At 39.4% G+C, this 64,275-nt stretch overlaps 1 protein-coding gene across 1 annotated transcript; it reads left to right on the plus strand.

Annotated features, from left to right (window-relative positions):
* Positions 1-13,769: 13,769 nt before the first annotated feature.
* Positions 13,770-59,174, plus strand: GARS1 (glycyl-tRNA synthetase 1). The gene is made up of 17 exons (XM_053897434.1): positions 13,770-14,078; positions 25,427-25,528; positions 26,274-26,376; positions 27,414-27,555; positions 28,800-28,888; positions 29,785-29,861; positions 33,186-33,331; positions 35,694-35,843; positions 39,883-40,045; positions 41,354-41,518; positions 45,842-45,954; positions 46,785-46,925; positions 51,274-51,359; positions 53,138-53,247; positions 56,309-56,402; positions 57,083-57,273; positions 58,876-59,174. Exons 1-17 carry the CDS (start codon positions 13,857-13,859, stop codon positions 58,999-59,001), a joined length of 2,220 nt encoding a protein of 739 aa, XP_053753409.1. The 5' UTR covers positions 13,770-13,856; the 3' UTR covers positions 59,002-59,174.
* The last annotated feature ends 5,101 nt before the right edge of the window (positions 59,175-64,275 follow it).

Raw genomic sequence — 64,275 nt, forward strand, 5'->3', positions numbered from 1 at the left:
AAGGCTAAGAGTCCTAGCACTTGGATCCAGCCTCCCTAGGGTGCTGCATTAACCATTTCTCAATGAGACCCTGGCACCGTGACCAGATGGTGTTTGGGGACAGTTGCTGGTCTCCATTTCTTTCTTTCTTTCTTTCTTTCTTTCTTTCTTTCTTTCTTTCTTTCTTTCTTTCTCTCTCTCTCTCTCTCTCTCTCTCTTTCTTTCTTTTTAATTTTTTTAAACATTTATTCATTTTTGAGAGACAGAGAAACAGAGCACAAGCTGGGGAGGGGCAGAGAGAGACAGAGACACAGAATCAGAGACAGGCTCCAGGCTCTGAGCTGTCAGCACAGAGTCCAATGTGGGGCTCGAACTCACGAACTGTGAGATCATGACCTGAGCCAAAGTCAGATGCTCAACTGACTGAGCCACCCAGGTACCCCCTGGTCTCCATTTCTTCTGGATCCGCAGACCTCTATTCCTCATCTTAGAGAATATCTTGCTACTCTAGCCACTTGTGCTTCTCACTTTACAAGCCCCTGAGTACGGATCTCCCCCTGACTCTTAATTTAACAGTTTTAGACGATAAAATCTTTTGTTACCTATGCCGTGGGAATCAAGGAGGGAAGGGAAGAGAAGCAGTTCTCTTTCTTCTTGATGCTTCTACACCAGTAAAATCAAAACAGAAATTAATCTTACATTAAATTACCCTGCCTCAGCCACTGACATTATCGTTAAGGTTTCAAGGGACCTTACCTTGTTGTTTTTGGAGGACGGAGTCTGAAACAAATATTTGCTAAGGGAGGCTGGAAATTGAGGCAAAATGTTGTTAATGGTTCAGGGGCCAGAAAGGAAGTCAGTGAGAGAAAATTAGGGAAGCCAGATCATCTGGACCACAGGCCAGGTTCACGCACCCTGTATTAACAAGCTTCTTCAGGGCACCTCTCTGCTTTAGCCTCTGCTGTAGCTGCCTGCACCCAAGGGGAAAAGAAGCTCAAAATCAAGCCTTGGAATTTTCTGCTTCTTAAGTAAAGGGCTAAATAAAGGTTTATTGAATATGACAGGTACCCGGCGTTTCTGTAGTAAGGAGATCCAGGGAGGACATTTTTCTCACTGCAGTGACAATCACAAAGGTCTCTTGAGGGCCAATAGTTTGGTCACTCGCATCTCAAGAAAAGGGATTGTACAGCCAGTTCAGGGAAGAATCCATCACTGTGTACCAAATTACCCTCAAACCTAGGAGCTTAAAAGGCCACAAAAATTTATTATCTCATTGCTTCTGTAGTTCAGAAATCTGGGAGCAGCCCAGGAGGTGGATCTGGATTGGGACCTTCCATCAAGTTAGATGCAAGAAGTTTTGACTAGGCCTGTAGTCATCTGAAGGGTGGACTGCGGCTGGAAGGCATGATTCCTAGATGATGCACTCACGGGGCTTATGGCAGGAGGTCTCAGCTTCTCATTGGCTGTTGGCACTGATCATAAAAAAGCTTGAGTGGCTATATTAATATGAGACTAAGAAGATTTAAGATGAAGATGAATATTGCATAATAACAAAAGTATCATTCAGCAAAAAGATGTAACAATTATAAATGTGTCTATGCCTAATAAAGTCAAAATGCATGAAGCAAACATGACAGAATGAAGGGAGAAATAGACAAATTCACAATCACAGAGATTAAAAAAAATTTTTAATGTTTATTAATTCTTTGAGAGAGACAGAGAGACAGAGTGCGAGCAAGGGAGGGGCAGAGAGAGAGAGAGGGAGACGGAATCTGAAGCAGGCTCCAGGCTCTGAGCTGTCAGCACAGAGCCTGGTGAGTGGCTTCAACCCACAAACCATGAGATCATGACCTGAGCCGAAGTCAGATACTCAACTGACTGAGCCACCCAGGCACCCCACACAGAGACTTTTTCAAAAATTTATTTATTTATTTTGAGAGAGAGAGAGAGAGAATGTGAGTGAATGGGGGAGAAGCAGAGCGAGAAGGAGAGAGAACATTCCAAACAGGCTCCACGCTCAGTGCAGAGCCCAGTGTGGTGCTTGATTCCATGACCACGAGATCACAACCTGAACCGATATCAAGAGTCAGACGCTTAACCAACTGAGCCACCCAGGCACCCCAGTTAGAGATTTTAATATCCTCTCTCAGTTATTGATAGAACAACAACAACAACAAAAAGTAGTAATGACACAGAAGATCTGAACACTATCAACCACCCTGTCTAACTGACCTTTATAAAACACTACTCACAACAACTGCAAAATGCACCTTTTTTTTTTTAAGTGTACATGGAGCTTAATGTACTGAAGTACATAAAGTACTGAAGTTGATAAATTTCAAATGTTTTTCTCACACCATGTGGGAATTAAAGTAGAAAACAACAATAAAAATAATAGTATATGTTTAAAAGCCTCAAATATTTGGAAGTTAAACAACACTCTTCTTGATAACTAATGGGTCAAAGAAGACATCATAAGGGAAATTAGAAAGCATTTTAAACTAAATGAAAATGAAAACGCAATGTATCAAAAACTTTGGGATTCAACTAAAGCAGTACTTAGAGGCAAATCTGTAATTTTAAATGTTTATTTAAGAAAAGAAAAAAGGCTTACAATAAATTAAGCTACTACCTTGAGGAGCTAGAAAAAGAAGAGCAATTTAAACACAAATTAAGTAAAAGAAAACAATTATAAAGTAGAAATCAATGGAATAGGACATGTACAAAACAATAAAGAATGTTAACAAACCCAAAGGTTAGATGTTTGAAAAATTGATAAATTGGTAAACATTTAGCAAGACTGATTGAGAAAAAAAATAGAAGAAGAAAAAAAAACCTAATTACTTATATCAGGAATGAAATAGGGGATGGGGTTTTACTCTAGACCTTACATGAATTTAAAGGATAATATTGGAATGTTATGAGCAACTTTATGCCAATAAACCTGACAACTTGTATGAAACAGACAGATTTCCTGAAAAACAAAATTTACCAAAAAAAGACAAAAGAGGAAATAGAAGATACGGATAACTTTCATTTCTGTCAAAGGACCTATTCACAAATTCACTGGTAAACTCTATCAAACAGTTATGGGAGAAATAATACCAATCCTACAAAGATGGGTATTTTAGGAAAGAGGAGAAACTCTTCCCAACTCATTTTATAAAGCCAGCATAACCTTGATAGAAAGACTTCACAAAAATATTGCAAGAAAAGAAAATTATAGGCTAAAATTGCTCATGAACATAGAGGTAAACATCTTTATCAACATATCAAATCCAAAAAATGTAAGAAGGATAAAACCACGTGGGGTTCCTCCCAGCAATGCAAAGTTGATAGAACATTTGAAAAATTCAACAATGTAGTTTAGTTATATTAAGAGAATCAAGGAGAAACATCCTCTCAGTAGAAGCATAAAGAGCATTTTACAGAATTCAGCACCTATCCATGACAAAATCTTAAGCAAAGTAGGAATAGGCATGAACTTCATTAAAATGATAAAGGCATCTACTAAAAATTCTACATCTAACATGATACTCAAAGAAACAATGAACATATTTTGCCTCTAAGATCAGAGGCACATTTTTCCCTTTAAGCACTTTGAATATATCATGCCACTCTCTTCTGGCCTGCAGAATTTCTGCTAAAAAATCCGCTGATAGCCTTATGGGGTTTTCCTTATAAATAACTGCCTTTTCTCTTGCTACTTAAAAATTTTTTTCTTTATCACTAGTTTTTGCCATTTTTACTATGTGTCTTGGTGTGGACCTCCTTGGGTTGAATTTTGGGAGGATCTCTCTGTCTCCTGGATCTGGATATCTGTTTCCTTCCCCAGATACAAGGAAGGATGGTCCCCTAACAAGGCAATATGTTCATCCTCACCACTTCTTTTCAATACTGTACAAGATGACCTAGATATACAACCAGGCAAGTACAAAAAAAAAAAAAAAAAAAAAGCATAAAGATCAGAAAGAAGTAAAACTGATTCTATATATAAATGACATGATTATTAATGTAGAAAATCCCAAGAAACCTATAAAAAACCCTAAAAAACAAAAAACCCCATTACTGAAATTAGTAAATGAAAGATCACTATATAAAATCCATTACGTTTTTATACATTAGCGACAAACCATTGGAAAACAAAATCATGCTCAGCATCACCTAGTAAAACACTTAAAAATAAATTTAACAAAAGACACCCAAAGCCTGTATTGCTAAGCTGTCAATTCTCCCGAAATTGACCTATGGATTCACAATCCCAGCAAGTATTTATTTTTTTTAATTGACAAGTCAATTCTAAAATTTATATGGAAATGGAAAGGATGTAGAATAGTCAAAAACAATTTTGAAAAGGAAGGAAAGGTGGAAAATGTACACTATTTGACTTCAAGACTTACTAGAAAGCAACAGTAATCAAGAAAGTGTGATATTGGCATAAAGGTTGATAGACAGATGGAACACTAGAACAGAATAGGAATCACAGAAATAGACTCACACTTATATGGTCAATTTATTTTTGACAAAGACACCATATCTGATCAGTGGTGTAATAAATTTTGTGAGCTTTTTTTCTTTTAACAATTGGTGCTTGGAAAGATGGTGGAATAGGAGGACCCTAAGCTTGCTTTGTCCCAGGGATCTAACTAGGTAACACTCACAGCACCGTAAATAACCCAGAAAATAATGCGAAAACTGGCAGAACAAATTCCACCACTAAAGACTGAGAAGAGGCCACATCGAAGAAGGTAGGAAGGCTGGAGATGCAGTCTGGGAACAAAATAGACCATGGCCATCTGTGGTGGGGAGGGAACCGGTGGCATGGAAAAGGGCAGAAAACAGACTGTCACACCAGAAAGCCCACAAATGGGGAGGATGAATCCCCATCATACTTCCCTTTGAAAGCCAAAGGGGCCAATTTCATGAGTTCTTATGAGGAGCAGGATTTAAAGCCTGAAATATTAAAAATCTGTGGGCTCAGTTCTGGGAGAGTCTGGGTTAGGAAGTGGAGTCCTTGTCCTTAGATAACATGACAAACAGCCTATGCAGATATGGCATAGAACCGAGAGGTTTGAAAAATGCCAGGGGCAGAAGAGAGGGAGAGTGACTTGCTTATCTCAGAGTGACAGGGAGAGACTGGGATCATGGGGAGACCCCTCTAGGAACAAAGGAGCTGGCAGGCACCATTTCCCTCCCCCAGCCCCAGCATAAACAATGGCTACCTGTAGGAAGCAGCACTTCAGTAAAACTCATTACCTAACTTGCTTGCACCAAGCCCTGCTCCCTACTTTGCAGATCCACCCTTTCCAGTCATGCTCAACTTAGTGCTGGTGCTGGGGGACCCTGGCCCCGCCCCCGCAAGAAGACATGTGCAAATCCTGCCAGCACCACATCTCTTGGACTTGTGCATTTTACAGGACCTCAGTTCCAGCACCATTGGGGCAGGTCTCATTTCACAAGCTGACCACTGCACACCTTGTTAAAATGTACCCCACCCCTGCTGGGGATCAAACACGGCCCACAATAGGTAAAGAGAGCCTCTACAAACAACCGGACTGAAGGAAAAAGAAGACTCAACAGCAGAGGACGTGCAACACTCATAGGAGACACTCTCTGAAGCACCAGGCCCTGGGGAAAAGGGAACACTGCACTTCAGGGTGCTATAGGACTTCTTCTTCATAAGGCTGTATTGTTAAGAGCAAGAGAAGTAGCTGAATTTCCTAACACACAGAAACAGACACAGAAGGTCAGATAAAATGAGGAGACAGAGAAATATCTCCCACATGAAAGAACAGGACCAAACCACAGCAAGAGACCAAAGCTAAATGGATATAAGTAATATGACTGATAGAGATTTAAAATTTTTTTTTTAACGTTTATTTATTTTTGAGACAGAGAGAGACAGAGCATGAATGGGGGAGGGTCAGAGAGAGAGGGAGACACAGAATCTGAAACAGGCCCCGGGCTCTGAGCTGTCAGTGCAGAGCCCGACACGGGGCTCGAACTCACAGACTGTGAGATCATGACCCGAGCTGAAGCCGGACGCTCAACCGACTAAGCCACCCAGGCGCCCCTGACTGATAGAGATTTTAAAGCAATGATCATAATAAAGATAATCACTGGACTTGAGAAAAAAGTGGGAGACATCAGCTGGACTTGAGAAAAAAGTGAGAGACATCAGCGAGACCCTTAACACAGAGATAAAACAAAAACCAACCAGAGATCAAGAACACAATAAGTGAAATTAAAAAGACACTTGATGGAATAAATAGCAGGCTAGATGAAACAGGAACGAATTAATGAACTGGAAGACAGAGTAATGGAAAGTAACCAAGCTAAGCAAAGGAAAGAAAATCATGCAAATTGGGAATAGTCTTAGGGAACTTGGTGATTCCATCAAGACTAATAACATTCACATTACAGGGATCTCAGAAGAAGACAAGAGAGAAAAGGGGCAGAAAATGTATTTGAAGAAATAATATCTGAAAGCTTTCCTAATCTGGGGAAGGAAATAGATATCCAGATCCAGGAGACACAGAGATCCTCCCAAAATTCAACCCAAGGAGGTCCACACCAAGACATATAGTAAAAATGGCAAAAAGTAGTAATAAAGAAAAAAAATTAAAAGCAGCAAGAGAAAAGTCAATTACTTATAAGGAAAACCCCATAAGGCTATCAGTGGATTTTTTAGCAGAAACTCTGTAGGTCAGAAGGGAGTGGCATGATATATTCAAAGTGCTTAAAGGGAAAGATGTGCAGTCAAGAATACTCTATCCAGCAAGGCTATCATCCAGAATAGAAGGAGAGATAAAGAGTTTCTCAGACAAACAAAAACTAAAAGAGTTCATGACCATTAAACCAGTCCTACAAGAAATATTAAAGGGGATTCTTTGAGTAGAAAGGAAAGAGCATACGTGAGAGTATGAAAAGTAAGAAACACAAAAGCAGTAAAAATAAATATTTTTGTAAAAATCAGTCAAGGGAATCATAAAATAAAAGGATGTAAAATATGACACCTTATACCTAAAACATAGGGAGCAGAGGAGTAAAGAATGGGTTTAAACTTAAGCAACCATCCACTTAATATTGATTGCTATAAGCAGATGTTATATACAAACCTAATGGTAACCACAAATCAAAAACAGTAATAGATATGCAAAGACTAAGGAGAAAGAAATCCAAATATATCACTAAAGAAAGCCAACAAACCATGAAGTAGAGCAAGAGAAGAAAGGATCAGAGAAAATCTATGGCAACAACAACAAAACAAATTATAATATGGCAATAAATGCATATCTGTTGACAATTACTTTGGATGTAAATGGACTACACATTCCAATCAAAAGACATCGGGTGACAGAGTAGATAAAAAATCAAGACCCATCCATGTGTTACCTATAAGAGACTCATTTCAGACAAGACACCTGCAGATTGAAAGTGAGGGGATGGACAAACATCATAAAAATGGATGTCAAAAGAAAGCCAGGATAGTAATATTTATATCAGACAAAGTAGACTTTACCTTTTTTTTTTTAAGTTTATTTATTTATTTTGAGAGAGAGAGGGAAAGAGAGAGGGAGGGGTAGAGAGAGAGATGGGGAGAGAGAGAATCCCAAGCAGACTCCATGCTGTTAGCACAAAGCCTGACATGGGCCTCGAACCCACAAATTGTGAGATCATGACCTGAGCTGAAGTCAAAAGTCGGGTGCTTAACTGACTGAGCCACCCAGGTGCCCAGACAAAATAGACTTTAAAACAAAGACTATAACAAAGACTGTAACAAGAGACAAAGAAGGACACTATATAGTAATAAAGGGGACTATACAAGAGGACATAACAACAGTAAATATTTATGCACCCAAGATGGAAGCACCTAAATACATAAAACATTTAAAAACAAACATAAGGAAATAATCGACAGTAATACAACACTAGGGAACATTAACACCCCACTTACCTCAAGGGACAGGTCATCCAAACAGAAAATCAAGGAAACAGTGGCTTTGAATGACACACTGGACTAGATGGATTTAACAGACATGTTCAGAACATTCTATACTAAAACAGTAGAATACACATTCTTTTTAAATGCACATGGAACATTCTCCAGAATAGATCACATATGAGGCCACAAAAAAAGTTCTCAACAAATTTTAAAAAATTGAAGTCTACCACACATCTTTTCTGATCACAGTGCTATCAGACTAGAAATCAACAACAAGAAAAAATCTGGAAAGAGCAGAAATACATGGAGGTTAAATAACATGCTACTAAACAATGAATGGGTCAACCAGGAAATCAAGGAAGATATCAAAATTACATGGAAACAGATGAAATGAAAACACAGTGGTCCAAAATCTTTGGGATAAAGCAAAAGTTCTAACAGGGAAGTTTATAGCAATACAGATCTGCCTCGAGAAGCAAGAAAAATCTCAAATAAACAACCTAATTTTACACCCAAAAGGAGCTAGAAAAAGAACGAAACCCAAACCCAGCAAAAAGAAGGAAATAATAAAGATCAGAACAAAAATAAGTGACAAAGAAACTTAAAAAATAATAGAACAGATCAATGAGACAAGGGGCTGGTTCTTTGAAAAGATCAACAAAATTGATAAATCTCTGCCAAGACTCATAAGAAAAAAAAAAAAAAAAAGAGCGGACCCAAATAAACAAGATCACTAATGAAAGAGAAATAACAACTGATACCACAAAAATACAGTTACAGACAGTTGTAACAGAGTATTATAAAAACCTACATGCCAAAAAATTGGATAACCTAGAAGAAATGGATAAATTCCTAGATACAAATAACCAACCAAAACGAAAGCAGGAATTATTTTTTTTTTTTAACGTCTATTTATTTTTGAGGCAGAGAGAGACACAGCATGAACGGAGGAGGGGCAGAGAGAGAGGGAGACACAGAATCGGAAGCAGGCTTCAGGCTCTGAGCCATCAGCCCAGAGCCCGACGCGGGGCTCGAACTCGCGGACCGCGAGATCGTGACCTGAGCTGAAGTCGGACGCTTAACCGACTGAGCCACCCAGGCGCCCCCGAAAGCAGGAATTAATAGAAAATTTGAATAGACCAATTACCAGCAATGAAATTGAATCAGTAATAAAAAAAACTCCCAATAAACAAAAGTCCAAGACCAGACGGTTTCACAGGCGATTTCTACCAAACATTTAAAGAAGAGTTAATACCTATTCTTCTCAAACTATTCCAAGCAATACAAATTAATTCTATGAGGCCAGTATCACCCTTATGCCCAAACTAGATAAAGACACCATAAAAAAGAGAACTACCGGCCAATATCTCTCATGAATATGGATGCAAAAATCCTCAACAAAATATTAGCAAACTAAATCTAACAATACATTAAAAAATCATACATCATAATCAAGTGGGATTTATTCCTGGGATGCAAGCGTGGTTTAATATTTGCAAAACAACGTGACACATTACATCAATAAAAAAAGAATAAAAACTATATAATCATTTCAATGGATGCAGAGAGAGCATTTGACAAAGTACAACATCCATTTGTGATAAAAATCCTTTGCAAATTAGGTCTGGAGGGAACATATCTGAACATAATAAATTCTTACATGAAAAACCCACAGCGAACATCATATTTAATAGTGAAAAACTAAGAGCTTTTCCCTTAAGGTCAGGTCAGGAACAATACAACGATGTCCACTCTTACCACTTTGATTTAACAATGGCATTGGAAGTCCTAGCCACAGCAATAAGACAACATAAATAAAAGGCATCCAATAAGGAAGAAGTAAAATTCTCAGTTGCAGATGAGATGATACTGTATATAGGAAACCTAAAGATTCTACAGAAAAACTACTAAAACTGATAAATTAATTCAGTAAAGTTGCAGAATATAAAATCAATGTACAGATATCTGTTGCGTTCCTATACACTAATAATGAAACAGCAGAAAGTGAAATCAAGACAACAATCTCATTTACAACTTCACCAAAACCAACAAAATATCTAGGAGTAAACTTAACCAAAGAGGTGAAAGAACTGTACATTGAAAACTATAAAACACTGATTGATAAAAGAAATTCAAGACAATGCAAAGTGGAAAGACAGTCCATGCTAATGGGTTGGAAGAACAAATACTGTGAAAATGTCCACAATGTCCAGAGCAATATACACATTTAATGCAATGCCTTTCAAAATACCAACAGCGTTTTTCACATAACTAGAATAAACAATCCTAAAATTTGTATGGAACCAAAAAACAAACAAACAAACAAACAAAAAAAAAAAACAAAAAAAACCCCAAAACCCAAAACCCAAAAACCAAAACAACAACAAAAAGAAACCAAACCCAAATAGCCAAAACAATCTTGAAAAAGAAAAGCAAAGCTGGAGGCATCATAATTTTGGACTTCAAGTTATATTACAAAGTGGTGGTAATCAAAACAGTATGGTACTGGCATAAAAATAAACATATAAATCAATGGAGTAGAATAGAAAACCCAGATATAAACCCACAATTGTATTGGTCAATTAATCTTTGACAAAGTAGAAATGAATATACAGTGGGAAAAAGATAGTCTTTTCAACAAATGGTATTAGGAAAACTGGACAGCTACATGCAAAAGAATGAAACTGGACCACTTTCTTCCACAATACACAAAAATAAACTCAAAATAGATTTCAATGTGAGACCTGAAACCATAAAAGCCCTAGAAGAGAGCACAGGCAGTAATCTCTTATTGCTCATTGGCATCGGCCGTAGCAACCTCTTTGTAGATGTATCTCCTCAGGCAAGGGAAATAAATGCAAGAAATAAACTATTGGGACTACATCAAAATAAAAAGTTTCTGCACAGTGAAGGAAACAATCAGCAAAACTAAAAGGCAACCTACTGAATGGGAAAAGATATTTGCAAATGACATATCCAACAAAAGGTTAGTATCCAAAATATATAAAGAATTGATACAACTTAGTACCTAAAGCCCAAATAATCCAATTTAAAAAATGAGCAGAAGACAAACAGACATTTCTCCAAAGAACACATACAGATGGCCAACAGACACATGAAAAGATGCTCAACAGCATCACTCATCATCAGGGAAATGCAAATCAAAACCATAATGAGATATCACCTCGTACCAACCAGGATGGCTAAAATAAAAAACACAAGAAACTACAGATGTTGGCAAAAAGAAAAAGAAACCGTCTTGCACTGTTGGTGGGGATGCAAATTGGTGCAACCACTGTGGAATAGGGTATAGAAATTCCTCAAAAAGTTAAAAACAGAACTACCCTATGATTCAGTAATCATGCTATTGGATATTTACCCAAAAAACACAAAAACACTAATTCAAAGGGGTACGTGCACCCCTGTGTTTATTGCATTATTTACAAAAGCTAAATCATGGAAGCAGCCCAAGTGTCCATCAATAGATGAATGGATAAGGAAGAGGTGATATATATATATATATATATATCTTCTTATTGTATATATATATATATATATATATATATATATATATATATATATACACACAATGGAACGTTATTTAGCCACAAAAAATAATGAAATCTTGCCATTTGCAGCAACATGGATGGAACTAGAGAATACAATGCTAAGTAAAATAAGTCAATCAGAGAAAGACAAATACCATTTAATCTCACCTGTATTTGGAATTTAAGAAACAATACAAATGAGCAAAGAAAAAAAAGAGACAAACCGAGCTTCATTAAGTTATGTGGTAAAACTGCCTCTCCTCCTAACTCACATTCTGGCCCTCCACTCAGTAGTTGTGTGACCAGAGACAAGTTGTTTATATCTTAGTGTCCTGAACCCTGAACCCATAAAATGGGAATTATTATGGAGTCCATCTCACTGGGCTATGAATAAAATGCAGGAGATACTTAAAATGCTAACTGGTATGTAGTAAGCCTTCAATGAATATAATCTACTATTATTGTCTCGTAGATACAGTTTTTTAAGGGAAACCCTTAGGAAATTCTACTAAGGGCCATGTGGACCTATTGAAGATGCACAGCTTTGCCTTTTAGGGATAATTACTGAGGCAGCAGTGGGGAGGATGAACCAGAGTGGGGAAAAAGGGATTTGGAGACTAAAGCTGAGATTGTCCTCACATGAAAATCAATGAGACATTATTCATCTAAAGAATTAAAGATAGGGCGCCTGGGTGGCTCAGTCGGTTAAGCGTCCGACTTCGGCTCAGGTCACGATCTCATGGTCCGTGAGTTCGAGCCCCGCGTCGGGCTCTGGGCTGATGGCTCAGAGCCTGGAGCCTGCTTCCGATTCTGTGTCTCCCTCTCTCTCTGCCCCTCCCCCGTTCATGCTCTGTCTCTCTCTGTCTCAAAAATAAATAAACGTTAAAAAAAAATTAAAAAAAAAAGAATTAAAGATATACATATATATATGTTTCCAAAGTATACAGAATTTGAATTTTTCATAAAAATTCAAATAAAAATATATGTAAAAATTAGAATTGGTTTTCATTACAAATATTAAGCTAAATCCAAAATTACCTATTAAAGTGAAGCCAACTACAACTGTAATTAATGAGTATCAAATCTTGAAATAAAAGTTTTTAAAACACAAATTGCTTAATATTGCAGAAGCTTCTTCTGCACTTGACCTGCTTATGCTAAACTGTCAGTACTTTTCCAGAACCACGTATTGGAACGGGAAGAAGAGAATATGGATTTCCATAGTAGTGGGAAAGGCAACTTCATTTTGGTGAGTCTGTCTACTCTCCTAAACTCCTGGGGTGGAACTGTGGGTCACAGGGAAGGTGTGTGTGGCTGGCTTTAGCAGGAAACCCCAGACAGTTCTTTAACGTGGCTGAACCAGTTGACACTCCTCTCAGCAGTGTGGGACAGTCCCAGAGCCTTATTTGGCATTTTCCATAATTTTCATTTGTACATTCTGGTGGGTGTGCACAATGCTTTTTCTATAACCAACACTTTATCTTTAACGCTTTATTAATATCCATTCTCTCTGGAAAGGGAATCCACCTTTGCCAGCCCACCCACCTTTGGGGCAGAGGGGAGGGAGGGAGTCATCTCTGGAAGGTCCTCAGTGGGGGCCCAAGCACAAGAGGGCAGGTGGGCTGCGGCAAGGCCATGCAGAGGGATTCTCAGCTCCACTCCCCTGCATTACCTTGTTTCCTAGTCTTTCCTCCTCTCTCTGCTTCTCGCTTTTCCACATCTCTGCTGGGTCAAACCCTGCTCGCTCTGCAAAGGTTGCTCAGAACTGACCTTCTCCAAAGAGCCCCTCACCTCTCCGCAGCTATTTTCTTGAGGTCGACAAGGCAAGGGCGTGGTAAGACGGGCAAATCATTAACCAAGTCTTTTGTTTCCTCATGTGAGGAACAGGAGAGCCTGAGCAACATTGAGTCTGCGTCCTAGAGTCGATGTTTTATGAACCTTTAAGGCACTGGGAGCGCAAGAACACAAACAGAACTGTGTATTCCCGTGGGTGAGCCCCAGTGCAGTGCCCAAAGCCTATGCTTTGAAGGTCCTCGGGCGTCTCTGTCTGCAGGTCTCGGATGCGTCTGCGTCTTGGACTGTCCACTCTATTGGGGGGTGGCCTGACGCATCTTTGTGCAAGTCTGTTGGCGGGGTGTTACCTGAGATCCCGCAGCCCTCCCAGGCGCCGGAGGTGAAGCGAGCCCTCTCCAGGCTCCGAAGGATTGCGGGTTCTGTGTCGAATCTGCTGGCGGTCACCCACCCGGCGCGGCGTCGCGGGGTTGGGGAATGTGCGGCTGCGCGCGCGCCGCGGCGTTTACGCGGCGATTTCATCATGCTCCGGGCCGGGCCGCGCGCGCCGCTTCCGCCGCCGCCCGCCCCGGACCGCCCAGGCCCGCCGGCTCATGCCCTCTCTGCGCCCAGCGCTGCTTAGAGCCGCTCGCGCCGTGCTGCTGCTGTCGCTGCCGTCCCGGCTCCCGGCCCAGCCTCTGCTCCGGCCCTGCCGGCGCCTCAGCACGCCCGCCCGCGCCCAGACCTCATTCCCCGCCGCAGCCTCCCGGAGCAGCATGGACGGTACCGGGGCTGAGGAGGTGCTCGCCCCTCTCAGGCTCGCAGTGCGCCAGCAGGTACCGGCATTCTGCGTCTCCCCTCGGCCCCGGGCTCTTCTCCCTCTGGTCTGCTCCGCGTCATCCTCTGTCCTCCTCGGGCACCCGTCCACCTCGCGGGTTGCTCCTCTCCTTCATCCGCTGGAAGCCCTTGGTTTCCTGGCATCTTCCTCGTCTCCCCCGATTCGGACTGAAGTCCCCGCGTGCGTCGGCCACCTTCCGTGTCGTGGACACGCGTCCTAGCCTCTCCTTGGGTGACTCCCTCGGATCCCCTTCGACATGCTGAGTCCGTCTCCTCGCGATCTGCTCTCCTTTCCCAATCCTTGTTAATGTCTGCGCCTTTCCTCTCTCCCATTGGGCTGGGATCTGTGACCTTTGGTACTTCTCCTGGCCTAGCTCAATAACCTCAACTTCAGTTTTCCAATCTCTGCGGTGTTCTTTGTGCCACCCGGGTGGTGAGGTTCCCAGTTCTTTCCCGGTCAGAGGAGAAGCTGTCTGTTTTGTCTTAAGACCGGACTCTTTTTTTTTTTTTTTTTTGTAAATCTTCAGGATGCTTTGAACAATGTTTCCTCCTTGACACCTTCCTTCATTTAGTGCTTGGTTTTGCCGAATGATCGGCTGATAAAAAATAAAAAGTTGAAGCGTGGATGTGAGGAGGTGTTGAACTTCTTTTTCTAATCATGATGTGAGTTCATCATCCTTAGCTCATCGTCCTTCGCTCCTGTCATCTTCTCTGGGTTCCTAATAGTCTTTTAGACTATTTGGAGTGAGTGAGCTTTCAGATCGTAAACCTGGGAAACTGTAAATATTGTTGGGTTCCTGGGTGAAGTCAGCCATCCTCTGTATGGAACACTGAAATTTGATTTTGCGGAAAGGAGGGAAGTTTCATGGACTGGAGTGCTTGGTAATTTAATACAGGCCTTCTTTTCCTAGGGTACTGCATGAATATTAGAATTTAGAAAGGACAAGGAAAAGATTAGTTCAAGTGGATTCCTCCATCAAGTCAGGCAGAGCCAAAAGCTTGGAATAGGACCCCAGAATTGATGACCTAGGAGTAAATACCAAATAGGTTTCTCCTGCACGGGTGCCTGATGCAATAACTTCCCTTAGCTACGGAGGGTGGAACCCTCTCTCTCTCTCGGAAATAATTCATTGGGGCACAGTTGCCAAAAATTCAGCAAATTTTGCCACTTTGTAATGTCTGCTTCTCTCTAGTTTGAGAGTGACTGATTCAATAGTATTTTGTTTTGAAATTTCACTATAGGCTTAATTTCTTCTTATTCTTGGGGTCAGAAGGCTGTGTATGCTTATTCTCCGTCTCCCTCCACCCACCCTACCCAAATAAATTAGGTGTGGTTCCTTTGTCTTTCCTGTAACTCACAATTTTTTTTCCATATCTTTTACTTGAAGAAGGAGAATACATCTAATTTGGGAAAACACACCCCCAAACCCCTCCCTCTGCCACGTTTGCCTGAAACTGCTGTGCAGATTATCCATGTGTAGTAAGACTATGGGACTAGTGTAACAGAAGTCAACTTTGATCTTGGAACAACTTTCCGATGCAATTACCATTAGTGTATTGTTTATGTTAGCTTGGGGTTTTTTGTTTTGTTTTGTGTTTTTGTTTTTGGGACTTTAAGATTTTTTTCTGAAGATGTAAGTTAGTTGCTGTCAGTTCGAGTTCTTTTTCCATTTCTCTAGGACCACACATGTATCAGTTAGCTACCTGGAACTTTGAATCACACAGATTCCAGTGTCAGCTGGAAGGGAATTTAAAGGTCACTTACTTAAAGCCTTTTTTTTTTTTTTTTTTGCTTATGAGGAGATGAGACACTATCACATCTGTCCATTTGACATACTTCCATTGGGAAGTTTGTGCAGTTGAAGACATTCTTGGAGTGGGATTTTTAAGGCACTTAACAACTGGTCTTGTTAGTGGCATGTGTTTTTTGTTTTTTTTTTTAATTTTTGAAAAAATTTATTTTTTGATAGAGACCGAGCGCAAGTGGGGGAGGGGAGGGGCAGAGAGAGAAGGAGACACAGAATCCAAAGCAGGCTCCAGGCTCTGAGCTATCAGCACAGAACCCGCCGCGGGGCTTAAACTCACAGACGGTGAGATCATGACCTGTCTTTGAGATCTTGACCTGAGGTGAAGTCGGACGCTTAGCCGACGGAGCCACCCAGGTGCCCGTCATGTGGTTTATATAAATTTGCTAATCTGCCAGACTACGTGGATGCTGCTGCTTTTTCATTTGTTGATTGACTGAAATGTATTTTCCCATGGCATATTCTTAGTCATTTCCTGGAGACTTAGTTATGGAACTTGTTGGAGGGCTTCAGAGTATCTAGAAAACGCATTAGTTGTTTGATCAAGGGCACCCTAAGGCAGTTGAAGTTTTTAAAATTTTTATTATTATTTTTAGTAATCTCTACTCCCAATTTTGGGCTCAAATTCACATGCTCCCTGAGCTGAGCCAGCCAGGCAGCCCAGGGCAATTGAGTTTTAAAAAAAGGTGGGTATAAGCACAGTATGGCCAACCTTCCTTTTGCCAAATAAGAGTAATTAAAAAATTCGTATAATCCTCAGACTACCATCTGCTTTCCCCTTTCATTTTATTAAAAAAAGTATATTTTAATACAGAAAAGCACATTATAACTCAAAGAACAGTCTTTTTTTTTTTTTTTTTAAGGCTTTATTTTTTAAGTAATCTCTATACCCAGGGTGGGGCTCGAACTCACAACCTGGAGATCAAAAGTCATATGATCTACCAACAGAGTCAGGCACCCCATTTTAAAAATTTAATTATTTATTTGTTTTTAATATTTTAGTTAGTTAATATACAGTGCAATATTGGTTTCAGAAGTAGAATTCAGTGATTCATCCCTTACATACAACACCCAGTGTCATCACAACAGGTGCTCTTAGTTACCCCTCACCCATCACCCATCTAGCCCATCTCCCACCCATGTCCCTCCCTCAACCCTCAGTGTTTTCTTTATTAAGAGTCTCTTGTAGTTTGTTTCCCTTTATTCTTTACCCCCCTCCCCGTATGTTCATCTGTTTTATATCTGAAATTCCACATATGAGTGAAATCATATATTTGTCTTTTTCTGATTGACTTATTTAGCTTAGCATAATACACTCTAGTTCCATCCACGTTGCAGATAGCAAGATTTTGTTCTTTTTGATGGCTGAGTAGTATCCCATTGTGTATATATACTACATCTGTATCCATTCTTCAGTTGGTGGACATTTGGGCTCTCTCCATAGTTTGGCTATTGTTGATAATGCTGCTATAAACATGGGGGTGCATGTACCCCTTCAAATCTGTATTTTTGTATCCTTTGGGTAAATACCTAATAGTGCAATTGCTGGATTGTAGGGTAGTTCTATTTTTAGTTTTTTGAGGAACCTCCATACTGTTCTCTAGAGTGGCTGCACCAGTTTGCATTCCCACCAGCAGTGCAAGAGGGTTCCCCTTTCTCTGTATCCCCGTTTTTAAGCAGCCTTTTATATTTATTATTTGTTAATTAATATTTATTTTTTATATTTAATAGGTTTAGGTTTGAAAAAAAGATCTAATGCATTGTCCCTTTTAATTTTTTTTTCCTTTTTACTGTGTGTTGGAAAAACCTCTGTCTTGGAGTGTCTTGTTTGAGAACTATTGCTCTATGGCAGTGGTTCTCTGGTCTGCAAACCCTTGGTGGTCCTTAAGGTCAAAGTCAGTTTCATAATAAAACTGAGATGTTATTTTCGTTTTTTACTGTGTTGTTAATTTGCACTGAAAATGCAAAAGCAGTGGTGAATATAACTGCCTGCCCTTACTGCTAATCAAATGAGGACACCAAACCAAGTCCTATTGTCTGTCATACTCTGACAGTTAAAAAAAAAAAAAAAAGTCAGTTTTGCTTTAGAGTGTCCTTGATGGAGCAGTAAAAATTATTAATTTTATTAAATCCAGGCCTTTGTTCGTACATCTTCTTAATGTTCTGTATGACAAAATGGGAAATACACATAAAGCATACTGAAATATGATGATTGTCTCAGGAAGAACACTCGTGTGATTGAGTTGCAAGCTGACCTATCTGCTTATTTTCACAGAACACTATTTGTAAAATTCAGTTTGAGCATTCATTTTCTGGAAAATGAGTGACGTGAGTCTGTCATTTCAAGGAAACAACTGATGGTATATGTAGCCAATAATAAGATCAGGTTTTCGGTTAATTTTAGAGTTTTGGAAAACTTACCTGCTGCATAAGCTTGACAGACTTTTCTGATGAGATGAGTGGTGATATTAACAAGTGTACTTGTTTTGATACAGTGTGATAAACAGGTCAGTATTTAGAAGATCTACATAACTCGGTTAACATTTTTCAAATGACCAATACATGTTGTTATGGAATCAAATATTGGTAAGAGATTTATTCAGAGTCTAAGATACATCAATGAATTTAATGTAACAGAGTATAAAAAGTTCCTTGTTATAGTTTCCAATTCCACATTGCTACTAACCTTTAAGAAACTACGACTTGTCAGAATTTTGGCATAGTCTAAAGAAGAATATTCACAATTATTTGAAAAGACTTTTAAAATTCTCCCTTATGATATTCTTTGTATACTTTACCATTAAAATGTTATTTTGCAAAATAGGCAGATACACACATCTAACTGTCTTCTGTTAAGCTAGAAATTAAGGGATTTGCAAAATTACAAAACTGTCACTGTTTTGGCAAATAGTCATTTTTACAAAAATGTTATTTTTATTCACGTTAGCACATATTGAGCTTTTATTTTTACTTTAAAAGAATTAATAAATATTTTAAAATTTGCATTTAAATTTTTTTTTTTTGAATCGAGCCCCGCTCAGTTTTTGACTTTTTTTTTTTTTAATTTTATTTAAATCCAAGTTAGTTAACATGTAGCGTAATAATGGTTTTAGGAGTAGAATTTAGTGATTCACTTCCATGTAACACCCAGTGCTCATCCCAACAAGTGCCCTCCTTAATGCCCATCACCCATTTAGCCCATCATGCATTTTAATTTCTAATATAGCACAAATAGGTAGAAATAACCCACAATAACAAAAGCTGTTTGGGATCCTCAGTATTTTTTTTTTTTAAGTTTATTGATTTATTTTGTGAGGGGGGTGGGGAGAGAGAGAGAGAGAGAGAATGAGAATCACAAGCAGGCTCTGCACTATCAGTGCAGAACCCGATGTAGGGCTCGAACTCATGAACTGTGAGATGGTGACTTGAGCTGAAACCAAGAACTGGTTGCTTAACCGACTGTGTCACCCAGGCACCCTGGGATCCTCAGTAATTTTTTTTTATTTTTATTTTTATTTATTTATTTATTTATTTATTTATTTATTTATTTATTTATTTATTTATTTTAGTAATTTTTAACAGTAGAAAGGGGTTCTAAGACCAAGAAGGTGTAAAACTGATGCGTTAGGGGAATGTAAAGGGCTCAGAATGCTGCCCACAGTGCATAGTATACTCTTGGTAAATGTTAAGTATTGTTCTGAAAGGATTGTGGCTTGTTAGAGCACTAGTGTTACCAAACAAACCATTGCTGGCATGGAGCTCACATTTTCTTGGGGTTGCCAGCTTGGTAACATTTTGCACCTTTACAAGAGGATTGATGTCTTCTGAATTTGGTGAGATAGGATGATAGAGGAACCTTTTTAGTGCTTACTTGGGAGGTCTTTAATAATAATTTACTGTCTGAACCTCTTACATGTCTAATGGTGGGAATAGACATGTGAATAACATTACTTGTGTTTCAGTATTTCACATTTTCTTTTGCTGTGATGGGGAAGATACAGGTGAAATTCTCATCTTGGTAGCAGTAAGAAGTCTTAGGGTTAAGAGCCCTGGATTTTTCTCTGCCCTGATTTTTCTGGACTGTGAGTGTACATTAAAGCTCTTGCTTAATCCAAAGGGCAAGTGAAAAGTTTATGAAGTTTTTGTCAAGGATTATAATACACTTGGGAATCTGAGATGAACTCAACCCACGTATGTGTAAAGGCAGCATCTTACAAGGCCAGGAAATGTTTTCTTGTTGGTTTTTCTTGGCCAACTGAATATGCACCATGATATATATGAAGGATCCATTAAGATCCCTTGGAATGATTTCTCATCTAATAGCTACCCTGCTTTATAATCAGAGGCTTTTAGTTATTAATACATGTCTTAATGGTAGGAATTTACCCAGGAACTAAGCTTCTCAAGGATAATTTAGAGATGTTGATGATATTTCATGTCAGTTTCATTCAGTACACACATAACATGCATGGAAGCACAACCCAAAATATAATCGATTGGGGAACAAAGAAGGAAGAAAAATAGTTAGAAGTTAGACCTTCTTAAGTACCTTCATTCCATGTTTAGATCACCTCCAGTTCTTTTGTTTTCAGGATTGGATCATTATAAATCACGGTTTAATTATTCTATTATTCAGAATAAACATGATTATTTCCCTTCTTCACCGCATTTTACAGATGACTAACCCAGTGTGGGAATCCTCACTCACATACTGCTTCTTTTTAATAGCTGCACTTTCTTTGATGTATGTATTCTATGCCTGAACCTTAAAAGACCAAAAAAAAAGTGCTTCAAGGGAATTTATTTTAAATTCTTCCTGTCTCTACCTTTACGTGTGGCCTTGCTTGCTAGTGTTCTATGAGAAGCTCCAAAAGAAAAAGTGTATGAAATATGTGGGAGTGCTAATACGTGACATGTAGGGGATAGATATTCAGAAGAACTACTTGCTTACTTATTCAGTCACTCATGAAGAACCACCATTTGCCAACCTCTTTTCAAAACAAAGGTTTTCACAGAGTTCTTATCCTCATCAAAAAGCACTGTTAGTGAACATTTATGAGATAGGTGCTCTTGGTAGGTAGAGGAAAGGAAAAGAACCACTGAGTAAAGAATAAGTCAGTAGATACTGACTGAATACTAAGTGCTTTGTACTGTGCTAGGTTTAGTTTGTGATATCAACCAACAAATATTTGAGTGCCAGAATTGACATGCCAGAATTCCCATCTTAAAAGGGGCTACTTTATACTGTGTGTAAATAAGTAAGGCACTGGATTGATAGGGTGACTTCAGTTATTGTAAGTGAAATGAAGAAGCTAAAGTTAGAAGATGACTGAGCATGTTGCTTTAGCTGGAGAGGCCAGTACAACGGTATAAAGACTGCTAGTGTATAATCACACCAGACTCATTTGCATATGATAAAATAAGAGGAATAACTAATTCAGTGGCTCTCAACTTTCACACCCAGTGTCCCTTTTTACACCAGATATTTTGGAATCCCCCATTACGATCTGATGATGAAATTCATAGAAAATATCTATAAAATCTAATTAAAGTATGTGTACACATTATGTTTTAAGTGTAATACAAAGAAATAATTTATAATAAAATAATTTGAATTTCTTTTTTTTAAATGTTTATGTTGAGAGAGCATGCGGCGTCCTGGGTTGGGCCAGAGAGGTAGGGGGAGAGAGAATCCCAAGCAGGCTCTGTGCTGTCAGCTCAGAGCCCTATTTGGAGCTCAGTCCCATGAATCGTGGGGTCATGACCTGGGCCAAAATCGAGAGTCGGATGCTTAACCGATTGAGCCACCCAGGTGCCCCTAAAATAACGTGTATTTCATTGTGTAAATTCTTGGGTATGAATCCACTGGAAGTTATGCAGAAGTAAGCGAATGCTTATACCTGTACATGGATTTACAGTGAGTGTGATTGTAATGGATACACATTGATAAAGGTGTATCCTGTTGGTGGCTCAGATACCACGACAAAATTGCCATTGGTTACATGTTGTTGTTTGTTTCAAATAATAACTCTTTGTAAAATTGTCAACAAAACAGTATATAGTTTATATAGTCTTCTTTTAAATTATATTTTCCTGGCATTCCTGGAAAACTCAGTGGATGTTAAAACTGGGAGAATACTTCTTATTATATGTAAGCAGAGTTAGGTTCTAGGTTCAGGTAATTATAAACATCTTTGTCACCTCCTGACCAGGACATTCTAAAGTAGAGTGAATTGCAGAGAGGGAAACTGTCACTGAAAGAGGGAAGTGGGAGCTTAGAAGATGTCAGCAACAAGAGGAAAGGGTAATGATGGGCACTTCAAAGGAGCTTGTGTTTTAGAAGGAGGAAAGAGAAATCAGTTTGAAAGTGCAGAGAGGAGTAAGGAAGACATGATCCCATTTCCAGCCTCTGAGGATCAAAGGGCTGGGATAGAAAACTCACCCTGTAGTTGAAACAGCGCCTGGGTGGCGCAGTCGGTTAAGCGTCCGACTTCAGCCAGGTCACGATCTCGCGGTCCGTGAGTTCGAGCCCCGCGTCAGGCTCTGGGCTGATGGCTCGGAGCCTGGAGCCTGTTTCCGATTCTGTGTCTCCCTCTCTCTCTGCCCCTCCCCCGTTCATGCTCTGTCTCTCTCTGTCCCAAAAACAAATAAAAAACGTTGAAAAAAAAAATTAAAAAAAAAAAAAAAAGAAACAGCGTCAAGAGGGGGAACTATTGTAATGCTGGAGTATTTGGGAAATGAATTTCATTAAATGAAGGAAGATGCTTTTGGATAAGTGGATGAACATTATTGGAAGCATGGGGGTAGGAGCAGTCACCAAACTAAGAATGCTATGTGTTTGTGAGAAGTTTACAAAGGTGGGAGAGAAATGACATGAATTAGGGTGGTTTGGGGTGAGTGTATCTCAGTGCAGACACCTTTGGATGAGAACCAAACTGGTCATCTCTTCTAGCAATCTAGTTTGTGAGGTGTGAAAGGGGGAGTGTAGACTGAAATTTGAAACTGACCACATATTGGAGGTAAAGAAGGATAACTTGATGTTTCTTGTTTGGAAAGTGGTAGATGTTGTTAACAAATAGCAATACATAGGAGAAGGAACAAGTTTAGGACAGAGAACAATAATAATTCAGTCATAAACAAGTTCTGTTTGAAGTATTTGAAAATAACTCAGCCACAACCAAGTTTGGGTGTTTTATAGCATGATAACAGCTATCAGTTTTTGTGTGTCTGATGTTTGTTAGGTACTGTTGAAAATATTCTACTTAAATTGTTTCATTTGCTCTTTATAGCAATTCAGTGAGGTATTATCATCCTGATTTTATAGTTGAGGAAACGAGCTCAAAGAGGTTTCAGCTTGTTCAAGGTTTCACGGTTACCTGATCAGGGATGAAAAATCCACATCTTTAATCCCTCATAAGTACCATATTTTACAGACTTGTCTAGATGTGGATTTTTGTTTTGCATGTCGTTTGAATTTCATTGTGCTTCCTAAATCTGAGAATTCCTGTCTTTGAGCAATTATAGAAAAATTCATAGTCATTATCTTTTCAAATGGAACCTCTTACAGATTTTCTTTACTTTCTTTGAGAATTCTGGCTGGATAAACGTTAGACTCTCTTTTTTTCTGTGTCTCATTACCCTGTTTATATTTTTAACTCTTTGTCTCGCTGCTCCATTTCATGGATTACCCATGGATAATTTATTTAGGTCTGTACTCTTAAGTCACTAATTTTCTCTTCTACTCTGATCTGCTATTTAACATGTCCGTTGAGTTTTTAATTTCAGTGATTCATTTCTAGATGATCGATGTGGTTCTTTTTTCCCCTTTTTTATTGTTTATATTGAAGTATATCTGACACACCGTGTTACATAGGTGTACAACATAGTGATTTGACAGGTTTATACATTATGCTGTGCTCACCACAAGAATAACTACCACCTGTCACCATACAACACTATTACGGTATCATTGACTATATTCTCTGTGCTGTACCTTTTATCCTCATGACTTACTCATTCCATAACTAGAAGCCTGTGTCTCCCACTCCTCTTCACTCATTTTCCCCAGTCCTCACCCTCTCCCCCTGTCATCTCATGGGACCTGAACCTGTGTGGTTCTTTTTCAGGTTTCCTGATGGTTTTTGATAGTCTCTTATTTATTGCTCATGTTTTTGACTCCTTTCATTATTTTTTTTAAAACCGTCTTAAGCGTTTACAAAGTGTATTTGATCTTTCTAATACTTTGGAGGCTCTAATTCTGTTGTCATTTCTGCTGAGTCTCATCTATGGTGGCTTGTTTCCTCATGGGTTTTTAAATTTTGAGCTGAGTGCTTATTATTTTGGTGACCTTGATCTGTGAAAATCCTAAAAAGCCTATGTGGAAGGTCTAGAGAGCAGTTACTTCTGCTGGAAACCCAAAGGCTCTGTCAAGTTGACAACTTTAATTTCTCAGCTTGAAGTTTCCCAGACCATGTAAGTAATGTTTTTGTGCTTTCTCAGATTACTATCTCCACCACATTACCCTAAGTGTTGGGATCAGTGTACAGGTGGTAGGTTGTTGGAAGTGAACAAGATATTCTAGAGAAATTAGTGAGGAAAAATTCTAACAATTAAGAAAAGGGCAGAGGCGGGGGATGCCTGGGTGGCTCAGTCAGTTAAACGTCCGACTTTGGCTCTGGTCATGATCTCGCAGTTTGAGTTTGAGCCCCACATCCGGCTCTGTGGTGACAGCTCAGAGCCTGGAGCCTGCTTCAGATTCTGTGTCTCCCTCTCTCTCTGCCCCTCCCCCATTTATGCTCTGTCTCTCCCTCTCTCTCTCTCTCTCTCAATAATTAAAAAAAACAAAAAAGTTTAAAAAAATAGAAAAGGGCAGAGGAATATGAGTCAGTAGTGACCCAGAAGAAATGGGGTGTCTGGGTGGCTCAGTCGGTTAGGCTTCTGACTTTGGCTCAGGTCATGATCTTATGGTTCTTGGATTTCAGCCCTGTGTCTGGCTCTGTGCTGACGATGTGGAGCCTGCTTGGGATTCTCTCTCTTTCCCTCTCTCTCTGCCCCTCCCCAACTCACGCTATCTCTTTCTTTCTCTCTCAAAAATAAAATAAATAAACTTAAAAAAAAAAAAAAGAAATGGCCAGAGAAGTAGGTGGGAAAGCAATATAGTCTGTTTTTTGTAAATAGGGGAGAGATTCAAGGGGAGGGTGGTTGATTTATTGGCTCTTCGTGTTCTCAGTACTAACCTGTTCTTTCATACTTTTTATCAATGCTTTTCCCTCCTCCTTTTCCATTTGTCCCCTCTCCCAAAAGGAAAAAGAAAGCACACTAGTACTTATCCCCTTAGAATATAGTTATTTGTATAGTAATCTGGGTTTGTGTGTTTTGCTGAGGGCACAGACCTTCAGTTATTTATGACCTCTCACGTAATAAACATTTGAATTGCCTTATTCTTACACAGATGCTTTTTAAAAGGCATGCTTAAAAACACATTCAAAACTTTTCTTGACTTCTGAAACCAGTCCTGACTATACATTCTCTTTGTTGGCCAGGGAGATCTTGTACGAAAACTGAAAGAAGATAAAGCACCCCAAGTAGATGTAGACAAAGCCGTAGCAGAGCTCAAAGCACGGAAGAGGGTCCTGGAAGCAAAGGTGAGTCTTGGGATCCTAAAATAGGAACGTAAATTGGTCTAGGATTGTTAATCTGTCAGGGTGGGAAAGACCTAGAAGAGTGTCTGAACAAGTATCATTTGCTTTATCTCTATTTATCCAGAATGCCTTCTCCTCCCCCACTACCCAGCAGACTTCTCATCCTTTCAAATTGCATCTCAAAATGTCACCTTTTCTATGAAGCCTCCCTGACTTCTGACCTCCCCCTCCCCCAAATGCTAGACTCAGTATGCTCCGTGAATTTCCCTAGAAGGCATTGTGCTCACTCTTCTTTATGAATTCTTCCATGCCTGTAAATAGTGGTTTTGTGTTAAATTTTTTCTTTTAAGGAAAAGGTATATCCATCTAATACTTGCTCCCAAATCTTTCAAACAATAAATCTCCCATCACCAAACTGAAATCGTGTGGAATTCTAATTCATGATCTTACTACTGTCATCCACTAAAAATTCAGACATTGCTTATCAGTATCTGCATCTAATAAGTAAGCTTAGTCTTGCAATCTTGGAAATGATCATATACTTTGCTAAATAATTAAGTAAAGGTACCTTTTCTGTAACTCAAAGGGGGAAAAAACCCTAAGGTTTCTATTTTTTAAAGGTATCAAAATCTTGTCTGATAAATTTTATATTGAATTTTGTTGAGGAATCAACTGAATTCACATATATAAATTCATATTTCCACTCACCCCTCCAGTCACACGTTTTCTATTTAAAAATCCCTTACAGGAGCTAGCATTACAGCCCAAAGATGACATTGTAGACAGAGCAAAAATGGAAGATACCCTGAAGAGGAGATTTTTCTACGATCAAGCTTTTGCTATTTATGGAGGTAGGGGATTAATGATAGAGCAGTTATGTTGTTGGTGGTTTTAATATGTGCTTAAATCAAAAACATGGCTTTTCAATTGATACCTAATTGTATCAAGTCACGTAAAACAGGATATTTTGCTTTTGTTCCTTTAAAGTTGGCCATTGGTGTAAAATCTGTTTATGTCTTTCCACCCTACTTATTCTTAAAGACTGCTTTTTTCCATTAGGATGTAGGGAATTGGTAGGGGCCCAGGTATTAAGCACTTAATATGTCCATGTACCTATCAGATAGACTCTTCTTTGGAGCACTCGAGCGCCATTGTAACATTGGCCGGCTGTACTGTGCACCTCCACACAAGGGCAGTGATAAGCCAGGGTCCCCCAGATTATTCTTTATGGCAACTGCCAAGAGAAAACTTTCTTCACAGGTATGTAGATAAATCTCTATAATTATATTTGCCTATCTGTAATAGGCAAATATAATTAAATGTGTAGTGGTATTTTTCAGTTAGTGGAGATCATTGCAGTAGGATTAGACTTTTAGTACTTGGCCACTGAAACTTGATTCAGGTTTGGCTAAGCAGATCTCTAAATGTTTAACTTCTTAAGGTTTAAATATAGTGGCTCATATACTCAAGATTAAGTATAGTGGCTCATATACCCAAGAATAATTTAGGGAATTGGGTGCTAAAATATTAGGTCATTTTACCAGCTGCCGCAGCAAGTTATATCTATGGCACAAAACTGTAATCTGCTTTTTCATTCTGTTTCTCATATATGGAGGAACATCATTTGCTTTCAGTTTTTTTCTAAACCTACTTGGAACTCTTAATGTGTGAATATAATAAATGGAGTATGAGCTTTTAAATGTTACATCTGTTGGCTAGCTGGAAGTAAGACTCTTCAGTATTGAGGGATTCGAATTGCTGACTTTAATACCTTTTTAGAGAGTGTGTGAAGTCTTACAGTTTCTCGTGTCTTTTTGCTTTCATTTGCTTAGAGTGACAAGTTTGCTTAGAGTGACAAGTCCACGTTTTACTCATTCATATTTTATAGGCGTTAGTGGTCTGTATGATTTTGGGCCAGTTGGATGTGCTTTGAAGAACAATATTATTCAGACCTGGAGGCAGCACTTTATCCAAGAGGAGCAGATCCTAGAGATTGATTGTACCATGCTTACTCCCGAACCAGTTTTAAAGTAAGATCTCTACTTGGGGGGCTGAAATTCTTTAATAATGCATATTTAAGTAACTTCTCCTGATTACAAAAACCACCCATATTCACTATAAAAATCTGGAAAATAAAGACAAACAAAGAAAATACATACCTAATGTCCATAGACAGCCAAGTTAAAATTACTGTATATATTCTTACTGTGTTCTTTCTCTGGAAGTCCCTGTATATACATCAACATCAGCAGCACACTGCTTTTTTCATGTAATGTAGGTGAACATTTACTTACATCGTTAAATGTTCTTCTAAAGCATTTTTAATGACAGCATAGTATTCTCTTGTGGATGTGCCATAATTTATTTAGTTAGTGCCATATTGTAGGCATTTAAATTGTTCCTCATTTTTGAGTCTGCTGAACATCTGATAGATGGATTTTTGCAAATATATATGATTATTTCCTTACTCTGAGTTTTTAGAAGTTTTGGGCAAAGGTGTGTATGCATTTAGAATTGAATACTGCTATTTGTGTTGAAGTTTTAGTGCAGAAATTTAGATTATCCCTACTAACATTGTTGAAAGCAGGGCAGGATTGCTTGAATATAAAACAGAAAGAAGAATTCTTACCATTTTGTATCTCATCACTTCATTTCATGTTGCCTGGTAAAGAGTTAATTTTCACTGTTTGCATCCTTTGGGCTCTCTCAATAATTTCAGCCAATTAAAAGAAAAAAACTGGTGATGGATCTAAAAGATCTAACCTGGATCTAACCTGTCCTTTAGCCGTTTGCTCCACTAATAGGAACTGTGTAACAGGTAATACCAGTGTCCATTCAGGTTTCAGTGGCAGAAAACTCTTTCCTTAAGATTCAGGATCCATGCTGAGTATCATGAATTCTTGCCTAGTTACATTCCCTATGGTTTCGGCCTTTGCTTAGATCGTTAATAATGGGGTAGGCATGGATTAATTGATTCTGCAAAGTAGCACATGCTTTATGGCAACTTGTGGAAAAGTATAATCTAGTTGATGTCTTTTCCCTATGGGAAGAAAGAACTTAGGGAAAGGGTGAGGATATATTTGAAGAAGAATGTTCTCGGCATACATTATTATCTACCATGGATACATCATTATATACATACGGGAGCTTCCACCTCAGATGCATAGATATAAGCTTAATATACTCCATATAGCAGGAAGATTGTCTTATAAGGTAAAGTCTATGTTTTAATTTGTATGAAAGTGACAGATTGGCTTGGCATTTGTTAACTTAGGACCTCTGGCCACGTAGATAAATTTGCTGACTTCATGGTGAAAGATGTAAAAAATGGAGAGTGTTTTCGCGCTGACCATCTGTTAAAAGGTATGGTTTTTCATCTCAGATATTCTTCCAGGTTGAATTCATCAAAACAAAGGGTTTAGATTAAACTTTTCTCATATTTTTTCTCTTAAAAATTTGTTGGTGCACCTAAAACCAATTTTACCATATATGTTAACTACAATTTAAATAAAAATTCAACATAAAAAAAAATTGGGGGGCATAACATACAAAGATTAAAGCGCGCAGATCTTACGTATACAGGCATACCTCACTTTATTGCATTCCACCTTATTGTGCTTGGCAGATACTGCATTTTTTTGCAAATGGAAGGTTTGTGGCAACCCTGTATCAGGCAAGTCTGTCAGCACTGTTTTTCCAACTGCTTTTGCTCACTTTGTCACATTTTGGTAATTCTTGGAATATTTTAAACTTTTTCATAATTATTGTATTTGTTATGGTGATCAGTGATTAGGACTTTCTGAGAGCTCAAATGATAGCATTTTAGCAATAAAATATTTTTAAATAAGGTATGTACTTTTTTAGATATAATGCTGTTGCATATTTAACAGAGTACAGTATGATGCAGACATAACTTTTATATGTACTGGGAAACCAAAACATTCATTTGACTTGCTTTATTACAATATTTGTTATATTGTGGTTTGGAACCGAACCCACAATATATCTGAGGTATGCCTGTATGGATCCAGTCCCTTATTTAACAAGAAGTTTTTATACATGATAAGTAGAAACTCTAAGTCCTGCAAAAGAATCAGGACAGTGTTATGGTTCTCCCTGTAAAATCAACCATGGAGTTTATATAAAGTAAGAACACTATCCTTGGATTCATTTTCTTACCACTTGAGCGCTGAATCTCAAAGTGCATTTTCCTTTTTCCCATTGATTGAAATTGACATGTACCAACACTGTTCTTGTAGCTCATTTACAGAAATTGATGTCTGATAAGAAGTGCTCTGCTGAGAAGAAATCAGAGATGGAAAGTGTCTTGGCTCAGGTGAGTACTTTAGAGATGTTATCACAGTAACTCAGGAAGGTGCTGTCTTTCTTTCAGTGTTTGGTGACTGTTGAATTTCACATTGCGCTGACCCTGGCCACAATTGTAAAGAAGTAGAGTTTACCTTCTGTCTCTCTTTGCATTTTTATTTTCTTCTTTCGCTGCCTTCTGTGGCTAATACTTTATGTTAGCTCAAACTAGCAATTCAGTGTAAATAGGCATGAAATTTGTTCTGTCTCCTTCGAAACCAGTTTTCTGCATTCAATAGCAAAAACCAGACGAGTGGCTGAAGATGAATGTTGTTCAGTCTTGCTGTAGAGATTTTGGGGAAGATACCTTCATGAGCACTGTCTCATCAGCCACTTGATCTACTTGTGGTTGCACCGTCCCTGACTCCATGCTGTTATTGTTAAAACCCAGTGAGCAGGCCCCTGCTTTCCCTATAGACTAAAAGTTTCATAATTTCTATTTAAGTTGGCTAAGTTTAGGGAAGACAAAAGAGACCATAGAGATAATCGATTCTTGTACCAAGTGCAGGAATACCTTCTATATCAGAAATAGTTCTTATCCTCCTTTTGGGTCACAGATCACTTTAAGAATATTATGAAAACTGCACCTCTTTGCCCCAGGAATATGCACATGCCCATGTACATATGTTGCTGATTTCTCATGTCGTGTATTCATTTAAGCAAAGTACATTTCTCCAACACCATGTTTGATCATGAGGTCCATCAAAGCTTACCTCTTAAATTTTATGTACTTCCTTGGGTAAAAATACACACACACACACACACACACACACACACACACACACACACCACTGCTATATTTATACATCTTTTCTTTATATTGGTATATATATATGTGAGGCTGAATGTAGGAATCCCTACCTCTTTGCTTTTTACTCATGCGAATTTATTAGATACTTTTCCACTGTTGCCTTATTTTCTACAAATATGCTGATTTTTCGCTGTGATATCTAGCTTTCTAACGGTAGAGAAATTTTTTCCTTCCTCGTTTAAATTGAAAGAAAATCTCAATTTGGCTGTTGACTAATCTGCCAATTGACTTTAGTCCTTGTGAGGTATATTTTATCCTTTGCTTAAAGCTCATTACTTTAGTATTGTTGTTCATGGTTTAGTAAATCAGTTCTTGAGTTTTGACAGTCGTAGTTACACATTCATTTCTCATTTCCTTTTCCAAAGGCATGACCTTTAATAGAAAGAAGAAATGAAAAGCACTTCTAATTACCCCTAAATTACTGTTTCCCGTTTAGTATGTTAGACCTACTAAGTTTTTGTGAGTATGTATCTTTGATCTTAGCAGTTTCATTCATTTCCGAGTCAAGTGTCAGACCAGGAAGTAATTAGCTGATTTGTTAAGTCATAATTTATAGTTTGAAATCTGACTCTGTTTCATTTCATATGCATGGTCTTGGGAGAGCAGTCTGTTTTTTGATTTGCCATATCAGATACACATACAAGCTGTCAATGTAATGTTCAGTGAAAAGTTGGGGACTGTGGTCTGGTACTCAGTAATGGCCCTGGTGGATTCACAGCCAAAGGCCCATCTGTTTACTTGAGTGAGTAATAATATTTTCTCCACCTGTTAGTGCCTTTGATTCCTTTTCAGCTGTATGAAGCACGATAGCTTCTTTAAGAGCACCGATTCACCCTCTGAGTTAGGATGAGCTTTATTCCTGTTATGTGGATCCAGTAGCTCAGAATTAATTGTTTTTCTTCTGTATCCATTTTTGCTGACCTATTTCTGAATGTACCAGTTTTTAAAGTCATTTTTTAACTTCCATTAAAAAAAAATTGGTAATATATTTTTAAATGTATATTTATTTTTGAGAGAGAGAAAGAGCATGAGCGGGAGATTTGCAGAGGGGGGGGGACAGAGGATCCAAAGCGGGCTCCACAATGACAGTAGAGAGCCTGATGCAGGGCTCAAACTCAAACTGCGAGATCATTATCTGAGCTGAAGTTGGATGCTCAACCGACTGAGCCACCCAGGCGCCCCTAAAAAATTATTTTTTAAAGTTGAATCATTTGTTCCTTAGTGTTTCCTACTGTCTGGATTTGGCTGACTGTATCATTTTAGTGATATTTTACATGTTCCTCCGTTTCCATATTTCTTGTAATTTGGTAGTCAGATCTAGAGGCCCGATCAGATATCTTTGTCAAGACACTTAGTAAGTAGTATAATGTATGCTATGTGCCAGGCCCTGTGCTAAGTACTTTACATAATCTTTTTTTTTTTTTTAAGTTTATTTATTTTGAGAGAGAGAGAGCACAAGGAGGGGAGGGGCAGAGAAGGAGAGAGAGGGAGAGAGAGGAAATCCCAAGCAGGCTCCACACTGTCAGCACAGAGTCTGACACGGGGCTTGAACTCACGAACCACAAGATCATGACCTGAGCCGAAATCAAGAGTTAGACATTTAACTGACTGAGCCACCCAGGTGCCCCTACATAGTTAATATTCATAGTAGCCCTTCATAGTGAAGTAGGTTCTGTTTTCCTGTTTCACAGAGAAGCAAAATGAGGCTCTGAGAGGTTAGGTAAGAACTTACTTTTAAGTCACACAACCCATTAGTGGTAGAGTTGGGCAGTTTATCTAGCGTTTTCTGACTCCAGAGCCTCAGTTCTTATGGCCATGAGTTGATTTATCTAATTATTTTGTTTCTCTTGGGAGATTTTTTTTTTTAAGTTTTGAATATTCTTCAGTATTAGATGGTTTGTCATGGTCATTTGAAATTTTTGAATTGGAGAGTCATACATTATTTTAGAGTTTGGCATTGATTATCGATGTATAAAATGTGCAATAAATTGGAACAAGCAGACATGAATAAGAAACAGCTCTGCCTTCAAGATCTTAATATCTAGTGGGAAAGAAAAGGTATATGCACATTTAATGAATAGACAGGGAAGGGAACCTGACTGAAATATGCACAGAGTGGTAAAATTCAACTTGGAACACTTACTTACATGATTTCAGATGCTTGCCAGTCAGTAGCTATTGTAACTGAACCAGAGACACTTTTGCTTTATCTTTCATTGTGAGATGGTGAATGTGTGAGTTTTAGGTCAGTCCCAGAAAGATACTCCATTTTTCTAGAATGGTAAATGGTAAATTGATAAATGGAAAGTGTGTGAACTGGTTATGGTTTTAATTTGGATATCTTGGGGGTTAGGTTAATTCTGATGTTCTTGTTTTGGGTGACTTTTAATGATGGATGGGTTTTATATATAATACTCTTATCTTATGCCCTGTTTTTTTTTCCTCAGTCTTGTACATTAATTATTTTCTTGACCTATCCTTTAGCTTGATAACTATGGACAGCAAGAACTTGGGGATCTCTTTGTGAACTATAATGTAAAATCCCCCATTACTGGAAATGATCTGTCCCCTCCAGTATCTTTTAACTTAATGTTCAAGACCTTCATTGGGCCTGGAGGAAACATGCCTGGGTATGTATCACTTATTCTTTATGTAATGAAGGTATTAAAATTTCTCATAATAAAAAGTAAACATCATTATCAGCCATGAAGGAAAACTTTTGATAAGTGATTTGTAGAAAGTGCAGATAAATATTTATTAAGGAGAAATAATGACAGACATATTAAGTATATTCCTTCTAACTCTTTCTGAATGTAATTTTTTTAGTGTATGTGATAATTTTTTTTTTTTTTGTCACAAAATAAAAGTCTGTGATTATCATGTCTTCTAATTATAGCTGTATAGGGCAAAAGAGATAGTTGAAGAATGATTTTGGAAGTCAATGAATTTATTGTTGAAGGACACTTAGGGAAGAATTTTGTCTAGATCAGCACTTTGCAATAGAACTTTCTGCACTGGTGGAAATGTTCTATAATCTGTGCTGTCCAGTATGGTGGGCATCAGCCACATGTGGCTTTTGAGCACTTGAAATGGCATTAGTGCTTCTGAGAGGAACTGAATTTTAAAATATATTTAATTTTAATTAATTTAAATAGGCATTCGACTAGTGGCCTACCATACTGAATAACGTAGGTTTAGCTTGTTATTTTACAAGATGTGGTTTTCACAGTAAAGAAAGCTGAACAGCTTACAATATGATCCAGAGCTGGAATCTGTATTTACAGATTTCTTCTCCATGTTAACACACTTAGCCAAAGTATTACACTTCATAGCTTCAGATATTTTTCTTACGGTCTCATTGTAGAATAATGGAGTGTAGGCATTGGCTGAATTAGACAGATCATGTTTCCTGGAGTAGAAACTAAAGAACAATGAAAAGTAATTGTGACAGAATGTATTACTGGAATTGTTTTAGTCACACACTGTGTTGATTTGGGATATTTTATGGAGAGAGGCCAAAGGCAAGCCTTTCATTTTGACAGTACATACAGAGAGTCATTAAATGGGCCAAACCCTCTGACCTGTCATCCCACTCCTGGGAATTTATCTGAGGAAATAATTCAAAAGGAAAGGAAGCTATGTTTATCAAGAGTACATAAATTAAAAGTAGAAATAATCTATTTAATAATTTGAGATGGTTAAGTAAATTATAGTAAAGTAGTTCATTTTAGTAAAATACTCTGCAACTGCTAAATATGTTACATTTTTATGATTATTTAGAAAATGGAAAAATAACGAACACATCATTTTACACACTCTACTTATAAATAATGCATATAGGGGCATCTGGCTGGCTCAGTTAATAGAGAATGTGACTCTTGATCTCGGGGTTGTGAGTTTGAGCCCCATGTTGGGTGTGGAGCTTACCTAAAAATAAATAAACAGACAAACTTACAGCTTTAAAAAAAATGCATATAAACTGTAGTTCTGCTTCTATGTGTATCAAAAGTGGAAAGCACCACCAAGATGAGGAGTTGGTGTGTTAGAGTGAGAGCAGGGTGAAATTATAAGTTAATTTTTCTTTGTTGTTTTGTTTTCAAGTTTGTTTATTTTTGAGAGAGAGAGGGTGAGTGCCAGGAGGGGCAGAGAGAGAGGGAGACAGAGTGTCTGAAACAGGCTCTGTACTGATATTAGAGAGCCCGATGCGGGGCTTGATCCCATGAACTATGAGATCATGACCTGAGCCGAAGTTGGATGCTTACCTACTGAGCCACTCAGGTGCCCCCTTTTTTTGTTTTAAAGTTCTTTTCACAAAATATTTATTTTGAAGCAGGCTGTTGGGAAAGCTTTCTTAGTTGATACTTTTGCACAGAATACTTTCTGTAAAATAGAGGACAGTGGATATCTTGGAGTAGTTGCTTGGCTGTATCTTTAAAACATGGAGGAAAAGAGAAGAAGCCTCTGGCTGGAAATGTAGAACACCACAGAAAAGAAAATGACAGGGAGGATCCGGAAAATTGCCTGGCTTGTTGTAATGATTGTGATGAGTGAGCTCTAATGTCAAGTGTTAGCCCATAATGGATTCTTTTGAGCCATCAGCAGCACTCTCCTGGGTGGGTTCGTAGAGGTACACATAGGCAGGGTCTTATTTTCGGAAGGATCCAAAACTGTTGTCTGCCTCCATCTAAATGATTAACCAGGTTTTAGGGACATTGAGAGGTGCTATTTGACTCACTAGAGAGATAAAATAAAATCACATTTCTAGCAGTAGTATTACCATACCAACTGCTTGATACATTCTCTAACACGGGCTTGAGAATGCTCGCCACCAAGAAAAATGTGTATTCCTAAAACTTTTCTTTAGGGCGCGTATGTACAGTTTTGTGCAAAAATAGTATAGTATTTAGGACTTTGAGGATTTGTATCTAGAGTTTCAGATTTTTGGAACACAATTTCTTTCCTTCTAACCAACTGATTTATTTAAACTCTTAGGTACTTGAGACCAGAAACTGCACAGGGGATTTTCCTGAATTTTAAGAGACTTTTGGAATTCAACCAAGGAAAGTTGCCTTTTGCTGCTGCCCAGATTGGAAATTCTTTTAGAAATGAGATCTCCCCTCGATCTGGACTGATCAGAGTCAGGTACTGCCCATATTATTCTGCTGGTAAAAATCGTGAATGACCTTGGCATTGAATGGGAAAGGAAATCTTGCTATGTTGAAACAATTCTGCTTCATTTTTACATGGGTCAGAATTTATTTTTGTCCTCCAAAAGATTATGTTTTACATTTGTAATCTCTGGGACATCAGGTAGTTTTGAGTGACTAATAGGAACTGAAGGGAAAGGAAGGGAGGTGAAGGATAGGTCACATTTCTCACCTCCAAAATAATCTTTCCCCCTTGTTCATCATATGTTTAGAGAATGGCAAGATCTTGACTGTCTAAACAAGGGCATTTTCTGTCAGTGGTGATATATATAAGCATAGGGTGAGGTGGGGATGAGGTGATGCTTATGAGAGGGAGTCCTCAGTGTCCAGGGCAAACAACAGTGCTCGACTTGGGCTGAGAGTGCTCCCATAACCAGTTGACATTCCTCCAGGTACTTGAGGTGTCTATATGACAGAAAGGCCAGCTAACAGGCTTATTTTTATCTAGCCTACTCACTCGCTTCTGTTCTAATAACCTCCCTTTGCCAGATGTATCCAGGAATATGTAGGGCGGCATATTAGCACTTAGTTAACATTTTTCTTTAGAAACATACTGTGACTTAGCTGTTTGTGACTTAAGCTTTTTGTGGTTTCTATACGTTTTTCTTACTAATATCATCTCTTGGGGTAATAAAGTCCATATAAAAATAAGATGTAGGTAAACCTAACTATCTTAGACTCCAAATGATTTTCCACAGCCCCACCACCCCATCCTTCTCTCTCCTTACTGTAACTACAGACTTTAGTAATAGCATGTCCCAGCCACTGACTCTACATCAAAGCACCCAAACCACCTGACTAATCTTGTTAGTCCCCATGACCCCCACTGAGGAAACACTCCTGTGATTGACCAAACTGTATCTTCAGGCCTATGATTCCTTCAGCCTTCTGGTCTAGAAAGGGGAGACTGCACAGAGGAAGGGCTTCAAGACTTAGAAAAACAGGTGGGAGAAAAAAGAGGTGCAGAAAAAAAGAGGTGGTCAGAAACTTTAGCCAGCTATGATAACAGTGCAAAACTTGTCAGGTTTGAGTCTTTTATTTTTCTGTTTTTTTCTGTCTTTTTTTTTTTCCTTTTGTTTTTTGGCTTTCTGTCTGCTCCAGTAGTGTCTGCAGGCATGCTTTCAAAATACCGAGGAAGCTGGGTAAGACTAACTTTGTCTAAAGCCGGTGTTTTAGAGAGGGTTTACATCATGTAGAGTAGCTCTTGGAAGTTATAAAGGATCACAAAGTAAGGCCTTTGGAATAAAAAGTGGTAAATCGGAAAACCAACTCAGAACTGAGGAGTGATTCTAGGAGTTAACTGGTGAAAGGCTGTGGGACTTCATGACATTTTATTCCTTGGTCATTTTCACTTTATTATTATTATTTAAATTTTTTTCAATGTTTATTTTTGAGAGAGAGAGAGAGCACGAGCAAGGGAGGGGCAGAGAGAAAGGAGACCCAGAATCCAAAGCAGGCTCCAGTCTCTGAGCTGTCAGCACAGAACCTGATGTGGGGCTCAAACCATGAACTCATGACCTGAGCCGAAGTCGGAGCTTAACTGACTGAGCCACTGAGGCACCCCGGTCATTTTCACTTTAAAGCATCCTGTCTGGATTCTGGCTGGTTTTTGGTATATGCCCCTGTAAGATCCTGACTTAGAAGGCTGTTCATTCTTCCATGAGCCAGTAACCCCGTGTTTTTTGTTACATGGGTTGGGTAGGGCTAGGATTTGTTTAGTGTTATGATTTCCTCTTGATGACATAGAGTTATTAGGTCTTTGCCTGGCTGTGATTTCTTTAGGTTGGGAGTATTGGAGTGTTCATATGAAATTTTTAAAATTAATTAATTATTAATTTATGTTTATTTATTTATTTTTGAAAGAGAGAAAGAGAGAGGGAATCCCAAGCAGGTTCCACGCTCTGTGCCGAGCCTGATGTGGGGCTCAGTCCCACCACCCTGGGATCATGACCTGAGCTGAAATCGAGTTGGATTTTTTTTTTTAAGTTTATTTGCTTATTTTGAGAGAGAGAGAGCAAGAGCGAGCATGGGTGAGAGAGGGGAGAAAGAGAGGGAGACAGAGAATCCCAAGCAAGCTCCACGCTGACAGCTCGGAACTGTGAGATCATGACCTGAGCCGAAATCAAGAGTCAGAAGACGCTTAACCAACTGAGCCACCCAGGAGCCCCTAAAAATTTATTTTTACTTTGATTGGCTGGTTCTGTCTTCTAGACCTATATGTGTTTTTGTTCTCCGCAGTTCCAGGTACAGTCTCTGAACTCAAAGACAGGAGACTGCTGGTAAAATCCGTGTTTAGTTTTGATTTCCACCTCCTGTCTGTGAGCTGACAGATGGAAAGGCTTTGGCAGCAGATTATTTTGGGATTCTGGGCCGGGCCCTTATTTTGATATGCCCTGCATTTTAGATGTTCTGTTCCTAACAGCCCAGCTCTAAGCTATGTTAGGACAGATATTGTGCTTCTCTGTCATGTTTCAATGCACACAGATGTTTGATAGTGGTCAGAAGACAAGATATAGGTGCTGTGGGGCCAAGTAAATACCATTAAAAAATAAAATTTAAAAATCAGAGCTCTTTTGCAATGCATTTCATGTATTTTTAAAACCCATTTAAGCAATTTTTCTTTACTTTGAAACATCTGAAATAATCATGAAAGTGCAGTAGTAAATGTGTGTGTGGGGGGGAGAGTTTGTTTAAAGAAGAGAGATTTGATTTTCACTCATGGCTTAAACCACTTTTCCCTCAATAGTTACTTAATTGCCATTCAGAGAAATCTCTTTGGGAAACCATTACTATATGCATATTTATTTCAGCATTATGCAGTTAGCTTAGTGTTAGCCTGTTCAATTTATACCTTATGTCCTCAACCTTGAATAACACTTTATTCAAGAAGCTGTTACTCTAAAGAAGCCAGCCGTATGGTGCCATTATCTGTCATTTACTTGTTCAGAGCAAGAAAAAGGAAGAAACCAAACTGCTATAAAAGCTAAAGAACAGTTTCACTTCATTTTTAATTTCACATTGGAACTCATTTAGTGTATATTTATAAAGACTTGCTAGTGCTTTAAGGAAAACCATTTTATATGGAAGTCTCTATTAAATATCTCATTTCTTTTTTGCATCTGACTTTGGCTTAAGTTTTCCTAATATTAAAAACTGTATCAATCTGTTCTTTAAAAATTATTTTCCATTGAAAGTAAGAATCTTTTGTTGTGGTGGTTAGTATCAAAGGAAAAACAGATGGACAGTAATGAAAGTGGTAGAAACAGATTTTATTCAAGATTATTATGGTACGGGAAAAGGATCTCAGTATAGAACAGGGCTCAATTTTGAATATATCATGGGTAAGAGGGGATTTATAGCCAAGGAGCATGGTGGGGGTCAGTAGTTAGAAAATTACTAAAAGGGAATATGAGGGGAAAGGGGGATTCTGACTAAACCAGCCTAACAGGATCTTGCCGAAGGCAGGCCAGGGTGATCAGATACCATGTGGGGGATGGTGGAGGATGACAAACCCTAAAAGATACCAGAAGTGATCACACATAGCAAGCGGGGGAGGGGTTCTGGTTAAATTGACTTAGCAGGGTGCTTGATAAAATTGGATTTTATAAAGAAGTGTACAGATGGGCCTAGGAGGAGGTTCAGGAGACTGATTAAGTTTGGCCAAGCAAAGAATCTTTGTCATTAGATAGAAGGAGTTAATATTTGAGATAAATTTGACTGTATTTATTTCTTTAAAATACTATTTAAGCAAGTAGTGAAGTTTTCATTAATGTGTCTAAAAATAACAACTACCTACACAAACTTAATCAGACTTTTTTTTTTTTCATGCCATTCCCTTAGGAAACAATTTTCTTGTTTAGTGATAAAAGATTCCTGTCGTGTGAGGGGTTATATCATTGTAGAATAAAGTTGAAAATAAGGGCCTCATTTATTTTTTATAGTTAAGCATGCCACTTTTATGTTTTTGCTTCCAGAGAATTCACAATGGCAGAAATTGAGCACTTTGTAGATCCCAGTGAGAAGGACCATCCCAAGTTCCAGAATGTCGCAGACCTCCACCTTTATTTGTATTCAGCAAAAGCCCAGGTCAGCGGACAGTCTGCTAGGAAAATGCGCCTAGGAGATGCTGTTGAACAGGTAAGATTCTGTCGGTAACTTCCTTTAGGTTATTCCTCTTCAGGGACTCCAGCACTTAACAAATTCTGTGTACTGAATGATAAAAAATTTACTTTAGCAGTCACTGTATTATTTTATTATTTTTTAATTTTTATTTATTTTTGAGAGAGCATGAGCGGGGGAAGGGCAGAGAGAGGCGGGGACAGAGGATCTGAAGCGGGCTTGTGCTGACAGAAGAGAGCCCGATGCAGGGCTTAAACTCAAGAACTGCGAGATCATGACCTGAGCTGAAGTCAGGTGCTTAACTGACCCAGCCACCTGGGCAACCCGGTCATTTTATTTTTTATATGGTGTCTGTTTTTATATAGTATTTATTCTATACTATTGTTATAATGGGAGGAAATTACGTGAACATGCCGATTTGTGGGCCATTGGGTCTAACGTGAAAAACAGATTTAGCAGAGCACTTGGAAAAAAGATCTTGGTTTGAACTCTGCATTATCAATCCAACTTTTTTCAGTATGTACTACTTTGGGGGAGACATTGTGACTCACAGAAAGCAAGCCCTCGGGATTTTAATCTCTTCTGTATTGGGATAAAGTCTTGCATAGAATAAAATTTCTCCAATCATTTGTCTGGAGAAATGAGTGAGTGAAGACTTTCTTATAGTAGCTGTGGCCTGATAGTGGAGTGAATTGCTTCAGGAAACAATGAACTTCCTGCCCCTGAAAATACTCCACTGGAGGCTGGGTGATAACTTGGCAGCTATTTTGTAGAGAAGAGCCCAGCAGCAGGTTGGAGATGGGGGCTAGATGATTTCTAAGATCCTTCTGGTACTGTAATAGTAAGATGACACATACAATGTGGGGTGTACAAACTTCAGTGCATAAGGATATGTTAAAATCCCCTCAACGTGTCTTATTACTTCTGTTAATTCAGAAGAAATATATCTTCCAATCCATAGGGTCGTTATTATGAATGTCATTTTTAATACTGTAGTTATAGAGGGTGTGAGGTATTGGGCTGAATTTTTTGCTGACCCAGTGAGTATGGCAGAAAGATTTTGAATCACTCCATTATTATCAGCTTGTTAACTTGACGTTAACCCCGTTAAAAATAGCCACAGTCACATTCTGGGTATTTGAGATTGTTCTGAAAGCTGGATAAATTAGCTTACTTTGTGTTTCGAATGTTTTTCAGTAGATTATGAATAGATTGAAAACAGTATGTTGGCCTTTGAAAGAATGTGCATGTTTTTTTCCTTCCTCTGTGCTTGCTTGCATGTTTACTTGCTTATTTATTTACTTGTTTATTCATTAATTTTTTTAGGGCGTGATTAACAACTCAGTATTAGGCTACTTCATTGGCCGCATCTACCTCTACCTCACGAAGGTTGGAGTATCTCCAGATAAACTCCGCTTCCGACAGCACATGGAGAATGAGATGGCCCACTATGCCTGTGACTGTTGGGATGCCGAATCTAAAACGTCCTATGTAAGGAGAATGGAAGGGTTGTTAGCATGTGACCGTCACGCTGTTAACTTAGGAGCATGAATATCAAAATTGCCTTTTATGTGCTTTATGTCAGAGTGGAACAAGGAGAAAAGGTTTTTTTTTTCTGAAGCAAAATGGAAAAGGCAATTGCCTCATGCCCCCTCATGTCCCAAGAGGGCTTTGTAGACTTAGACGGCTTTAATGGAGACAGAGAGTAAGAGAGAGACACAGGGAGAGATGGAGAGAGAGTGAAAGTCTAATGGGGCAGTGTTGGTGTGTATATTCTTGGGGTGGCCAGTATTTCTGGTAATATCCCTGGGTGCGCCTAAGATGGGGTGGCCTCCTTCCTGACAAGGACCCCAGAAAGTGTTGGGAATGGTGGTAGGGCCGAGTAAAGAAAAACATGGTGCTCTTTGTTTAGAGAGCTATTTGGTAGGTTTGGGCAATAGACAAGGAGATTATTATCTCTTGTTTAGGAACTACCTTTCTTCAAATTCTGTGTATTTAACGGTTATTCAGAGAAGACCTCCAGGTTACTGCTTCACTGTACCACCCCATCCCCACCTCCCAAACATGAACATTCGTACTGGAGCTTAGAAGTGACAAACATTTGGGCATAGGAGGGGCGCCTGGCTGTCTCTGTCAAAAGAGCATGTGACTCTTGACCTCTGGGTCATAAGTTGGAATCCCACATTGGACGTAGACATTACTAAAAATAAACGTTTAAAAAAAAAAGTCATTTGGATATAGGTGATGCTTTCTGCTCTGGTGGCGGTGAGAACAAGGTGGCATCCAGAACAAGGAGGTGGAGAGCCTTCTGGCATTTCCCTTATTTGGTACTGGAGAGGCGTCTCAGTGACTTTTGACAGTCATTGGTTCCCATATGCCCTTCACTCTTTACTTTTCAAAATGACTTTCTTTTAATAGGTTCATTTTTGAGAATTAAAAATAAAAATGAGTCATTTAAAGATGACTCATTTTTGTAAAATGAAAAACAAAAAGTAATTCTGAAGAATATTATGTAGAAAGCGAAACTTCCAGTTGTATATATCTCCCCAAAAGTGGTTCACGTCTCTTCTAGATCAGGGATCAGCAAGCGTTTTCTATGGTAAATGTAAAAATATTTTAGGCTTTGTGGATTTCTGTTGCATATCTTCTTTGCTGTTGTTTCTTTTATTCTTTTTTTTTTTTTAATGTTTATTTATTTTTGAGAGAGAGAGACAGAGCACGAGCAGGGGAGGGGCAGATGAGGGAGAGAGACACAAAATCAGAAGCAGGCTCCAGGATCCGAGCTGTCAGCACAAAGCCCAATGCGGGGCTCGAACTTCTGAGCCGTGAGATCATCATTTGAGCCAAAGTTGGACACTTTGGCTGAGCCACCCGACTGAGCCACCCAGGCGCCCCTTATTCTTTTTTTAATAACCTTAAAAAATGTAAAAACCATTCTTAGCCCCATAGGTTTTTCCAGCCACTGTGTTAGATGACTTTACATGCGTTGCAAACATACACACATGTATATATGTATAATGGTATACAAATACCTGTAGCGGCTGTCACCGATGTTTTAAAATATTCTTTTTCTTTTGTGAATTTAGGAAAGAATTTCTGTAATCTGTTAAGATTTTCTTATTACATTCTTTTCCTCGTAGGTTTGCATGACAGACGTATGCCAAAATGATAGTAGTCATTACTTTTGGATTATAGGTGAATGCTCACTTCTTTACATGTTTTAGATTTTCTGGAATTTCTTATTTACAGATCAAACCAACAAAATATTTCCTGTTTTGTGTGAGAGAAGATTATTTCTTTTCTCTTTAAGTTCCCTTTCTTAATTTGCTCTGACTCTAATTTCACTAAAGCAGATACAGATTCTTGTCTTGCAGTCTCAATTTAAATTCTGGATGTGGCCTGGATTACATTTTATTTATTCCATTTGTTTCTTCATTTGACATGTATATTTGGCAAGGGCCGTGTACCATTCTAAGTGCTTCATATGTATTATTTTATGTAATCCTCCTCATAGGTTCTATTTCTGAGGAGGCTGAAGCACTGAGAAGTAATATGCTTGAGCCACACAGGTAGTGAGTGGTAGAGCTGGGACACGAACCAGGGCGGTCTCACTCAGGCCCGTGCTCTTAACCATTGTGCCACATTGCTTTAATGAAGCCTGCTACTTCATGCTCCTCCTTTTCCGAGGGCCCCTGCGAGCCGTGGCCAAACCGTCAAGTATTGGGAATGAGAAAATGTGGGCTTCAGTCCGGGAGAGGTGACGAACAGCATGGTGACTGTGGTTAATAACGCTGTTTCGTATATTTGAAAGTTACTGAGAGAGTAAATCCTACAAGTTCTGTAACCATGTCTGGTGCCGGATGTTAACTGGACTTCCTGTGGCACTCAGTTTGCAGTATGTATGAATACTGAATCAATACATTGCACACCTGAAACTAACACAATGCTGCATGTCCATTGTACCTCGATGTTTTTTTACAAATAAAGAAAATATTTTAAAAAAGGGCATGTGGGCTCAGCATTGAGATTAGGCTGCAACATTTTTTCAACGTTTTTTTTTTTTTGTTTGTTTTGTTTTTTTTTTTTGGGACAGAGAGAGACAGAGCATGAACGGGGGAGGGGCAGAGAGAGAGGGAGACAGAATCGGAAACAGGCTCCAGGCTCCAGGCTCCGAGCCATCAGCCCAGAGCCTGACGCGGGGCTCGAACTCACGGACCGCGAGATCGTGACCTGGCTGAAGTCGGACGCCCAACCGACTGCGCCACCCAGGCGCCCCTAGGCTGCAACATTTTACGGAAGGTCATTGGAAAGCTAAACAAAACCAGAAGCCTAAAAGTACCAGGCACTTCTCAGGGGAGGGGAGAGCTCCTTTAAAGATTTTTTTTATTGTTTTAAGTCCTCACAGTAGTGATTTTATTAAATTAGCTGCTTTATAAAATGTCATAGTTGTTAACAGTTTACCAAACTGTAGTGACCTGGTGCAATTTGCTGAGCATGTTGTAGAAAGGAAAGGAAATGCCAAAACCCTGTTCAAGTTGATCCATTGCAGCCTAGAACAAAGGAGAGTTGTTTCTCCTTCACTTAAATCAGGGAAATGAAACAGGTAAAGAACTTCCCTGCCCATCTGAACCCTCTGTCAGTACAACAGTCCGCTCAGTAGAAACTAGATGGTCTATGCATTCGAGAAAAGGCTTTAACACTTTATTATTGTGTACTTCATATTTTATTTGTTTCAATTAAAAAAAAAAAAGTTGCTGAGACCTCTAATGCTTCACCCTTTTCTTCTCCTTCCTCAGAGGTAAGCACTAGCCCAGAATTGTTGCCATCCTCAGGCATGTTTTTGTAATGTTACCTTTTACTGTGTAAATATGTTGACATCTTTCGTGAATGTCAGATGATCAAGTTACGTGCTTTTAGGCTTCGTTCTTGTCTTTAATTCCTGTTTTGTTATTGTGGTTATGTATTGGGGCTTCTGAGCTTACGAGGTTTATATTTGCCCTCTCTAGTCCCCACACCCCGCGTGGTAACATGTGCTTGGAAAGCTTATGGTTGCGATGGTTGCATTTTTCCATTCTCTTTGGATCAAAGGCCAAAAACTACATACGAGAAGGACTAACTAGATATCTACTAAAACAAGCCTTTTACTTCTTTAGATCTTACTCAAATAACAGGTTATTAAAGGTCTTTGAAAACAATGTAGATTGTGCTTTTGAAAAGTATCATAGATATTAACAGGAAATGACCCTGACATCTCTGTGGTGGTAATGCTGTGAAGTTTTAGTCTATGACTTCAATGTTACCTGCTCTTTACCGAGATTTCTTTTGTTGGGTAGGAAACTGAATTGAACATTAATGCCCACGCTCATGGCCAGCCGAGGTGTGTGTTTAGCACAGCCACATGATGCCAAGCTGTGACAGCAAGTAGACACTTCATCCTCAGAGAGTAGTGGTTTTTGCCAGATTCATTTGGAATCACGGTCACAAATTTGAAACACATCTACTGGTTTTGTCTAAGTTCACATTTTATTTCCATAAATAAATCCTAGAATATATTAGTTTACCCCACATTCACAATATGGCAAAATAAATCTGTCCAAAAAACAAGACAGTTTTGCGTATATGTGTGAATTATATTTTATAGGGTTGTTAGCTGCCTGATATATAAAAGTATTCCCATTCCAAATATTTATAAAAGTTGAATGAAGATGCTATAATTGAATTATCTTTGGGTATGTGAAAGAGTTATAATATGCATGCATCTGTGAATGAGCTCGGCGTAAGTAATAAGTGTTTTTATCTGTTATGTCTTCTTAGGGCTGGATTGAGATTGTCGGATGTGCTGATCGTTCCTGTTATGACCTTTCTTGTCATGCTCGAGCCACCAAAGTCCCACTTGTAGCTGAGAAACCTCTGAAAGAGCCTATATCCTTTCTGGTCACTTTAACAACTCTGGACTCAAGTGTAAACACCCTGAAAATGGCTAAGTCCATTTCTGTACACTCTATGGATAAACTGAGATGTTTTGGATGTTGTGGCAACACTTATTTAAACCTATTCTACCCTTGTCATTGCTTCTTTCCTGTTCTCATTTTTCTAATCCGACACACCCATCCGATGTTTGGTCTTTCAAAGAAGCATATTCAGAAAAATGCTCTGAACATCTTTCACAGTATTGGCCAGTTTTTGTCAGCTGTTTCCAAAATGCATTTCCCCACACCTGCACCCACCTACATGCTCTTTAAATAAAGGGCACCTGGTGAGTACTACTTCTATTAAAAGATGAGTGCCATTTAATGGTAGGTGAAATAATAATTTAGTTCACTTGATCTGTAAATCCGTAAAGTAGAACTTTCCATTCTTTACCAGGCAGTGAGTTTATGAGCTTACCTCAGGGCTAGGCCAGTGACAGGAAATAGATCCTGTTGTGTTTGAGACATTTCAGAAGTCCGTTAAATGGTTAGCAGAGGTTATTATGCTGTGTATCAGGGTGTGTTGCTGATTAGATAATATCCCTTTCGTGTCACTATAACTTTGTAAAAATCTCTGTTGACAGCGTTTACCTGTTTCGAGTGAGGATTTGTTTGAATGATTTTGAGGGTAGTTATTTCATTTTGCATTTGACGTCAGTATAAACAGTGTCTAGGATGCCAATAGAGAACTGGTCATTGTTTTATGTCGACGATGGATTGTTCTCAAGATCATTCCCATAGTATGGCAGTTCTGTGTTTTTGGATTCCTTGACTACTTCATACAAAACAGTCAATGTTGTTCAGTTTGAACCCAATAAGGGAGCAATTGGGAAGGCATATAAGAAGGATGCAAAGCTGGTGCTGGAATACCTTACCATTTGTGAGGAGTGCTACATTACAGAGATGGAAAAACTACTGAATGAGAAAGGGTAAGATTTAAGATGTGTACTCTTTTTTTTTAATTGGGGAGAGAGAGAGAGAGAGTGTATGCGTGGGCAGAGGGAGAGAGAGAGAATCTTAATCAGGCTCCATGCTGAGTGTGGAGCCCAGTGTGGGGCCCAGTCCCACGACTGGTATCGTGACCTGAGCCAAAATCAAGAACTGACTGAGCTACCCCAGGCGTCCCTAAGATGTGTACTTTTATCTGCTTCAGTTAGAGATGTTCTCTCTGCAGGTTCTGAAAGGGTGAGATCAGTTTCTTTAGAAATTTTTTGCAGGTAAGTATTATCTCTTGGCTATATTTCTAGAACTGTCATTCCTGAGATTTTGACATTATAGCCTGGAAATAGATTTGAAATGAACTATAAAGATCTTTTTTCCCCCAATAGCTTTCTTAGAGGAGGAGACTTGTCCAAGGAAGTGACTGAGGAATAATTAGAAATGACATATGCCTCTCAGTCATTGCTCTCTTTTTGAGCTTTGGAGTGGTCTCTGTAATTGTTTTAAGCATGAATATAAAAACAGTAGAGACAAATCTATAAAGGAATATGACAAAATCCAGCACTAAACGATATAAAATGTACCATGTTTGACAAACAATAAAAAACTTTCTAAACACATGAAAAAGCATGAAAACATAGCCCATATTGAGGAGGTCAGTCAAAAGAAACACCTAGAAGTGACAAACATGATGAATAAATACATAAGGATGTTAAAACAGTAATAAATATGCTTCATATGCTCACAGATGTAAGGGAAAACATGAACATCTGAGGTGAGAAATGGAAATATATATATATAAAAAGAGACCGTGGACATCTAGAGGCAGTTTTGCAAATGAAAATTCACCAAATGGGATTAACGGTAGATTAAACATCGCAGAAGGAAGATCATTGAACTCAAAGACATAGCAATAGAAACTATCCAAAAAGAAGCTATAGAAAAAAAGAAAGACTGGGGAAAAAATGTCCTTTGGATTAATATGAGGCTGTCTAACATATCTGTAATTGGGAGTCCCAGAGACGGTATACAGAGAAAATAGCTGAAGATACATACAGTTGCTCAGAAATTTCCAAATTTGTTACAAACAGAAAACCCACATTTAAAAAGTTCAAACTCAAGCAAAATAAACACAAAACCACATGAAGGTACATTAGAATCAAATTGCTGAAAACCAGTCATGAAGAGAAATGTCCTTAAAGTAGCCAGGGGAACAAAGGCTCATTACATTAAAAGGAGCAAAGATAAGAATGCAAACCACAGCACAATAGAATAAAATCTTTTAAGGTGCTTAACCAAAAATCCTCTGCCAAGCAAAATACTTTCTTACAAACAAAAGCTGAGAGAATACATTGCCAGCAGACCTATACTAGGTGAAGTGTTAGAGGAAGCTCTTCAGGCAGAAGTGTGGAAATTAGCTACCAAAGAAATAAAGAGCTCTAGAAACAACAATTCATAATATGGGTAAGATAAAGGACATTTTATTTAATTTCTTTAAAAGATAATGTGCTGTTTAAAGCAAAAACAATAACAACATATTGTGAAATTTACAACATATAGAAGTAAAATGTGTGCCGTCAGTAACTCAAAGGATGAGAGCAAAGAATTGGGAATATACTGTTGTAAGGTGCATATATTATATGTGAAGTGGCATAATACTATTTGAGAGTAGACTATGATAAGTTTGAAAAAATACATATGGTGAACTCTAGAGCAATTACCTGGAAAAATACAAAAACCAAAGGAATGTAACTAATAAACCAATAAGGGAGATAAAATAGAATAATAAAAAATACTCCAGAAGAAGACAAGAGGAGAAAAACAAAGAAAAGATGGGACAAATAGAAAGTAACTCATGAGATGGTAGCAAATTCAACAGTATCAGTAATTATATTAAATGTAGTTATCTAAACACTTGAATTAATAGCCATCAATTGTCAGACTAGCTAAAGAAATCAAGACCCAATTAAGTGCTATTTACAGGAAATTTGCTGTGATTATAATACACAAATAGGCTTAAAAGTAAAAGAATAAAAAATATTTCCCATACAAACATTAATCATTAAGTTAGAAGTGGCTGAATTAACATCAAAGTCAATTCAGAACAAGGAAAGTTAGTACGGAAAGAGTTACATTTCATAACGTTAAAGGGATCAGTTCATCAAGAAGGCATATTCTAACTATACAACTAAAAACAACCTCAAAATATGTAAAACAAACCTGACAGAACTAGAAGGAAAAATAGACAAATCCACAATTATAGTCAAAGATTTCTATTCCCTTTTCTCAATATTTGGTAGAGTAAGCAGACAAAACAAAAATAGGAGTTTAAAACAAAACAAAAACAATAGGAGTTTAAAGGTATAAACACTTAATCAACTTAATTGCCATTTATAGACTACTTAATAACCAAAGAATACAGGTGTTTTTTTAAATTTTATTGAGGGGTGCAGAGAGTGAAAGGGACCGAGGATCTGAAGCAGGCTCTGTGCTGACAGCAGACAGCCCGATGCAGGGCTTGAACTCATGAACCATGAGATCATGACCTTAAGTCAGACGCTTAACCGACCAAGCCACCCAGGCACCCGAGAGTACAGTTTTTTAAGTGCACTTGAAAAATCTTTTATATTTTTTTTGTACAGCCCTCCAACTAAGAATGAGTTTTGCATTTTCAAGGAGTTAGTTAAAAAAACAAAGAGTACGAGAGACTGCATATGGCCTGCAAACCCTGATATATTTCATACTTGACCCTAGACAATAGGCTAAGTGAAAGAAATCTGACACAAATATGCAAAGCCCTGGGAAAGGTGAAACTAGTTTATAGTGATAGAAAGCACGTCACTTGCTGATTGTTAGTGGAGGGGATTGAAATGGAGCCATGGAGCCTTGGCGTGATTGATGGTGGTTGCATGTGTACATACATTTAGTCAAAAGAACTATCATACAGGGCACCTGGGTGGCTTGGTTGGTTAAGCGTCTGACTGGATTTTGGCTCAGGTCATGATCGTACGATTCATGAGTTCGAGCCCCACATCCGGCTCCACGCTGACAGCACAGAGCCTGCTTGGGATTCTGTCTCTTCCTCTCTCTCTTTGCACCTTCCTTGCTTGTGCTCTCTCTCTCTTTCAAAATAAATAAACTTAAAAAAAAACTGTCGTAAGATGAATGCTTATAACAAGTTGAAGATATGATCGTCCATTTCAGTAGGAAAATTTTAAAACATTCTGGTCTCCCAGAATTAACATTGCTTATGCTAAAACAACATCAAATCCCATTAAAATGGACAAGTTAGAGCACTAGTTAGATACCATTATTTGTCACAAACATGACCACTTCCTTTATTAATTATTCTTACGTAATGGGTATCTTTTTGCTAATTTCAGCTTTTTTATAACTGTTACCTACTCTACACTTAGACTGTACTCACGGAGAGAATATGTGATAATGTTTATGTAATGGAATTTTAATGCACTTAACAAACTTCAGACAAAATGGTAAAAATGAAGGAAATCAGTGAAAACCACTCAAAAAATGCATGAGATTATCAGTGCTACAAACTAGCAAAAACACACAGTGCAACATGTGCCAAGTATACAGCTCCAAAGACAACCACACGAGGGCTCTCTTTTCCTGGCACTGAGCTGCTTGTGAGCCAAGATGAATCCAGACCAGTTATAATGTGAGAAATACCTCCTAAGCTGAAACATAGGTACTGCAATGAAGTGCTTTGTAAAGGTAAATTGTTATAACCTGAAATGGAACGGGCAGATCTCAGGACCTGAACACAATGCAAGTCAGTGATTTTTGGAGGGATATCAGACAGAATCATTAAACTTCTTGAAGCTGATCTTCACCAACAGAAGTGTCAAAGTTTATTTTGGAATAGTGTGGAGATTTTAAAATTACTTCCTATTAGATGACAACCTTGTCACTTTTACATTAGTTGGAACAATAATGAGAACAGTGGTCTTTTTGCCAGCAGGCCTGTTTCTGACAAATTCAGTGTAATTATTCTAAAACTGAATTTAAAAAAAAATTGGTTTGGGCTTTATTTTCATCTCAAAACAAAAGGAATTAGTCATTGGGTCACTTGTGGAATTTTATAAGACAAGTCATATTTTTGGGTGCTTCCTACAATATTATTTGGTGCCATTGTTAATATAATAGTTTGGTATTCCTTATGAAATATTTTAAATTTGGCTTTACCTATTTTACCTGGAGAGTTGACCAAGCTGTATTACACTTAAAATGAAAACAGTATAGCAGTTGGTAAAACTCCTTTAAATTAAGGCATAAGGATGCATGATTTCACTAATGCAAGATGTGTTTTGTTTGTAGGGAATTCACTATTGAAACTGAGGGGAAAACATTTCAGTTAACAAAAGACATGGTCAACGTGAAGAGATTCCAGAAAACACTACATGGTAAATTTCTTAAAATAATTAAACACGGAGTGCCTGGGTGGCGCAGTTAGTTAAGCGTCCGACTCTTGTTGGCTCAGGTCATGATCTCAGGGTTCGTCAGTTCCAGTCCCATGTTGGGCTCTTCTGTCAGATTCTCTCTCTGCCCCTTCCCCCCGTTTCACGAGCATTCTCTCTCTCTCAAAATAAATAAATAAATAAACTTAAAATCATCACAATCCTTGAAGTTTTTTTGTTTCTTTAAGTTTTATGACATAACCATTTTACAGAAAATTTGAAGAGGAAAAATAGATCTTTAATGCCACAACCCTAAATCTGATGAATATGTTTAAGGCATTATCTTTTGCCTTTTTAAAAAATTTGTGTCAATATTGAAAAATAGTTTGTAATGCCACCTTTATATTTCCTATGGCCTGAGATGCATATGAAGAATATCTCTTTGATGAAAACCATCTTTTTTTTTTTCCTTCATTTTAAGGAAAAGTCCTTTTGTTTCTTAAGCAAAGGAGAGAACTCACCCCTCCTGTCTTTTGTGGCAAAATCTGTTAAAAGTCATTTAGATTAATGATCTTTCCTGCTTCTTTAAAAGACAAGGAAATGATTATTTTTATAGAACAAATTATATGAATTGGGATTTTTGGAGAATATACAGAGGATGCTTATGGTTAATTGTGGCTGAGTAGAAGTTTCTGGAAACTGAGAGTAGTAGGTGGGTATTTGAGAAGGGACTGCTAATGGAGAGAGGAGGCCTACTTTTCCATTTGTGTTTGGCCAGCCCTATAGCCAGGCTTCCGTGAGCTGTAAAAGCAGTCTGAGCAGTGATGGGAGTAAGCAGGGGATACTTCTTGCTTTGGGGCTTTTTAGCCACCACTCTGGCGGCTGGTTCAGAACTGCACTTTACTGTTGCTTCGATGACCCAGAAGGATGGGCAGAAAATACCTTGGTCATATTTCTACCATGTTACTCTTACTCTTTATCACAGACAAAAGAAACAGCCTCCCTTTTCCTCCACATATGTGAATTTTTGGTTCTACTTATCTCCTTTCCCTTGAAACAAATTCTCTAAGGTTAAGCTCAGTTACCTTAGACCCAGTGCTTAGCAGTGTTTTCTTTGTGAGTAGTAAGTAATGAATACATTTCCTATGTGTACCACGGGTATAGCCTCACCCATGTGGGGCCTCTGGTAAATGTCTTTGATTGAGAACAGATTCCTGCGCAAACTTCTCTGAAGGCCTCTTGACCCCAGAGCCTTGGAAGTACAATGGCAGTAACTTGACTTTCTTAAAGAGTTCTCATCAAGATAGCAAGATAAAAACACAAAAGCATGTGATACTTGTTGTGTGTAGGAATTGTCTTTGTTAGTTTTGTCAGCTGTGGTGGTAGATCTTTGGTTCTAGCAAAGTCTTATAAAAGCTCGAGAGTTTTAATGTTTTCTGCAAGGCAAGGCAAGGCAGATGATGGAGTAGCTGCTGTTGATCGTAGCTTACCAACTGTGGTATACTGTGGAAGGAATACTCTGGTACCTTGTGTCATTTTTATTGCCATATAAACAACTAAATTTGGTGAAAAACTTTTTCACTCCACTTTCACTCTTTAAAGGCATCATGTTTCCTACCAGCAAATAGTTTTAAGGAATGTTCTGCTTTTGTTCTGATGTACGGGAGCAGTCAAATCCATCCAGAATAGATATTTTTAGTGCTAATAAGACTTGTTTAGAGAGGAGCTGCAATGCATTACGCAGGGTTTGAGAGAATGTTACTGGATTTCTGTCTCGTTTGCAGTGGAAGAAGTTGTTCCGAATGTAATCGAACCCTCCTTTGGCCTGGGCAGGATCATGTATACGGTATTTGAACATACATTCCATGTACGTGAGGGAGATGAACAGAGAACGGTAAGTTGTCTTGTACAGTACACTATTCTCTTACAGTGTCAGAGAATGTAATTTCCTGAGGTACATTATTAAGAAGACTCTGGATGATTGATTAATTACTAAATGTTTTAGTGATGTTAACATTCCTCTTTGCTTAACTCTTTACAAAGCAAAAAACTTTCTTATGTAGCTCACTTGAGCTTTAGGATCTGCAGGTTATTCTAGATGCCATTGTGTTAGTTGCCTGGTGCTCTTTATTCTGAGACAGAACATATTACTTTGGGGGAACTATCTGTGTTGCATCAATGGAAGATACTGGTACATGTTTTCAGAAAATTTGGAAGAAGGGGACAGCTCAGAGAATTTAGCCAAGCCACTTAACTGTATCTGTGCACTGGTGAAGTGTTAAAGGGAACTTTCTCAAACAGCATAAAATTGGGGGATTTGGGGGTAAAGGTTCTCCTCCAGAGATACTGATTCACAGATCTGAGACCTAGGGATCTGTATTTTTTTTATAAGAACCCCAAGCGATTCTAGTGCGGGAGATTGACAGGTAGTAAATTGGGCAGTAACGTCCGCGGTACAGCCCTCCTAGCATTCAAGCACTGCTAAGGATAACTGTTTCTAAGAAGTCTTCATTAACTCCCACAAGCTTTCTTTTGACCCTGATGCTTCTGAATCACTGCTCCATGCCTTCCACTTTATCTCTTCATTCTGCCTCCCTTCACCTTTCTTACCTCTCTACTGCCTGCAGAAATTACACTCCTTTAATTTATAGGCACAGATTTCCAGGAAATCAATCAGAAGACCGGCTAGAGTGGAGAGACCGTGTATATCAAATTAACTGAATGAAACAGTCTTACCTGCATGGCCATTCTGCAGCTGAGTGTACGTGGCGTTAGACGTCAACTCTCTAGTTCTTTTTAGGACATTTAACCTTGAAGAATAGACTGATAAGTTCTTGGTGCCAGTATTTTAAAAAGTCTGATATACTCTTGGTAATAAGGCAGCTAATAAACTTACTATTTTGTTCTCTGCCCTCATTGCGTCTTCATTTCCTGACATTTGAGGAACAGCTTTTCATTCATTCAACAGAACCTAGTCTAGACACCAGACATGTAAATATAAGGCACGGTTATTCTTGAGGCATGGCAGCATACGGAAAGTGTTCTTTTTAGATATCAAGTTTGCTGCAAGCCTTTTCTGTTTATTTTTCTAATAAAAGGATTAAAAAAGTCTTTTAGCTGTTCCTTTGAATATAACAATACGGATATAAGTAGGATTTTAGTAGAAATTTCATAAGGGCTGAGCAAGAATAAATTAGTGACATGTTTTATGAATGGCATAGAGAGTACCCTCATGAAGAGAAATTTCAGTAGGTTCTGGGAAGCCAAAAATGTTTCTAAACTATTATCACATAGTCCCTTAATCAATTTTCCTATAAGTTTGGTATAAAAACATTGCCAGTGAGATTTAAAAAATTATTTTTCTATAAAGGCAGGTCCTCGCTTCTCTCTCACATTAAATAGAATTATCACAAGATAGAGGCGAGGAGGGGTGCCTGGGTGGCTCAGTGGTTAAGCATCCGACTCTTGATTTTGGCCCAAGTCATGATCTCACGGTCGTGAGAGCGAGCCCCACATCAGGCTTCACACTGAGCTCGGAGCCTGCTTGGGATTCTCTCTTTCCCTCTCTTTCTCTGCCCCTCCTTTGCTCGTTCTCTCTCTCTCTCTCTCTCTCTCTCTCTCAAAATAAATCAATAAACATTAAAAAGAGAGAGAGAGATTGAGAAGAGGGGCACCTGGGTGGCTCAGTTGGTTAAACATCTGACTTCAGCTTAGGTCATGATCTCACAGTTTGTGAGTTCTAGCCCTGCTTCTCTCTCTCTTCCTCTCTCTCTGCCCTTCGTGTGAGTCTCTCTCTACTCCTCTCTCTCTCTGCTCCTCAATCACTTCTGCCCTGTCTCTCTTCCAGGAAAAAAAAAAGAAGACAAGTGGAATGCGAATGTTCTAGGATTTGGGCAGCCATGGAGTCTAGGGTTTACTTACAGCGGGATAGTCACAGTTGCTTAGCATTTAAATAGGCTTTTGAGGGACTTAGCTGGAACCCATGTCATTTATTTTTGTGGAACCTATTCATTCTGCGTTCCATATTCTTGCTTTGCCATGGACCTTTTATACAAATGTTACTGAAAAACTGGTCAGCTCTTATTTCCAACTCAAAATGGTAGACTAGTTTGCCTTCCACAAAATATCTTTGCTTTCTTTATTTCTGAGTAACTCTGAAGCCTATTTCAGGAGCAGTTTAGGAGGATTGTACTTTTTATTATAGGTATACAAAACATCTCTTTTTGTTTTATACTGTTTCTTTTGGATATACATTTGTGAGGTAATTAAGCTTGTCTGTTTTACCTGGTCACTAAGACTCATAGATCCTTTGGCTATGCTGAATTTTTTAAAGGACAGAATTGGATCTTGTGTTTTGGCACTATTTACTATTTGATGATTTAGAGGGAAGTTCCACAGAAAGAAGTAAGGCTTTTATGTGGTACCAAAAAATAACCATCTTATATAGTAGCTTTCTGTTTTTTATTTTATTTTTTAATTTTGAGAGAGAGAGAGAGAGAGAGAGCATGCATACGCATGAGGGGAGGAGGGGCAGAGAGAGAGGGAGAGAGAATCTTCCAGCAGGCTCTGCACTGATGTGGGGCTTGAACTTAGGAACCGTGAGATCATGACCTGAGCCAAAATCCAGAGTCAGATGCTTAACCGACTGAGCCCCCGAGGCGCCCCTATGGTAGCTTTCTGGATGCTTCACGTCATTCAGCTTTTTATAACGGACCTATGAAGTAAACAGAGCAGATGGTAGACAGGTGCTTTTTAGATGAAGAAACCAAGATCCAGAGCTCACTAAGGCGGTTCGAATTCAGAGCCGCAAACCAGATCCTTCTGGTTCTATCTTGTTTTCTGTCTTTTGTCACACTGTTTTTCATGTCATGTTTTCTGGTATTTTGATAATGAAGTTTGGACCGTAATGTTTATAAACTAATGTATTTGGATGTTCTTCTTTTTAAACCATGTAGTTCTTCAGTTTCCCTGCTGTCGTAGCTCCATTCAAATGTTCGGTCCTGCCACTGAGCCAAAACCAGGAGTTCATGCCATTTGTCAAGGAATTATGTAAGCAAATCTAATCGGGTAATCTCCAGGAGAATGCTGTCAAGTAGACTCAGTTTTAGGAAGTGTATCTTGTTTTCAGTAAAAATACATGTCGAATAAAGAACACATCTAAGTGATTTTAGCCTCTGCTCTTACTTCTAAGAGATGTATGCTCGTTCAGGACGTTTTCTCCTAGCATTTGAGTTAGGGTAGGACCCAAGTGTCAGATTTGAAATATCCTTGCTTCTCTTCTTGACCTCAGTGCTGCTCCCTCCATCAGGGGCTCCTAGTGAGTGTTAACAACCCGAGGGGGTCTGCATCCACTGGACCCATAGCACTGAAAGGGCTCCTCCTGGTCCTCTGGCGGTCCACTTATTTCAGAGTTGGGAAATGGGAAGAGTTCACTGAGCTGCTTGGGGTTGTACAAGTAGAGGTGGTGGAGTCTGGACGGGGCCTCCTGGCCTTGGCTTTTGATTGGATACTTGTTGCCCTGCAGCTGTGTGAGATGTAGGTAGGACTGAGGGGTTGGGCTCCAGCAAGCCACCTAGGAAACTTGGGGGATTTTTCTTTCTTTTGCAACTGTTACTTATTGCTCTCTTGTCTCGGTTCCTTTTATAAGTTTCCTGAGCTTATATGACGATATTTAGTTGATATTGGGACTTTCTCCATTTTTTATCTTTAATTTACTGTATCTTGGACAGCGGAAGCCCTGACCAGGAACGGCGTCTCTCACAAAGTAGACGACTCCTCTGGGTCTATTGGAAGACGTTATGCCAGGACTGATGAGATTGGTGTGGCTTTTGGCATCACCATCGACTTCGATACGGTGAACAAGACCCCTCACACGGCAACTCTGCGGGACCGAGACTCCATGCGGCAGATTAGAGCAGAGGTGGCTGGCCTTCTCTTCGGCTTTTTTTTTTTTTTTTTTTTAATTTTTTTAATGTTTATTTATTTTTGAGAGAGAAAGACACACAGAGTGTGAGTGGAGGAGGGGCAGAGAGGGAAGGAGACACAGAATCTGAAGCAGTCTCCAGGCTCTGAGCTATCAGCCCAGAGCCCAATGCGGGTCTCAAACCCATGAACCGTGAGATCACGACTTGAGTTGAAGTCAGACACTTAACTGACTCAGCCACCCAAGCGCCCAGGCATTTTAGTCTTAGAAATGTGTACTGGTGCCTTCTGATTTGAGCTGGATTTTGTTGTATTTATGCCCCCCCTCCTCTTTTCTTTCATTTGAATTTTAATCATAGGCTTATATCAGAGCACAGATTCACAAATCCCCTTGGTTTAATTATGAAAATACTGCTAACAGTTATCTAATATTTTATAACCATTTGGCTCACTCTGGGCTCATTCTCCAGCAGTTTGCTTTTATGTAGTTGTTTGTTTATTTGGGCAAGAGAAGTATGATCCCAAGTGGTTGTTTCCATAGTTTTATTGGCAGGCTTGGGCGGAGGGGGGGGGTGCTTAGACATTTTATCTTTATATCTCTTTATAAATGTATACCTGTGTATGTCTAAACTTTTCCTGTTAATCTATTCAAAACAGCCAATAATGGTTCAGTAATTTTACTTAATGAGGAGGGATGATAGGGATAATAGGAAAAGTATGAAAGGGGAAGGAAAGAACAGCCACTTTGACAACTGCCTGACTCCTTTATTAATTTTTAGCAGAGGTTTTATTTAGAGTACGTATTGTGTGCTCAGCTTGCTACAGAGAGTTAATTAGGGAAAACAAAAGTAAAAGGCTGCTTTTTTCCACAGGAGTTTATAGTCTAAGTTGTAAGTCCTGCATTTCTGGTTTGTCTTTTTACAAAACCAGTTCTGGCTACTCTGGACCTACATTCCCATCTGATAGCGATTCTCAGAATGGGGTGCCTGGACCAGCAGCCTTCACATCACCTGGGATTTTGTTAAATAAGCAAAATCTTCACCCCAGACCCACTGAAACAGAAGGGTGGGCTGGGAGGTTGGAGATGGATAGAGGGTGGGCACGACTGTTCCAACAGTCTGGATGATTCTGATGCATGTTCAGTTTAGGAACTTCTGCCGTGTGGTAGCCAGTGTTTGGTTATGGCTGAAGAACAGCTGGCCCCCTTGGTTGGGGCTCTCCAGTTTGCCAGTCTCCGCTCATTCGTGTTCCTTGACGAGCTCCTCTTCTTAGGGTTAAATTTAACACCTGGAGTAGCTTCAGGTGACACAAATTTAGAATAATTAGGAAGGGCTCTGGGGGAGGATTGAGTTATCCAGGGGGAGCCGGTAGACATTCCGGGCTGGGAGGAAAAGCATGAACGCAGGCCCGGCAGAGAAGTCAGTATAGTTAAGGAGGCTTCCGTGAGAGTGACGAAAAACATTCTGTGGGGACCAGTTTGTAGAGGGACTTTGTCATTAGTTAGACACTGATTTGGCTCTCCTGAGTTCAGGGTGAATTTTCTTTCTGACAGTCTAATCAAGTCGGTTGATTCTTGGAATTCTCCTTCCTGTTACTGCAGGTCTCTGAACTGCCCAGTGTGGTCTGCGATCTGGCCAATGGCAGCATCACGTGGGCCGATGTGGAGGCCAGGTATCCTGTCTTTGAAGGGCAAGAGACTGGTAAAAAAGAAACAATCGAGGAATGACGACAGTTTTGGCGACTTCTGACCACTTGCCCTAATTGAAAAAAAAAAAAAAAAAAAGCTCTTCTCATGTCCACTTGACAAACAGCATCGCATTTGCTCCCGGGGACTGCATTTTATCCTCAGTGGCTGCCTGACCTTACCCCACAATTAAAGTCGAAGGAATTCTGAACAAACTTGTAATCCATTTGCTCATGTGTCTGCACTTTCAGTAGAGCTGTTTTTCCCACCGTTGGGTAGACATGCTCATGCTTAATGTTAAACACAGTTGATACATGTTTTTCAATTAACGGCCATATTGGGGTAAAAGCTACATACCATAAAATGCACCAGTTTTAAGTGTCCAATTCAGTGACGTTTATTTAGTCTATTTTAGAGTTGTGCAGCCATCGCTGCAGTCCAGTTTTAGAACATCTCCATCACTCCAGAAAGAAGTTACATGTGCACTTAGCATCACAGTTCATTCCCAGCCCCAAGCAACCACTTGTCTACTTTCTGTCTCTCTAGATTTGCTGTTCCTACTCTTTCTCTTTTTCTGAGAAAGCGATGCATTGCGCTAGAGAGACAGCATTCCCTAAGCAGCTGGAACAACGACGAGGAGAAGCCGAGGTGGGGAGGGGCGGCAGGGGCGGTGGGGGGAGGCACCTGCTGCTGTGGGGGTGCAGGGTGCCAACCATGATGCTCTGCGGACAGAAGATGACGCTCTGCTAGGTCTCCGGGAGGGAACACATTGGCAGAAACCTGCTATTTTAAGGCGTGCTTGTACTTGGCTTCTCGTCGAACCCCTGATGCTGAAGGAGCCCCACCCCTCGTGCCTGACTTGGCATTCTTCACCATCCCGGTGATGATTCCAGCTGGGTGGTTTGGGCTCAGCTTTTGAGGGACTTTACTCATGTTATGTTTTTGCATAGAACACTCAGAACACGTATATTTATTTGTCAGGAAGATATTCAAGGATGTGTGAATTTGAACAACTCTTCCCAGGGTTAGGACTTTGTCTAGTGTCTCAGCCTCCTCTCAGACAGTATAGGGCGGGGGCGGGGTGATCTCCAGAATGTTGCCTTGGCCTTGGGTGTGAAGAACAATTGAAGTAGTGGATCTCCACCACCCCCCATCCCCCCCCCGGAGATTCTCTCATTTTTCTCTCCTCTCTGATGATGCCTACCACAGTACTGTGCGTAGTAGGTATTCAGTGAATAGACTTTGGATGAGTCTTGAATTTTTAAGCAAACCTCTTGGGAAGAAAGCCTTTTACTGAAGCTTATTTCTCTCCTGCCTGGTGCTTTCATTAAGCATCAAGGAACTAGATTTTGAATAAACTGAGTATCCATTTTCTAGGGATTACTTTCACCTCATACTCTTATAATATAGCTCTTGACTTGGTGCATAGTCTTATGTTGGGACTGGGGGTTGTCTTTCCTTTTTCTCACGGACTTCTTTTACAGCGAGTACCTCCATAGTCGGTCATCACCACCTCAGACGTTGTTACGAGCTCATTAATAGTAAAGATACATGTAATCCATAGTGGGATCTGCCTACTTTGGATCATAAAGGGATTAGAAGTAAAGCTCTTTTCACTTTTCATTGGCAAATACATCTGTCATGAGTTCAGCTGCTGGATACTAATTCTGGGAGCCCTCCCTTTCTCTGTACCGCCCCCCCCCCCCCCCCGCCCAGGGCAGTGCATGATTTCTCCTGAGAGAACACACACGGTCTCTGAAGCGACTGATGACCTGAGTGGGGCCGGTGGGCCAGTGGCAGAGCTCGCTGGTTCTGTTTGTGCCATATATACTTGATTCTGAGCACAAGCAGAAGGGGCTCTTCACACATGAGAGTTTTGTGTGTGCACACGCACGCGACATACCCCTCTTCGGTTCCGGCTCAATGTGTATTTAAAGCCCGTTCTTTCCGGGTGGCTGTGCTGTGAGGCCTTTTCATTATTTATATATTTATATGTATTAGACTGTGGGCTAGTTCGACAAGGGCTAGATCAATAGTACCGTCTCCCAGAGAAGTTACTCTCGCTCATCACTTTCTCCAAAAACAGTGATGGAGAAGAAGCGTCAGATTTGGACTGTTTTTCACGGAATGTACATAAGAATGCAGTAGTTTCTTTGAAACAGATTGGATTTGAGGGCATTTGAATACAATGAGTTAAGTCCGGAGAAGTGGCCTGTGCCCGACTTCTGCAGGAGCCCAGAGCCTTAATACGGCTTAACAGCTCATAATAGTAAAATACGGAATACAGATGGATGTTCCGGAAAAGGAATTCATTGCCACGTCATAAAAATACAGAAATGATCTTACTAATTGGGTGAGATGGTGCTAGAGATGTCAGATGTCAAATGGCTTTCTGTGACAACAGCTTGGAAAATTATCTTGTTCAATAAATCACTTGAAATAGATTCATTTGGGCCCTTTAATATGTTTCCCTGAACCAGTATAAACTTAGGGGAATGGTACCAACTGTCTTAGCCGATGGAGTCTATTCATGAGAGAACTGGATGCCCTGGAAGTAAATCCAAATTCTCTCTGGATACAGTTGCACTTAACCTTCTGTCACCAGGAAAAACGATTACTCTGTATCTCTTGGTTGGGGCTACGATGGAGAGGTTTTGATAGCATTGCTCGCATTAAAGAAACTTGCACCGGCATCTTTGCTGATAGTCTGTTTAACGGCAGCTTCTAATTTGGCATTGGGCCAACACCACAAAGAAATTTAGTTGATTCAGTAAGTGAACGGATGAATAATTTTGCTGTGCCTCAAAATTCACTTTATTGCCTCTTCAATAATTCTTGCTTATTGGGCTGCTTCTGAGCAGTAATTGTGTTAAAATCATGTGGATGGAATTAAGTTCTCTTCCGGAAATTGGGATACAATCTGGGAGCTTCGACAAGAATTGCTGGAGAGAAGCAGCCTGTGGCCCTGCCCTCTTGTGTTTGTGACATGCTGTTCTCCCAGCTGGATGGTGTATCTTCCTAGCCATGGTAAAGGACATCTTTTTAAATCTGTTGCAGCATTGAAAGGTGTTAACCCCAGCTGCACATTAGAATCACAGGAGCTTTAAAAAAAAAAATGCCCATGTCTCTGTCCCCTTCAAACCAACTTAATAAGTTTCTCCAGGGTGGGGCCTACATACCAATATTATTTTGAAATCATCTTAGGAGAGCCACTGCTGTAATGGATGCTTCAGCTCAAGCCATAAAGAGCCTGAGAACTCCCGCCTCCAAACCTGGGAAGGTCTTCTGAATGAAGGGTTTCTTCTGACAATAGGGGTCAAGTCAACACCAAAGTTTCCAGAAAAGATGAATTTCATGGGTGTTGTTTTTCTCCACTCCACTGAGGTGTCTCTAAATGTGCTGTCACAAACCCCGAGCATCTTGTGTTGGGGGCTGAACTCCCCCCTTCTGTCCCATTTGCCCGCCTGCTCTGATTCTGTCCAGAGGCTTCTGTGAACTTGTAACAGGATTTCCAGAGGGAAAGGCACTTTTGTAGGGTACCTACCATGTGCCAGGTGGTGTTCAAAGAGGGTCCCTGTGTGTTCGGTCTTCTCATCCATATAATAAGTATTATTAATGTCCTTTCACATAAAAGGAAAAGAAAGCTAAACCTTTTCAGGTTCACTCAGCTAATTGAGGGCAGAACCAATTTTGAACCAAGTTCAACGTACGTGATCATGTCACAGCATGCTGCCACCTGGGTTTTGCTACTTTCTTTCGTGACTACAGATGAAGATCACTTGAGAAAGAGTGTCTTGAAGTGTCTAAGAAAATCTCGCCTTTAAAGAAATGTTTCAGGATATTCAACCTCAGTGAGGAAATCCACATGTTCTCCGACAGCAGCAGGAACACGGGGAGGCTCAAGAGGTAAATGCAATCAAAATGGCTGATCTTGAGCTGAGAGCCAGCTCGATCAGGGTCTTAGAATCCTGGAGTTGGTTTTGTGGCTCACTGGATGGGCTTGCACGTCTGTGAGGGACAGGGCTTCTGGAGAAGCCTACGAACTTTCCTTCCTGTCCCGGCCACTCTCCTAACTGCACCGGAGCTGTACTCAGTCACTTATTACAACGTTTAAATAGTTTATTGCTCTCAGAACATGCTTACTTGCATATAACCTTGCCCTAGAACTCAAGACCTTTCCTTCCAGTGCCACACTTGGGAGTTGGTGAAAGATGCTTCCAGCCAGGTTAAGTCTATTCTATCATCGTGACTTACCTTAAGAGAACTGTCTGTAGGTCTTGCTTGGAGGAAGGTGTTGCTTACACTAGAGAAGAAGATGAGAGAAGGTGCGAGAAGACTATTCGTAGGCTCGCTGTGTGCTAGAACCGCTATTTCCTGTGTCCGTGCACCTCACTTTCTGTCCTCAACCACTGACCGCTTAATGCCCTAGCTAGAGAATTTTTTCCCCATCTGTCCTTCCCTCCCTTCCTCTCCCTTCCCCCTCCCCCCGCCTCTTCTCCCCTCTCCTCTCCTTCCCCTTTCTTCTCTCTCTGATCTGGCACTTGCTCGTCTTCCTGCTTTTACCTCTTGTTTGCTGTTCAACATTAGCCCGTTTGGGGATATTTGCCCAAAAGAACATACAGTTTTTACTTGGCATCAGGAACTTCTTTCAGAACACTCCTGTTTGCCTCAATACCTGGATTTACCCAAACCATTTAGGTACCATTTGGGAAACTGTTTAAGATTGTTTTGCTTGGGTCAGGGCTCATGTCAGAACTGAGTCAGTGGCCCAGGCAGTTAGCAAGGGCACAAACCTGTGCACAGCTGTGTGACGCACAGTGCTGTGATGGGTGCTGAGGGAAGTATTATAAAAGGAACCATGAAGTAGGGCCCTTGTTTGGAGAGCGGAGAGGTCAGTTGTCACTTGAGTCACTTGGTCCTTTTGCTGCTGTCCTCGGGGGTTATTTCCTTTTCTGGAAGCCGGTTGAGCAGAATGAGTCAGTTTTTACTTAGCCTGCTCGTGAGACAGCCGAATGTGTGTCTCTCCCTCCCCCTCACTCCTTGAAGTTTGCCATCAGAGCTGGTTGAGGGGAAAGTTCCTGTCCTGGGCCTGAATTCTCACACCCACGTGGAAATCGGGCTCTCACCCTGCACACAGGTAGTGTTACCGTGGGCGGTTTGTATAATCTAAAGCTGACAAGCCTTCACCATTACAGATACTTCGTGTCCTCGTTTAAAAAAAAGGAAGCAGGCCTCCGCCAGCAGAGCTTTAGGTAGAGATGAACCTGTGTTGGGCCCAGTGGGGTGGCTGGCTCTCGTGTTTGGTGAAGAAGGCCA

The sequence above is a fragment of the Panthera pardus genome, unplaced genomic scaffold (genome assembly GCF_024362965.1).
Source record: "Panthera pardus isolate Hobbes unplaced genomic scaffold, ASM2436296v1 HiC_scaffold_8, whole genome shotgun sequence".
Classification (NCBI taxonomy): domain Eukaryota; kingdom Metazoa; phylum Chordata; class Mammalia; order Carnivora; family Felidae; genus Panthera; species Panthera pardus.

What these genes read in the sequence shown, in the direction of transcription:
- GARS1 (XM_053897434.1), top strand. Translation starts at nt 13,857, where the DNA reads ATGCCCTCTCTGCGCCCAGCGCTGCTTAGAGCCGCTCGCGCCGTGCTG. An exon ending in CCTCTGAAAGAGCCTATATC is followed by an intron (nt 45,955 to 46,784) that starts CTTTCTGGTCAC and finishes TTCATACAAAAC; the next exon opens with AGTCAATGTTGTTCAGTTTG. An exon ending in TGCGGCAGATTAGAGCAGAG is followed by an intron (nt 57,274 to 58,875) that starts GTGGCTGGCCTT and finishes CTGTTACTGCAG; the next exon opens with GTCTCTGAACTGCCCAGTGT.